Below are 72089 nucleotides of genomic sequence, written 5' to 3'. Positions count from 1 at the left end.
TCACATATTGTACAAAGTACACATGATATAGGACAAGTCATTTTTCTTAACAAATATGTAGTTTGGAGAAAAAAAATATAGGCAATGGACTGCCATTTAAAAAAATGTACACAAAATTGTTCGTTGATGAATATAGTAACTTCACATACAGAGAATACAAACAATTTACATGGGGAACTAAGAAACATGTAGGCAATGTAGTGCTACTTTAAATTTACACAAATAATCACTGAGATTACAGAATAGTGAAAATGTCAACTGGAAACACAACAGAAGGACAATGTCATTTAAAAACTACATTAAACATGAAATTAACATTGAGATTTCACAGACAATTAAGTTTTAATACTAATAGAATGTGTACTTGTACATTCAAAAGCGAGTTGAAAAATTTTGGGAAGTGAAACTGAAACATAGTTGTGTATAGTAGAAATTAGGTTATTATTTTGCCTACAGAATGTTTTACTCTAATCACAGTATTTTACAAAGGAACTTTATAATTTTTCATTTCCAGGAATTCTTGTACTGAATAGAAACAGTGCTTTGTCACAAATGCCTTTAGTTTATTTTTAAATATTGGATCTGGAGCAGTTTTTATTTGTTCTGGAATTTTATTGTGTAATACGACACCCAGATGCGTTATATATTTTTGGTATGATGATGTCCTTGAAAAAAATTGATGGATATTAGATTGCCCTCTGGTATAATGAGCGTGTATATCATTGTTTCGGATTAATTTGCCTGTTCTTGAGATGTATTCCCTGGTGAATAGGATTGTTTCTTGAATGAATAGGGATGGGATGCTTAGAACATTAAGTTTTATAAATTGACATTTACAGGATTCCAGCTTTTTGAGGCCACAGATTATCCTCAGTGCTCTTTTTTGTAGTTTAAATATATTTGTGCTGTGAGTTGAATTTCCCCAAAAGATGATTCCATAGCGGAGCAATGAGTGGAACTGCGCATGGTATGCTTGCATTAGTGTGGATTTACTTGTAGTAGATTTTAGTATTCTTAGTCCATAGCACAATGATGAGAGTTTCTTTGATAAGTTGTTTATATGTGTGTCCCATTTTAAATTTTGTTGGACCCATAGACCCAAAAATTTTGTTGCATTTACATTTTCAATTTTATCGTTATTTAACTTTACTTGGATAGTTTTTTGACTGGATGTGGGAATTAGATGGAAGTTGATACATACAGTTTTCCCACTATTAACAATTAGGCCATTTTTGTGAAACCACTCAGAAAGTTTTTCCATAGAGTTATCAGATATTGTCTGTAGGGATTCAGGGCTAGATCCAGTCAACACTATGCTTGTATCATCAGCAAACAGGATAGTTTTTTGTGGGCTCATACGTTCAACAAGATCATCTATGTAAATGAGGAAAAGTAATGGCCCTAGAACAGAACCCTGGGGAACACCATATCTTATTGTTCTTTCCTCCGAGAGGAAAACTGTGTTATTTATTTTATTCTGTACATTAATATCGTATTGAAGTGATACCTTCTGTCTGCGGTTTTGTAGGTAAGAGCATAGCCAGTTGTGAGCCACACCTCTTATTCCTCTTCTTTCCAATTTAGCAAGCAGTATTTTATGATCTAGTACATCAAAGGCTTTAGAGAGATCTAAGAAGATACCTGCAGCTATATTATGTTGGTCAATTGATTTCAGTATGTGGTCCAACAGTTCAAAAATTGCTGTCTGGGTGGATAAAGATTTACTAAAACCATGTTGTTGAATGCTGATTGGTGCGTGGTTTTTTATGAAATTTATAAGCCTGTCATAAAAAAGTTTTTCCAGGATTTTTGAAAAGATGCTTAATATGGATAATGGTCTATAATTGGATACTAAATCAGGGGAACCTTTCTTTAGTAATGGTGAGACTTTAGCTATTTTGAGAGCATCTGGAAAAATGCCAGTTTTTAATGATTGGTTGTAGATGGTTGATAATGGCTTTACTATATGGGGAGCACACACCTTTAATATGAGGTCAGGTACTTCATCATAGCCACTAGAGATTTTATTGCGTAACAATTTTATTATGTTCATAATTTCATCAGGGTTTGTTTCATAAACAAACATTGTAGCATTAGTGCTGTTTGACGTATTGGTGGAATTGAAGAACGATACCTTGCAGTTTGCCTGAATGAGATCTTCTGCTAGTGAGGTGAAATATTCATTGAACTTGTTTACAACTGTGTATGGATCTGTGACCTTAGAGTCATTAAGTGTTAGAGAAATGTTTTCCTTTTTAGGTGTTGAACTACAAGTTTCTTTTTTAATAACTTTCCACATAGCTTTCATTTTGTTTGAAGAGTTTCTTATGAAATTGTCATTCCATAAAAGTTTTGCCTGTCTAATCACTCTAAGATAAGTTTTTTTGTAGGTTTTACAATAGTCAGAAAATTCTTCAGTGACTATGTATTTTTTGGAGCAATATTGAAGAAATCTGTTTCTCTCACTAGAAATTTTGATTCCTTTTGTTACCCACGACTTTCTATTTTGATTGCTTGAAGTTTTTGTTTCAAAAGGAAATGCTGTATTAAAGTAATAAAGGAAGGTGTTATGGAAGCTTAAGAACATATTATCAACAGTTGTTTGCATGTAAACACTGTCCCAATTTTCCTTAGCTAATAGGAAGTTAAAAATCCTAATATTGCCATCTGAAAAGTTTCTTCTTTGAAATACTTTTTTGGGGCTGATTTGACTATTTTTCATGTCAACGCTCAGTAGCTGAGCATCATGGTCACTGTATCCCATGCTCAGTACTTCGCCAGTGAATTTGTAACCAGTATCAGTTATGAAGATCTGATCAATTATTGAATCAGTATGCTCTGTTGATCTTGTTGGAGAGTGTATTGTGGGGATCATATTAAAGGATTTGGTCATGTTTAACAAATCAAGTTTAGCATTACTGTTTTTTGATAAATCAATGTTAAAATCGCCACAAAGTATTATTCTCATATTTAATGAGCTGACACTATTCAGCAGAACTTCTAATTTGGTCATAAAATTTGGAATATTACTACTTGGTGCTCTGTATACATTTATAATTATATAGTTTAGTTCAGGCAGCTTAACCATAGAAACCTCAAATTCCTTATCTTCAGATAATGCAATCTGTTCATTTAGGCCTACCTCACTGAATTTTATCTGGTCCTTTACAAATATAGCAGTACCACCATGTGTGGAGAAATTCCTACAATAGAAGCTTGTTAATGAGTACCTTGGAATAGAGGTTGACTGAATTTCTTCTTTAGAAAACCAGTGTTCGGTAATACATATTACATCTGGATTTATTTGAGACTGAAGTAACACTTCCAGCATTTGAATCTTATTTCTGAATGACTGGACGTTATGGTGTAATACAAGAAATGATGAACTTTGTGACTTTTCGGTTAAGGGTTTAATTAATTTCTTTTCTAAAGGTATTTCTGACACAGCACTTACCCTAAAAAATTGGCCGAGATTTTATTTTTCTGTGTGGCTTCTTGCACGCAATTTTCAGTAGCAGAGATGGTTTTGAGTTGTTGACACAGTTCTGCTTTTGATGTTGCAAGGCCAGTTGAATCAATCATACAGACCGTTGCCCCTGCAACTACTGAAAAAGTTACTGTCTCTCTTTAGGACCCACACATGTGCCTGGCCTCTCAACATATACTACTATGTTGTGGTTGCACCTAAGGTAGGCTATCTGTATTGCTGAGGCACTGCAAGCCTCCCCACCAGTGGCAAGGTCCATGGTTCATGGGAGGGGGGGGGGGGTGTTAACTACAGTACAGCTTTTTAATTTATGAACAAACAGCAGACACTCACTATTTAGTTTGTTATGTACTAGAAAGAATTCACCGTATATAAAAGTTATGTAGTGGATTTCCTTGCATTTTTTATAGTTTATTTACAATATACAAGGGTCATTTTTAAAGTAAGAACCAATTTGTAGTTGAGTAAGAAAAAGTTTATTTATGAACGTAAATTGTATCACAGAGTACAATATACACATTTTTTCACTTTTCAGCATAGTCAACATGAACATTTTAGACACTTGTCAAGTTGTGTCGCCTGCTTTTGGATCCGAACATCGAAAAACTCTGCTGCCTGGCCATTACATCAGTTAGTTTCTTTTAACATGTCATGAGTTTCCAAGTGCTTTCCACCAAGAAATTAATTCAGTTTTGGAAACAGATGAAAGTCTGATGGTGCTAAGTCAGAGCTGTACAGTGGATGGTCCAGTAATTTTTTCCAATTGTCTTTGTTCGTGCTGTCAAAGTTGTTGGACCAGGATACCAGATCCCTCCCCCTCCAAAACGGGTGTGTAGGGCCTGAAGCACCCTGGATGATGATTGGAGAGGTGAACAGGTGGTGTCCCGTCAGTGGAGGCTGCCAGTGGGTAGAAGAATGTGGGGCTTCAGGCATTGTGCTGGGGAACTGCAGATGTGGGATGACCATGGAGCAGACAGAGGTTGTGGTGATGTCTCAACCTTTGTACTCATGCCCATAGGAGCTGCCAACAGCTCAAATGGTATTCATTTGGTGGAGGGACATGTGAGGTCAGGGACACCAACCCAGAGTGAACCATCGCTGGAGGTATAGGCTGGAGGCAGGGCCGGAGTTGGTACACGTGCTAATGCACTAAATCTCTCAGAGTATCAACTGTCGTAAGGTGCCATCTATATGTGGCCACTATTGAAGTCGGCACCCACGAGGTTTTTGCACTATAGGAGCATGGGAAAACAGCTGACTCTGTAAGTTATTGTCCAGCATGTCAGGTCTGGAGTTCCTTGGGTTGGGGTGCCAGGAAATGGAGGAGACACGGCTGTCGACCATGGAGTAGTTCTGCTGGGCTACAGTCATGGACAGGGGTGGACCTGTAGATGCTCAGAAACATCACGAGTGCTGCTGTTGTGGTAGATGCACTCATGGCCTTCAATATTTGTTGCCTAAATGTGCGCACTCTCTGCTCCGCTTCACCATTGGAGGAGGGGTGAAACGGAGGCTACACAGGTGTTTGATGCTATTGGCAGTGCAGAACTGTTCAAAGGCTGTAGCTGTGAATTGGGGCCAGTTGTCAGTTACGACGGTCTAGGGAAGCCCTTCAAGTGCGAGAATCTGCAGAAGGGCATTGAGTGTGACAGCTGTGATAATGGATGCCATGTTTACCACATCGGGGTAGTTCGTATAACATCCACAGCAATGAGCAACATAGGGCCAAGGAATGGGCCAGCAAAATTGAAACAAATGTGACCCAAGGATGACAGGGAGTAAGCCAGTGGGTGATGGACTGAGGTGGGGCAGCCTGAAGGTAAGCACAAGCAGAACAGTGGCGCACCATAGCCTCCATCTCCATGTTCAGTCCCAGCTAACGGACATGCCACTTGCAAGAGCTTTCATCCGTGACATACCCCAATGCCTATGATGGAGGAGTTCCAAGATGTGAGTGCACAATGTAGTCAAGATGACAACTCGGTTGGTACCCACCTTTGCATCCAGCAAGAGCACATCGGAGACGACGGACAGATGATGAGAGAGGTGAGCCAAGGGCCGGAGCTTGGGATCAGCAGACTTTGAAAAATAAGTGAGCCATCCGTGGGGTGCATAGTGTATGACACCGCAGGATAGAGTCGCAGCATGTGTCTGTCACAAGGTGAGCAATGGTAATGGGAAACCCATACAAGGTGTGTTGTCGTTCCACATTCATGTGAAAATTGGAGATCTCAAGTTGCTCAAATGCAGGTCTGGTCCTGAGAGGGCATTTGTGTTTGCATGTTGTGCAGTAGGCTTGTACTCTGTGATGTAATTATAAGTGCTAAGGAAAAGAGCCCAGTGCTGGAGCCTTTGGGCTGGCTGTTCTGGAAGCTGAGTGTGTAGCCCAGTTTATGGTTTATGGTCTGTAAAGAGGATAAACCAGATCCCAATTAGGTACACATGGAATTTCTTCATGGCCAACATGATCACCAAACCCTCTTTCTCAATCGTGGAATAATTGAGTTGGGCAGGTGTGAGCATTTTGGATGCATAGGCAATCGGTTGCTCCGTACTGTCATCAAAACGGTGTGCCAGCACTGCGCCAATCCCATAAGGAGAAGCATCTGCAGGTAAAACAAGATGGTGTGACAGGGAAGAATGGCAGGATGCAGAATGTAACATGCATATTTGAGCTGTGTGAAGGCCTGCTCATAGGCCGCTGACCACTGAAATGGAAGACCTTTCTTCCACAACTGGTTGAGGGGATGCACAATGTGTCTGCCTGCGGAAGGTACTTAGAATAATAATTCACTTTCCCTAAAAAAGCCTGCAACTCCTGGAGATTTTAGGAATGCGGGAGAAAGTTGATAGCAGAAACTTTATGGTCAGTGGGCTGAATCCAGTCTTCGGTGAGCAAGTGGCCAAGGTAGTCCACTTGGGTCTGAAAAAACTGGCATTTTTGGAGACTGCACTTGAGCCCTATGTCATGCAACATAGTAAAGAGGGTACATAGGTTATGCAGGTGGTCTTGTTGTGTAGTACCTCTAAAAATTAAGTCATCAAGGTAATTGATGCAAGCTGGAATGGGCATGGTTAACTGTTCCAGGTATCTCTGGAAGATCACTGGAGCAGAAGAGATCCCAAAAGACAAAGGCCAGTATTTGTATAAGCCAAATGGTGTATTGGTAACAACAATGCGCTGCAATTCCTCATAGTGGAATCTGTAAATAATCAGCAACAAGGTCTATTTTAGAAAAACATTCACCTCCAACAAGCTTTGAGAGGAGGTCCTCTTGATGTGGTATGGGGTAGGTTTCCACCAGCGCTTGGGCACTGATCGTCAACTTAAAATCTCTACAAAGCCAGAGGGAGTCATTTGGCTGCTGGACCACGACAAGGGGTGTGGCCCGAGCAGTAGTTCTGACCGGTTCTACAGTCCCAGTGTTGTGAAGGCGATGGAGTTTGAGCTTAACAGTTGTATGGAAGGAGACCGGAAGAGGATGTGCTCAACAGAAATGGGGCACCACATCAGGGCGTAGTAATGCAGCTTATATTTCAGTTGGGTTTGGGATCTAAAAAGTTGTTTTCAAGATTGATAATATATATAATAATGCTAGCAAGCTTGCAAGACTACAACCCATTGCCAATCCATCTTCCTGGATGTAAAACTTGTTGTTGAACAAGAAGTGGTTGTGTGATAATATAAGATCCAGGATCTCTATAAGTTCATAGATTTCGGCTCTACCCATTGTTCCATGTTTGTGTAAGTTATTTCTTATTATACTGATTGTTTCTTTGAAAGGTGTGTTTGTATATAGGTTGACTATTTCAAGAGATGCAAATCTATGTGTGACTGGGATGGGGATATCTTTTATGCTATTCATGAGCTCATTACTATTTTTGATGACGTAACTTTTTCGCCTCTCTTTCTGAAAGGAATGACCATGAATTTAAAATACACAGTTGTAACGTGCTGGGCTGAATCCTTGTATTAGTGCCACTTAAAGTTCATGTCACAACCGGATGTAGTGAAACATTTCCTCACCCAGCAGATAGTGCGCAGTGTTCCTGATCTACCTTGCTTTGCTTATTCAATATTGTCTTCTTGGTAGCTGCGTCCATCTCACCTAAATCACACTGCAATTAATAAGCCAGGATCCTAGATTATGTTTTCCAAAATCAAAAGTCAAGACCGTATTCATTGTTGAACTCTTATGACAACCACAGTGCGATTTATTTGTTATCACTCAAACACACAATATCCATGTGACCAGGCCTCTTACACGTAATAATCGTCACATTAGGTAGGTCAAAAACTTCCAGTCTTTAACAATGTTCACAATACTTGTTAAATATTCAAAGCCGAATACAATTACACTTTTTTGGTACCGACCGGAAAAAGTGAAGCTTCTGTTTCAAGTATTATCACACCGACTTGCCGCACTTTTGCTCCATGAGAATCTGACCGAGAAGTAACTGAGAACTGCACCAGCTCGGACTTTATATAGACGAGTGCTTGAATATTTGACTATTTCTGTTAATATATTATAGTTTATAATTTCCCAGGGTTAAAATGATCCTTTCTAATTGGTTTTGAAGTTAACTATTGGGTTTTATTACTTAAATAACATGAGTGAGCTGTATCAATTTAAATACGCAGAACTAACTAATGCATCCGCAGTGGGAATTCCCGACTTATAACTCTGGCAGCCCTCTTGAACAATAATTTTTACTTATTCAGATTTACTTAATTCTTAATGAATGCACTTACAAAGTTGCGACTGGAGTCGTTTTATGTAGAAAAATATAAGTAGCAAAAGTATCAAAACAGATCTCGGAATTATTCAGTAGTTTGGTCACAATTGGCACTGAAAGTCATACAGGCTACAGATTTTAAGTCTTAATATCTATTTAACTAATAGACTTTAGGTTAATCTAAACACTGCTGGAATCAGTAAAATTTAGGCTTTCTTTTGGATGCAGTCTTATAGCTGAATTCGATCTATTAGCTCACGCGAATTTTACTTAATATGTCTTGCACAATATACGTCATTGTTCATAACTTTTAATAGGATGCATTTCCAATAAAACTAATTAGCTCATTACTTTCAGAATAGACATTAGAATGTACTGAAATAATAGATTTTACTAGGGGAATTTTATTTAAACTATTTCTGAGTTCTGTGCTATGAGACTGAAGGCTATGAGACAGAATCTGTAGTCGGAATCTGAGTAGGGAGGGGGGGGGGGGGGGAGGAGAAGGTTCATTGCTTAACTAAGTTACTGAAGGAGTGTAAAACCAAAACAGGATAGCAGTGGGCAACCCTGCTTCGTTACAAAGACACTTCCATACCTTAACGGGGATCTGGTCTGGGCCAACTGCCTTCCCATTTTTCATCTTTTCAACTGCCTGTTCTACTTCATCTCTACTTATATCCATCATTAATCCTTTGTTTGCCCCTCCTTCCTCAATTTTCACTCCTACATTTTCTTCATTAAGCCATTTCTCAAAATAATTCAACCACCTTTGGATTATTTTTCCATGGTCGTGCAGAATTATTCCTGTTTCATCTTTCATTTGTTTTACTGCTGTTAGATCCTTAGAAGCTTTATCTCTTGATTTGCCTATCTGTATCAGTTGTCTCATATCCTGGGATTTTTCTGTAGTTGTTCGTATGCCTCCCTTCCTAATTCAGCTTTAGCTTTAGCCACGGCTCGTTTTGCTTCCTTCTTTTCACTTTTGTATGCTTGCCCATCCTCAGCACTTCCGGACATATCCCACTTCCTTTTAGCATCTTTCTTTTCCTTCACAACCTTCTGCATCTCTTCATTCCACCACCATGCTTCCTTATCTTTTAGCACCCCTCTCCCAGATGTTAACCCAAACACTTCCTCCCCGGTCTTCCTTATAACAGCACTATTTATTTTCCACCACTCCTGCACACTCTCTGCCAACTTTACCTTTCCCAGTACTTTTTCACTGAACTCCTCTCTCAAATTTCATCCTTTAATCTCCACCACTTAATTTTCCTTTCACATTGATTAATGTACCTCTGTCTTTTACATACTTTCATCTCGCAATCCGCTACAATCAACTTATGTTGTGTTGCTATTCCTTCACCGTATATGACCTTAGTATTTCACACCTCCCCACTATTTTTCCTTCTACATAATATGTAATCAATTTGGCTTTTATTTTTGCCACTCCTGTATGTTATTAGTTTTTCTCTTTTTCTTTGGAAGTAAGTATTCGTAATCACTAGATCAAAAGCCACTGCAAACTCCACTATCTTTTTTTCCTTCCTCATTTCTCTCGCCATACCCCCATCCTCCATGCCACCTCTCTTCCCCACCTTTCCCTCCGGGAACGTGACCTTTTAGATCCCCTTTGACTATCACTCTTTCATTCTCTGGTATTCCGACCATTACTCCATCCAAATCTCTCCAAAATTTTTCCTTCTCGTCCTCTGAACATTCCGCTTGGGGTGCATAGGCTGTCAGCACTGTTACCATTTCTCCGCCAAAAATCTTCTTAACATACATGATCCTATCATTTACTCTGCTGACTTTACATACCTCTTCTTGAAGCTCTCTGTGCAAAATAACTCCAACTCCATTTCTTGATTCCGGGCTTACACTACTATAAAGTAGCTTATAGCCTTCAGCTAAGATCTTTGCCTTATTGCCCTACCACCTTGTCTCTTGCACACACAAAGACTTCATCTTCCTCCTCTGCGTCATGTCTACTATCTCTCTTCCCTTTCTCGTCATCGTTCCCATGTTTAGAGTTCCCACTCTGATCTTGAACACCTTTGGATCCTTCGAAAAACGACTCCCCTGGAGATCCAAATGAGAGGCTATTACTCCGAAACATTTATCTTGAGAAGCCTCCATCATTCCTCTTGTTTTGGCAATGTTTTTACAGCCGGATGCCCTTCCTGCTGCCAACCCCCTTCCCCTGTTTGAGGGACCTCCAGTTGCAGTATTGACGTGCAAATTCCAATCTTCATCACTGGCCAGTACAGGTGCATGAACCAGGTACCTGCTGTGGAGGCCCATATGCGGAAATGTTTGCTGAGCAGTCCTTGAGGAGACACTGTTGGTAGACCCTTGGTTCGTACGGGTGTTCTGTTGTTCAACAGTGACACGTATGCTTGCCTGTACATATCTCTGCCGTCGTCATCCAGCCTTGTCGTCTATGGCCCCTGGTGCACTACACCTACATCTACATCATACTCAGCAAGCCACCTGATGGTGTGTGGCGGAGGGTACTATCAGTGCCACAATCTGATCCCTCCAACCCTGTTCCACTTACGAATATTGCGTGGGAAGAATTATTATCGGTAAGCCTCTATACTGACTCTAATTTCTCGAATTTTCTCCTCTTGCTCAATACGCGAGACGTGGGGGAGAAGTAATGTGTTGTCCGACTTCTCCTCAGAAGTGTTGTCCCGAAGTTTCAGTACTAAATCTCTCGGTGATGCACAACGCCTCTCTTTGTAATGTGTGCTAGTGGAGTTTGTTTAGCATCTCTGTAATGCTCTCTCGTCAGCTAAACGATCACGTGACGAAACGCGCCACTTTTCGTTGGATCTTCTGTAGCTCCTCTATCAGTCCTACCTGATAGAGATCCCAGTTAGATGAACAGTACTCAAGAATCGGGTGAACAAACAACTTTTAAGCCACTTCTTTCGTGGGTGAGCTACATTTCCTTAAGATTCTTCGAATGAATCTGAGTCTGGTATCTGATTTCCAACTGTCTGTTTTATGTGGTCATTCCACTTAAGGTCGCTCTGGATAGTTACGCCTAGATATTTTATGGCAGACGCTGTCATCGGCTGTTATGTCATCAGTAGTGTAGCTGTACAGTAGTGGATTTCTTTTCATATGTACGCGCAATATATTACATTTATTTACGTTCAGGGTCAACTGCCAGAGCCTGCACCATTCATCAAATCTCTGCAGGTGGTTCTGCAAATTCTTACTATCTTATGGCGTTGCTACTTTGGTATAGACAACTGCATCATCTGCAAACTACAGCTGCTTCAGTGCTGGTTTTAGATAGTAAAGATATTTGATTTCCTAGTACTGGAATCACAAGTTTGTCACAATTTTCACCGTCTTGAAACATGATGAACACAGAATTGTGAATGAAATCCGGTTGAATACGTAATATGTCATGTTGTGCAACTCTTAGTTCTTCAGAGAACCGCTCATGAATTTCATATGGTGACGACTTGAGAGCATTCCTATCAAAAATACACAGTACGGCATTTAGTCTGTTGCTCAGTGTCGTCTTACTGAAAGATTTCTTCAAAAGTTTTGAACACGTTAAAGCTGCGTTCTGCAGGAACTTGCGTTGCCACTGGTAACGGTGCTCCACTCACAGGCCGGAGCGCTTTGCAGGGTCGTGTTGATGCTGCAACCACTTGGACACACAATTTACAATTCAACTGGTACTAAACGATCTTTGTTTTTCACTGTTTTCCAGAACTATATGAAAACGGAAAGTAGTTGAGAACGAGTAACATTGGAGGCCCTCTTCACCTTGCATTACTCTTCAATTATGTGCAGGATGACATTATAGAGCTCGACCTGGAGATGAGGATTGGTGTGTTACTGGGGTAAATTGGTCAGTGTGAATTACTCCATTTACTGTCTTCACCTGATTTCATATGTGTCAACTTTATGTTCCAAATAATTTTCGGTAGCCATTCTTGGAAAGTTAATTGCTGTAGTGGACCTAGTGAAATGATGTAATCAGGTTTGCAATAACTTGTCAGTATTGTGACAGCAACATTTCGACTCTACATTTACTTTTACAATTGCGGGTGATGTAGCTCACAATAGATCGTAACATGTATGTGTTACGCTTTAGAGTTAAAGACTGAATGACAGTTCTCATCACGATTTTACAGTTGTTCCATCATTTACATTCTTGCCAACGCCCCTTTTCTCCTTGACTTCTAGGGCACCACCAAGTCACAATGCGAGTAATGGGCCTCCATAACTGGTGGAGATGTGTGTCTGCCGTCATACCTTGCCGATATGCCAAGTGGACTTCATTATGCTTCTATTGGCACAGACATCAAGTGAGGGAGAAGACGGCATCCCCCCCCCCCCACCCACTCCCCTCCACCCCCCCCTGCCGGTCTTCAACTGGAAGATTTTAAAGTCCTGCTTCCAACGGATGACAATGTGGGCTAGCATCACAATCACTAACTAGGTGAGAGATGTCAACGAACCAGTATGCCGTCTGCAGTGGTGGAAGTTTCTCACATGCAGCAGCTCTTGTAGTATGCGTGCCTTTGGGTATAGCCGTGGGTGTCCGCAGAAATTTTTTTCCAATAGTGGTCCAGAATCAAGGTTTGCCATTTTTTATGTAAATGATTTAGTGAGTTTTAAAACATGTTGTGCCCCAAGAAATAAGTTTGACAAGAAGTAAACAACCTTACGGTATGTTGAAAGATTTATAGTTACCTATTTAGTATTTTAAAGTAGATTACTTTGGTACCTAAGCGGTATGCATATTTCAGTAATATATGCAGATACTCTTTTTCAGAAGAACGACTAGAGATAGGACGTTCATATTCAGTGGACATGTACTTTAGTATGTTGTGCAGAAATGATTAGCGTTTTAGTCACCTCGGTTCAGCACGTGTCCTGTTGCGTAGTAGGTGCAGGGTGTGCCACGGACCCTGATAACTTGTTCCACGGGTGATGGCACCGACGTGTACAAGGCGTGAACGGCATCCGGTGGTATAGCCAGCCGTGCTGCATTCACTCGGTTCCAAAGATTATCTGTGGCGGTTGGCACCGGGTCACAGCACTGCACCTGTAGTTTCATCATACCCCACACATTTTTGATTTGCGATGAATCTGGTGATCTAGCGGGCCAGGGCAAAAGGCTGACATCTTGTGACACGAAGAAGGCACACGCTCGTGCAGCAGCGTATAGTCGTGCATTGTCTTGCTGAAAAATGGCATCTGGGGCATATGATATGTCTGCTTGTGTTTGTATATGTGTGGATGGATATGTGTGTGTGTGCGAGTGTATACCCGTCCTTTTTTCCCCCTAAGGTAAGTCTTTCCGCTCCCAGGATTGGAATGACTCCTTACCCTCTCCCTTAAAACCCACATCCTTTCGTCTTTCCCTCTCCTTCCCTCTTTCCTGATGAGGCAACAGTTTGTTGCGAAAGCTTGAATTTTGTGTGTATGTTTGAATTTTGTGTGTATGTTTGTGTTTGTTTGTGTGTCTGTCGACCTGCCAGCACTTTCATTTGGTAAGTCACATCATCTTTATATATATATATATATATATATATATATATATATATATATATATATATATATATATATATATATACACACACACACACACACACACACACACACACACACGATCAAAGGCAGAGCCACACGTGAAAGCACCCACGTGATTTACCAGCTGACCTGCCTACACTGTGAAGCTTTCTATGTGGGAATGACCAGCAACCAACTGTCCATTCGCATGAATGGACACAGGCAGACAGTGTTTGTTGGTAATGAGGATCACCCTGTGGCTAAACGTGCCTTGGTGCAAGGCCAGCACATCTTGGCACAGTGTTACACCGTCCGGGTTATCTGGATACTCCCCACTAACACCAACCTGTCAGAACTCCGGAGACGGGAACTTGCCCTTCAGTATATCCTCTCTTCTCGTTATCCGCCAGGTCTCAACCTCCGCTAATTTCAAGTTGCCGCCGCTCATACCTCACCTGTCTTTAAACAACATCTTTGCCTCTGTACTTCCACCTCGACTGGCATCTCTGCCCAAACTCTTTGCCTCTACAAATGTCTGCTTGTGTCTGTGTATGTGCGGATGGATGTGTGTGTGTGTGTGTGCGCGAAAGTGTATACCTGTCCTTTTTTCCCCCCTAAGGTAAGTCTTTCCACTCCTGGGATTGGAATGACTCCTTACCCTCTCCCTTAAAACCCACATCCTTTCGTCTTTCCCTCTCCTTCCCTCTTTCCTGATGAAGCAACCGTTGGTTGCGAAAGCTTGAATTTTGTGTGTGTTTGTGTGCCTATCGACCTGCCAGCACTTTCGTTTGGTAAGTCACATCATCTTTGTTTTTAGATATATTTTTCCCACGTGGAATGTTTCCCTCTATATATTGCGTCAAAACTTGGACATAAAAATCGTAACTCTGAACATTATCTAACAAAAACCATTTTGAAATCATTTTTATAGCTTCTCCCGTTAACGTGCTGAAGTTTGCTCAGTGTACAACCTGAAAAGTGCGCAGCGCGAATCCTGCCTTAAAGCTGTCACCACACGTCTGCTTCCTCCGGGCACCTAGCTACGACCACCGAGTTTCCTACTGCGCGCGCCCGGCTCTCTTAACCATCAAATATCCTCCTACTCAAAGATATTATTCTCATTCCACCTTGCGGTTGGCAACTACCGACTTTATTTTCTGGATCTACCCTGATCAGCTGAAAGTCTTTGCTTGCTGAACGTCTCAGTCAAAGCAAGCTCTTTGATGTCTTCGTCAGTTTTCGGAGAGCCAAATCACGCATCCACTTGACAGTGAGAAGCTGCATATGGTCACACTTAGACTGATGCTCTATCCACTTCAGTGCAGTTTCAAGGCCGGGGAACGCTTCACTAGCTGATGGTTCCGTGTCTGCTTCAACTTCGACATTGTCATCTTCTTGCTCGACACTTTATTCCCTCAACTTTCAATAAGTTCATCATCATTTAGAATTTGAAGCGCAAGGTCTGACGACTCACACACCATGTATTCTGCTCTACCTTTAGCACTGACTCCTGAACATCCAGGAACATTCAAAAGAATGTTTCTTAATTCATCAAGTGACATGTCATCCTAATTTTCTCGTCTCTTTCCATTTCCCTTTCTTGAGCTTCTTTTTCCTTTTTCTCCTTCTTCCTGTTCTAAAGTTGTTAACCATACACTGCATGAGTTTATTTTTAGTTATTATATCATAGTAAAAAAATTATTTCGGTAATTTTGAGTAGAACAAATGAATTATAACTTTTAAGATTCCTTAAATTTTCATTTATTATTGCATTATGGGTACAAAACGAAAAAAGTGCGGAAATCCTACATCATGCAGTGTGACATGAAATAGGTTATATTAGCACCATTTAACAAACTGTACATTCAATATTTCATAGCATCTAAGATGTAATTCTGCACAAGATAGAAAAATAGTCATATTTTCCCAAAACTGTCAGAAATGACCCTTATTCAGTGTGATAAATTTTGAAGCCACCAGTGTTCTTCGTCAGACACGGAGCTACTTTACACTTTTCACACTGGACTACCATAAATGCCGTGCAGTTGGCATGCTTAAAGCATTGATGCTTTTCCATCACTTTTGGCAAATGACCAACACCATCTCTCCATACATCAATTGTTGACTGATCTGCAACAGGAGACCTTTTCACTTGATTCTGAGGAATGGATGTTGGTCTACTTCGCTTTCCTTGTGTTACTCCTACTTTGCAGATACTTCTCCCAACGTCCATCTGAAATTCAGACAATTTCAGTGTTTTTAAACCTGTGTTTTGCTTTGCAACATGCTTGTAGAGAATCTGGGCATTGATGGTGGAAGGGGTTTATTTCAACAAATGATGATGAGGGATCCTAGGCGGGTCTGCCAAATGTCGGAGGGGGGGGAGTGGATTTAACAAGAATGCTTTCACTTGTTCACTTTCCCTACTGGATCGGGTCGTTGGCTCTGGTTGAAGGGTTATGAGACCCAACCTGTTAATTAAAACTGCCCCTTTACTAATTTTGATTAATATTTAATAACTAAATAGTGTTCAGAGAACTGATCACCACCAAACAAACAAGGATAGCATTGAACACATTTATTGAACAATAATCTTCCTAACATCAAACAGAACAATGACATACATTTATAAGTGATAAAATCAAGCTAGTAATGGCAATGGCCCTTAAATTACAAAACTAACTCTTAAGGTCGGATAACACATCTGTACTTATTTTCTACTCTGTCTCCTTGTCAGACGCCATTAAATACGCCAGACAAACCTACTTCAATTACCAAATTCTCAATAAGAGCGTGGCTGGAAAACTGAGCTCTGGTAATCACAGGCGTGCGTAATATCGGATTAAATGCCAAAGCTGAGAATCACATTACCAAATGCAGCGTCGTGGACACGTCAGCAAGCTGCTGATGGTGTCTGAGTCGTCGTAGAGCCTCAATTGTAACAAAAATGAATTTATTTTCACGAACAGGCTTCCTGTTCGTAAACTCCTATCCAAAAGCTAATTCTGCTTTCTTTCCAATCGTCTCGCTCTCGTTAAGACGGGACTCACCAGCCCAAAGGCGGAATCCAGTAACGTCTTTAATAAAGTGTGGCTCAAGGAAATCGCTCTGCTCCTGTCTGCTTTGTGTGAGGCAGTATTGCCAACCGTAATTGGCGGAATCAGCCTGTCTCTAACAGTAAAACACGACAGTTCTCCTAACTGAATACTAGTTTCAGTTGCAGCTGGCAGACTTATTCAAAGTCCTGCACAGCACACTGAAAAGAATTTACTCTCCTACAGCAGAGCCGAAACCATGACGTCCGCTCGCTACAGGAGCTAAGACGCTTCCCGCTGCAAAAATCAGCACCCCCACGCTATTTTTCGAGCTGGCCAATCCCGTGGCTCTAGACCAGCACAGTTCGCTCCCACTATTATTTCCTGGCTTCTTCCAGGCCTTACTGCGCCTAGAATGTTCTGGAACAAACTGAAACTCTGTTCACAATTGAACCCACCAATCGTGTCTCTCTGTTTGCCCTCGCGTGGGAAAAAGTCATTGCACTAGCTTACCCGCATTTCTTAGAAAGCCCCAGAAAACGTTAAGACTCGTGGGAAGGCTCCCTTACGCGCCAGCTCGTCTCGACATAGTGGCGTCGGCGTAACGCCCAGTGCCAACGAGGTGCCGTCCCTTGAAGGCCTGCCTGTGTTGTCCACGCAATGGGTGCCTACCTGCACCGGCGGCGCGTCTCCCCCAGTGGGACGCTTTCGCATGCCGACTCGTAATGGTCGGTTGTAAACTTCCGCACCCCTCTGCCCTGCCTTTGAGCAGTGCCTCTCGTCCGCTCCAGTCAGACTCTGTGAAAATATCACCTGAACCCCGACTTCATGCAACATGCGAATGTCTTAAAGTTAATACGCGTCTTAGGCCGTCTGATACTCCCTATATTAATTTCAATAGGCAGATTGCCTGATAAATAACATAATAACCGATATCTAACTCGTTTTTGCAACAATTATTATATTACAGTAAGGTGCAAAATACTGCTACCTTACAATGGTTGCAACATCTATTAGATGATAAAATAGCCTAAAGTACTATTTTTTGCTCCTCATTACAATTTTGTACCGTCCAAGCAGACTGCCATGAAAGTCCACAACTCCTCCCCCCCCCCTCCCCCCTCTCCATATGTTTGTTATATTCCTGTATCACATAAGGAACACTTACATTTCTCTCAGTTTTTTCTTGCGATTGTACCTTTTGGCTGCACACCTCAGTAATTCCCCTGCATATGTTGACAGCAATGTGACACATTTACTGTCTTTCCACACTACAGAGGATTCATCTGTTCCACTTATGTTTGTCACATACTCCACAGATGTTCCCCTTGAATCCTTTTACAAATCATCGTCCGTTGGAAGTTTAGTGTCTGCAATTCTGTTTCTCCTGACAGTTTTCAGAGTCAAAATCCCTCGAGAAGCCAAGTATGTCATTAGAGGTAAGGATGTGTAGTAGTTGTCAAAGTACAACTTATGACCCACATACTTTGGAATAGATCGTGCTAATCTGACAACCACATTGCTACTGGCACTCAAGTCCGGTTCATCTTGCAAGCGGTGTGCTGGAAGATTTTCCTGTCCAATATAAATTTCAAAATCATAAGCGAAGCCAAATATACCTCACAACATGAAAATTTTGTAGCCCCATTTATGTGGCTTATCAGGCATGTATTGCTTTAGATGGTGCCTTGATTTGGTTGCGCACATCTGATCATCTACTGCAAGATTCTCTTCAAGTTGTCTTCTGGAAAACTGCTTCTTAAGTGACTCTATGACTGGACGAATTTTATGCAGCTTATCACAATTTGGCTGATGATGAGGAATTTCCTTGTGTCGTCATTGAAATGCAAAACTGCCTCAGTCTCTCAAATTTATTCACTGACATTGTTTCACATATCACAGATAACCCCATGGCTGGGTTCCAATTGAGTCTAGTGTTTCTTGCAGACATGACTGATGATATGATACAGATTCCTATGAATTTTGAAAGATCTTCAGATTTCATATTATAGGTTTTCGTTGGGTCTTTTTGAACACTGCATAATATTGTTTGTTCTGCAGTGTGATTCAGCAACCCATCTGTAAACATATATTTGAAGCACTGAAATGGTCTTTCCAAAGCACAAACTTCATTTGGTAGATGGAGATTCCCCTTGAATATTTTTTTTATCAACTGGGAAATCAAAACTATGCAACTTCCATGTTACGTGATCTCTTCTCAGCTTTTTCCTTGATGACTCAGAATTATCATTCATAGTACTCATGTGAGGTAAGGAATCTGGTGCTGGAACTATGGAGACATGTGAAGTATCATTACTACAGTCGTCAGATTCACACTCTGTTAGACAATACTCCTCAATATTGTCAAATAATGTGCCTATGTTTACAGCTGGGTCAGCAATTGATTCATCAGATGAGAAATCATATTCACTTCCAGAAGACATCTCAAACATGGCAAGAATATCATCCTCCTCTAACTTCCTTTTCTGACCCTTGTCGTCAGTGAATTGTACGTCCATACCTCTAAAATAAAAATAATGTACGTCCATTACTACTCCCATTAGCAACGAAAACTTTTATTTAGATTCAAATAACTATTTTCTATGTGCGCAACAACTCCAAATAAATGAATTTGGCAATTACTGTACACAGTAGAAAATACCTTTGTTGCTTGTTGTATCAGAAAGGCTGCACTTAAATTTTGACGTATTTTCCCCACTAGAATCAAAAGAAAACACAGATTCAACATTGATATGTATAATTACATACCTTTTCTGCAGAAAAATAATTTTTGAAGACTTGCAAATTCAGTATTTGCTTCATAAATGCACGCACTAATTCAGTATCAGTAGACAGCCACCATTACAGATCACAGAACACGTTTGTCAGAGATACAACAAACAATACAAAAGAGATTTTAGAAACAACAATGATACACATAAGCTCAAAGAAGTCAAGGAGGCTCTCTGACACAAGCGCTGCTGCAAAAATGGTTCAAATAGCTCTGAGCACTATGGGACTCAACATCTGTGGTCATAAGTCCCCTAGAACTTAGAACTACTTAAACCTAACTAACCTAAGGACATCACACACATCCATGCCCGAGGCAGGATTCGAACCTGCGACCGTAGCGGTCGCGCGGTTCCGGACTGAGCGCCTAGAACCGCTAGACCACCGCAGCCGGCAAGTGCTGCTGCCATCTGTTGGAATTCTACAGATTTACAAGCAAATAGCTTACACGTAGCAAAAATGCTACATTATGCAGTGTAGGGTTAAGCCTTTCAACTTCTTCATTTTGAGTGACTGCCTTAACCAAGCTCCAAGCTTCCACCACCACGTAAGCGCAATCTTTCAAATTTATTTTCTTGTGGTTACCCAACTCACCTCCTTTGTCTTCGTTATCTGTCAAAAATTTCCGTAAAAGTTGACGTCTGTAATGGCGTTTCATGGTTTCGATAACAGACTGGTCCAGTGGTTGCAACAAGTTAGTGACGTATGGTGGTAAAAAGATGGTTGTAAACTAGCCATTTCATCTTTCCAACATTTCTCCAGTAGGATGAGTTGGTGCATTATCAGCAGTCAAAAGCATTTTACTGGCTTCTTTTCCATGAGATTTTTGTTGCTTTTTCACTTCATGGATGAAAATTTCTTCGCACCACTCAGTAAACAATGGTGCAGTCATCCAAGACTTGAGTTTGTTTTTGTAAAGGAGGGGAAGCTTTTTCGCATTTTGAAATGCTCTTGGGCTTTTGCACAAACTGCAACATAGTCGCGAATGCAAACAGTGATCCAGGCACTGTCAAATGTTTTTTTATTCCAGTCTACGATCACAAATATCGTCGAAGCCACTAGCAGAAATAGCCAAGGCTCTGCCTCGGCTAGTGGAACCCCATGGCAGTGAATGTAACAATATTAGCGGTTTAATTTCGAAATTGGTATTGATAATTGTTCTAGCTATTTCTTATACATCACTTTCTTATTGTGAAGATGCTGATACTTCATGAACAAAGGTTTCTTTGATTTCTTAGTATTGCATTTAATTTACCTTCCTGGAAAATTGCTTTCAAAACTGAAAAAATGGTTTAATATGAAATATGTTGGTAGTACAGCTACCATTAGGATTATTAGAAACTTCACGAGTCAACACTACAGCTTTCTTTATCTACGTTTCCCTTTTTGCATCTGTCATTAGACTTTTACCATTAATTTCCATTAAATGTTTGAGAGTGCATTTACTGTTGGTAAAGTTGCTGTTCAGCTCCATGAGGATATGCACATAAATCATAAAAATGATCTTGCTAAACAACTGATTTCTGATTCAATTAGCAGAAATATTACCTTTAAATTTGAAGCTCCATTTTCATGTTAAGTGCAGAAAGTGGACAAAGGACCTTATAACACTTCTCGCATTTGTTTCTGGTTACCCTTAAAACAGACTTCTCAAAGCAGTTCAACAAAGCATTGTAAACATATGTACAAATTAAATCTCAGAAGAACTATACAAATATCTACATCAATCCACCTCAATAGAATTTATGTCATTAGTAGAAGATTAATTATTTGTAACTAGTCATACCATTGCTGAAAAAAAGGCTGAAATTTGTTTTTCAGAGACAATTAAATTTTCTCTCTTAAGCCTTTCATAAAATTTCAGGTTTGAGATAAATAGAAGTCTTACAGCAGGGAAAAAACGTTTATTTTATCAATATTTCATATGGCAGTGGAATGATGTGCTATAAGTAAATGACATAAATGAAGTAATGGAATGACAATTTTATAATTCAATGACTGGCATAATTCTTTACTGTATGTTGCACAACAAATAAAGATATTGTTGGCCAAGATGTTAGTGGAAATTAAAGGGAACTTGGAAGAAAGGAATAAAGTAAATAATTTTAAATACCATCTATTTTCTGTACATTATGAAAATCACAAACTTACACAATTTCACTGTCACTCGAGTTCTGCATTTGTATCTGTAAATCTTTAAGTTTTGCTTCTGTTGTTACATTTACAAGGTCTCTTATTAACTGCATTCTGATTTCATTGCTCTTGATTTCCTTTGCAAGGTTACCAATGAATATCATGCAGCTATCCATAGTTAGCTCTGCCGAGGGTTGTTGGTGGTCTTGGCTGGCACATAGTTTATTAGCTATGACCTCAACAGCACTCATGTACCCATCACCAGGCCTCTTTCTTCTTCCATCCCTGCTTTGAGTGGCATGGGTAGGTAGGTGGTGGTGGTGGTGGTGCTGTTGTTGTTGTTGTTGCTGCTGCTGCTTCTCCACATTGTTCCCCAATGCATACATCGTTCATCACATCCACATCAAGACTATAACAGCCTTCGATGTTTTGATGTGGTGATGGTTGTATATCCACACTTTGAGAAGAGAGACTGCATGTCTGTAAATTGCAAAACGTTCTGAAATTTATTGCAATACTATAACTGAATGAAATGCATAACATACTAATGATCAGTTGAACATACTGAAGTTTTGTAAATAATGTAAGAGACAGTTACTACATAAGGGGTAACTTCTATTTAAATTACATTTTGTTATTATAAAAGTGGGGGGGGGGGTGTTCTTTGCCCCAATTTCAGGGAAACTGAGGCAACTTTTTCCCTCTGACAAATTTGATCAAAATAGCTCCACAATATTTTCATTGCTGTCTTTCACACCTGAAGCAACTTGGGATGAATCATAACACATTGAAAGGAATACTGCTTACGAGATTAGTGTTATTACAGTGGGTATGAATGCAAACAAAAGCCAAGAGCACACCAATATGCAAATTACAATGCACACAAAATCTGAAAGAATTCCAGTAATGCATAACAAATGGAACATTTGCTAAAAATGTCACAAAATGCTTCTGAATCAGTAAAAGGTACTAGTAAACAACCTGATAGAAGGAAGAAACCAGGCAGTGCTTGATTATTCTAGTGATGAAGACCTATCATAAGAACAAATTGCAGATGAGGAAGTTCAGATGAAGACTGGGAATCATACAGAAGAAATAAAACCATATCAAAACCACAGAGAAAACTGACACCTATCCACAAGCAAATTAGGCCTAATCCACACTAGGGCTACTTTGCTCAAATTTGTAAAAGGTTAAAAAATTTAAAAAATAATCCCTTCAGGGTTTACTATGGTTCTTAAATAGCTTCGAACAGAATAACCTCATTTTCAAAAGTAATTTTACAAAACTGCTACCCACTACATGATTTTGTATGAATAACTACGACAGTGGAGCACAGTATTGTAATTGCATTTATAATGTGTCTAAGACCCATGAAATTCAGTTTTTGTCTTAAGTAAATAGGTAGCTTACCTCTTCACTTTCATTGTCCTCAGTCATGGAATGTTGAGTCAGGCCTATGGCTGTACTTTTTCGTGGTAAGCAATGATCCGCCAAAAACATTAACTTCTCGTAATACCATAAAGATGGTTTGTATATCTGAAAAATTGTAAGTTCATATTAACATAGTAAAATGTACGTGGGAAAGCTACATCGTAATCCATTACCATTCAAGATTATGTGCTTTCAAAAATCGGGTGAATATTCATTGTGATATTTCTAGGAAATAGTCTTAAATGTGTCAGATTTTTGCAAGTAGTAGGTTTCTACATTCAACACAAAATTCATAGTTTCGTACTTACGTCGTTCATCCCAGCGCCACTGCTTTTCGTTGATTTTACTTTGGCGTGCTCCACTTTAAATTGAGTTCGTAGATTGTGCATCTTGCTGTAGCACTCCTTGCTCGTCGTGTATGGTCGAACAACACACACGGCACTTGCAACTCTTTCGAGTGCTTCTGCACGCAAGTGTTTATTGTAATAATTTGGGCTTTTCACTGCGTACAGACACTGTTCTTCCCTATAAGCACATATCAAAGTTTCAATTGCTTCCTTGGACCACTGCGGAGCCATTATTTAATAATTATAATAACTTCCTACCGCACCTCACAACAGCAGAAAAGGAACTATGAACAAAGGCTTCCAGCTCAAACTTTCCGCGTCTTGACGTCACAAACGAAACGTCTCATGATTGGCCAACGCAGGTAGCACGCAGGGAACCTTGCAAGAAAAATAGCACCGGACCTATCCTGGAAATCTTACAAGGTTCCCAGCAAGGTAGCCCGCTAGCAGACGACGGAGCCCGCGAGGCAGCCGTCACGCGAGCCAGCAAGGAAACTTGCAGCGAATCTTGCTCCGTGTGAGATGGGCTTTAACCAAGCTCCAAGCTTCCGCCATCACGTAAGCGCAATCTTTCAAATTTATTTTCTTGTGGTTACCCAACTCACCTCCTTCGTCTTCGTTATCTGTCAAAAATTTCCGTAAAAGTTGACGTCTGTAATGGCGTTTCATGGTTTCGATAACAGACTGGTCCAGTGGTTGCAACAAGTTAGTGATGTATGGTGGTAAAAAGATGGTTGTAAACTAGCCATTTCATCTTTCCAACATTTCTCCAGTAGGATGAGTTGGTGCATTATCAGCAGTCAAAAGCATTTTACTGGCTTCTTTTCCATGAGATTTTTGTTGCTTTTTCACTTCATGGATGAAAAATTCTTCGCACCACTCAGTAAACAAAGGTGCAGTCATCCAAGACTTGAGTTGGTTTTTGTAAAGGAGGGGAAGCTTTTTCGCATTTTGAAATGCTCTTGGGCTTTTGCACAAACTGCAACATAGTCGCGAATGCAAACAGTGATCCAGGCACTGTCAAATGTTTTTTATTCCAGTCTATGATCACAAATATCGTCGAAGGGCTTTATATTGTGATCAGAGAGCGGCATAAAAAACACTTGGGCTTTTGGGCTTCCCTATCATCAGAAGGGGTATTTTATGGTTTCCCGTAGAGTTCGCACAAAGCACCATCATACGGTCTCTACTAACTTTATGTCTTGGAGCATACACTTCCTTTTGGATGCTAAAGTGGTTTTAGGCAGAGACCCATTTCATCATCGTTGCACAAAAACTCTGAATCGGAGGAGTCTGCTACAACTTCATATTTTCCAATAGAATCTCCTGCAGCTTTGTAGTCTGCTGATAATTTCTCGCCACGTAAATCTAATTCACGGACACAGTGTCTAAAATTTCTTAGGATCAAGGAGAGTGACACTAGTTTTTGTTACATGTGTTGGAGGCTGACAGTCAGACGCAAATTATAGGCTTTCATAATATTTAAGGACTTTTCTCTGTGAGAACTATGGCTGAGAAAATCAATATTAAAATCTGCACACACTATGACTGTTTTCCCAGTTATCTTGAGTTTGCCTAAAGCAATGTCCAGTTGTTTGACAAAGGAAAAAAAAGAAAGGAGAAACTTATATTAATAATAGGACGTTTCCATGTACATGAAATAATATTTTTTGAGAACTAATAGCTGAGATTTCAAAATCTCTTTCACAACCTGATTTGCATACAGAGCCTATGCTCTTATAATCTACATTTTCTTTTAAATATGTACAAGTTCCTTCATGTTTTCATTGCTTTCTACAAATTCGGTTTGCAAGCTTAAAATCTAATATTTTTAGGTGATGAAAAAGCTGTAATGTCGGCTGCTATAATCGATAGTTACTCAATCAACTCGGACAGAACCACGAGTCCCACTGTCCTCTTTGTTCTAGCAGTTTTGGCGCGAAATCGCAGGTCGCCACATGTTCACTTACGCCGATGTATACCTCGTAATTCGTACTCACACAAATAATCGTAGCACTTCCAATTCACCAAGTATATGTTTGCACACTTGCGCTATTAAACAGTACTCTCTGTCGAAATAAATCGGCGCGGAGGGAAAAAAAAAAAAAACACCGGCTAACTCCGCCGCCCACACGCTCACCGACTGCCGAACGACTGACTTTTTTTTTTCCCCTCCATCTTTCATTGCTTCCTCTGATGGGAGAAGGCGGGCACATGGAGAACCTAGTGTTCTTTGGTGCCTTAGCTTATGTTATGTACTGCTGTTGGGGTACAATTTATTATTTAAGATGTAATTTTTCCTGTGTGATCTACTTTCTTGGCTTGTGAGAGGATGTTAAGACCCTGGCATTCGCCCAAGTGCTGGAGGGAAACCTCTTGATAACCTCAGCAAGGGTCATAGTGTTGATGTTAGTTGTTGCGCTTCTGCCTTTGTTGTTCAATTCTGGCTTTCGTCTTCTGTCAGATGCTTTAGTATTTCTGTTGTGATGTTTTGAATGGAGTCGTCTTCTATTACCATGCACTCTTTGATTACTTTCGGTGGGAATGGATATTTATGCTGTGGGTAATTAAACTCGGTGGGCGTGTAATTCAAGAGATCTGTTGTTAGGGTTTTGTTCGTTGTCCTGTTGTTGCCAATTCTCGCTGTCAGTGTGATCCATCTGCGTTTTGATATACAGTTTCATTTCTTATTCTTCGGATTTTCCTCTCTAGTGCCATTAATCTCTGGGTGGTGTTTTTGCTAGCTATCCAGACTGGGGCGGCATATTCTAGCACTGGTCTCGCAAAGGCTTTGTAGGTGTGAATTAGTGTCTTGTCACTTGCCCCGTTTGCCCTGCCTCGTATTAGTTTGATCAGATTACTTCTGTTGTTTGCCTTATTTATTGTTTTTTGTATGTGAGGCGTCCATGTCATCGTTTTGTCTATGATTCTTCCTAGATAAGTGGTCGTATTTTTTGTTTTATTGCTTCTCCCCGTAGTCGTATGTTCGTTTGCGGTTGAGCCCGATTTGTTGTTTGTAAGAAGTGTTTGTGGTTGCAGATGATCAGCTGGGTTTTCTGCGCATTTGGTTTAATTCTCCACTTTCGCAGCCACGGCTCCAGTTTGTTGATGTATGTCTTTGTCTTCCTGTTAATTTCGTTAACATCGTGCGTGACACCAAGAGGCCGTATAGGGCCTTAGTTCCAGCCTGTGGAGTGGGGGATGTCGAATGTGTATAGACTGTAGAGGAGGGGCGAGAGAATCGCTCCCTGTGGTACACCTGCCTCTGTGTGGAAAGGTTCTGAGTGGCTTCCGTTGACATAAACCCTGGATGGTCTGTTATCAAGTATGTTTGACAGAAGTGTGGTCAGTTGGGTCGGTATTCCTAGCTCGTGTAGTTTGTAGTACAGTCCTTTGTGCCACACTCTGTCAAACGCCCCTTCTATATCGAAGAAGAGGCCTGCAGCGTGGTTGGTCAAGTTTACTCCTTCTGTTAACCCGCTGCAGACCCTTAGTATGGGGTCGATCGTGGCATGGTGTTTACGGAAGCCAGCCTGTGTTTTAGGTATTAATTGCTTCGTTTCGACAAAGGTTAATAGTCTTTTATTTATAACCAATTCGAATGTCTTTCCGATTACGGAGTGTGATTGGCCGGTAAGATTTTGAGTTGTTAGGGGCTTTCCCCGGCTTTAGAATCATTATAATTTTTGCCTCTTTCCATTTTTTTGGCATGGTTTGTAATCTGAGGGCGGCATTGTAGAGGGTGCTGAGGCAGTCGATTAGCTGTTTTCTTGGGGCTAGTCACAGTTGTCGTCGTGTTATGCTGTCTAGGCCTGGTGCGTTGTTGGGGGGCCTTTTTATGATTGTTCTATCTCTTCTGGCGTGATGACATCCATAAGTTTGGCCTCTTCTTCTGTTGGGACATTTGGTGTGATGAGTGTTGCGGCTATGCTTTTTTTTACGTGTTCCTCATGGGCTGCGTCGAAGTATGCGTTTGTTGGGTGTTGATATGTTTCTTCTAGGAGTGACTTGAAAATCTCTGCCTTTTCCTTGTCGTTTGTGGTGATGGTGTCCTTGTGAAGTAGAGGGGAGTTAGCCGTGTGTGTAAGGCCGACAATCTGTTTGAAAGTTTGACAGAACTTAGTGCTTTGTGTGTGATTGAGGTGTCGGAAAGCTTTCCGATCTGTATTCTTGGAGCTGACGTTTGATTAGGGCATTCAGTTGATTCCATTCTTGTTTGTATTGGGTACAACCTGTTCTCTTGAATAATTTGTACATTTGCCTCTTGTCTTTGATGGTATTTAGTATCATTTGTGGGATTCTTTCGTTGTATGGCTTGATGATTTTCGTTGGGGCGTTATCTTTGACTGCTTTGCTTATGGCATGCGTTATGGTGTCTTTGTATGCGTTTAGTTGTTCGATGTTAGTGATGTCTTCTTGTGTGGGTAGCGATGTTTTCAGCTGATCCTCATAGTCTTTTATTTTTAGTTTGCTGGTATCGATTATCATCTGTCGCTGGTTTTGTGCTTGTGGGGCAGAGAAGAGCGCTGTTTGAAATATAAGGGGGAGGTGGTCGCTCTCCACGCTGTCTCCAACCCAGGTGCGACCGAACCACCGAATCCATCCGTCAGTAAATGGGGTATGTTCTCAACTGACTCCGTTGTTTTAACCCCCTCCACTGACGGAATGACCCACTTCCTAATTCCAGCTGTCACGCCTTTGCACTTACTGCTACGTATTTTAACAGTAAATAGCTCAGTCCTAATGTAAGAGCTAGTAGTGAATTCAAGTTGTTAATATTTGAATACAGCACAGCTGCCACACGCTCAGTTCACTTTTACTCTGCTCCTACCCTCGCCATTGCGCAACGTTAACTATATGCTACTTGGATCTTGCTGCTATTAAATTCACTTGCGTGTACATTTTGACTGTTACTCGCCAGTATTTACCTAATGATTAAAACACACTCCTAACCAGACTATTTCCCAAAGAGCTGTGATGATTGAACGGGTTCGATCCACGGCCTACAGTGCCCTACAGTTGACACGGTAACACTGCCTACCTGACCCACTTAACTTGGTAGTGAGCTTATGTATCCAATCATCACTGCTAGCAGCAGTGGATAATCTTATCAGCACGACGAGAGCAGCAGACATATCATCGAATCCTCCTGAAAATACTTATAACTACGGTCGCCAGCTCTGAAGGAGCAAAAGAATAAATCAGTTTTTGGCTCGTTTCAAAGTGAAACAGCTTGAGTTGAATTTAAACTTAATTTTGATTATTACTATTACTTATCATTCAAGGTGATTCAACAAAGCAAATACTCTTTCAATTTCTGTGTGTTGACGTGGTAATTACTGCCAAGGCTATTTATGCAACTTGGGTTAACAAAATTCTATCCTTCAACTTTATGTAATGATTTTGGATATTACTCTTTGAACAATTTATATAGAATTACTTAAGTGACGTTACTTAAAAAGTTACTCAGAAAAATTAAAGTTAACTATAAAATGGCGACTCATTCTAGTGTGACCATTGCTCTTTGCAACATTCTTATGCGCTAAATATTCTACAACAAAAAGAATTGTAAGTGAAAGAGGCGATGGTGGCCTCAGTCTGATTTCACTATACTATGTTTGAGGTTACTACACTTTACAATGAACAACATGCGTCGTAATTTTACTCATAACTGTATTCTGTCCTCTGTACATGCATAAAAAGATCAACTGGTATTCTCCTTTTACATTTCTGTAAAGTTCGAATTAACAATTACAAGCAGTCTTGCCTTGGGTAGACGTGCCGGTGCTGGTGGTGAGATGTACAGTATGTTGATAACGCAACTCTTCACGCCTCATGCCCTTAATGGCGGCTGGAACTACGAGCCGTAGCACTCGTATAAGCTACTGCACGTTCGCCATAAAATCTGGGCGCAGGAACTCTTACAATCAGCCCCAGTGGCATAGAGGCGACTTCGACAAACGGCGACGATATTCGCCGTTGCACAATCACTTTTGCGTGAGCACAGTTACACACGTCCGATCGCGTCAACACTACCCAGGCCATTCTATTGTTCAGACCCTGTGTCTCCAGCTACCACTAGCTACGCTCGTATCACCAAGAGTGGGGGCCTTCCCCACCACATTTTTTTCGAAATCATTTAGTGTTTAAGAAATTTCATATTTATTACCCTGGAGTTCATACCAGTCATAATGCTTTACTACTAGCGCTTAACAACATTAAATTATACAGTAATAACTTATAATTAATAAGAAAAAGAATACATTTGAGTCCAAGAGCTTAGTTCATTGTCTGACAGATAGCGTGGTGCTGCCTTTCCGCTAGTTCCCGCTGGTGTCAGCTCGCTCTAATTCCCGGTTTCGCCAATAGATGGCATCAGAGTGCGCTCCCTGGCAGTCTCACGCCAGCGCGCCCGTTTCCGACGCGCGGGCTCCAAATTACTGGCACCCTACCATCATTTCAGTTCCGTTACACAGGGGAGATTTATTTGACCAGTTAGTGAGTCGCTGCATAAGACATGGTCGGGTGATGAGGAGCCCCTGTGGTTGATGAAAGTTGGTGCTACGTTGGAGAGGCTTGTTAGCTTTGTGTCTTCGTCCTCTAGGTATGATAGGAGTTAGTGTCCGTTTCGGTTTGTGATCGTGTCGCCGAAGGATTCCGCTCTGGCATTGAGGTCGCCCATGATTAGGCACTGTCCTAGATTGCACATATAGTTAAAGGAGCATGTGGGGATCGGTTCTCTTGGAGGGGTGTAGGTTGTGGCTACTTAGAAGTGGAGCTTTGGAGTTTTGATTTTGAGAACTATGGCTTGCATGTTCCCGTAGGTGTCTGGAATGTCGATTTTGATAGCCGGGATGTTCTTATTATGGAAGACTGCTACCCCTCCTGTTGGTCTGGTTACATATGGGACATCTTTCCTGTAGCAGATGAAGTCTTTTATTTTTAGTGGGAGGGTGCTGGCTTTTGTTTCTAGGACGCCAAAAATGTCTATTTGCTCTATTTTTCTAGTAGTGGTTGTTTGGGCCAAATCCGATGGCATTCACAAAACCGATCGTGGCTGACTTGGCCGTTTTACCCGCCATCTTGAAGTCGCGATGTGTGTTAGGCATTTTGTTTTTAGGAGTCGGTCGGTTTTGTTTTGTTGTTGGGTTTATCCTTTTTGGCGTGGTTTTCGTCGTGCAGTGGTTCCTGCGGCTTAAGGAAAGCTGGGTAGAGGGTCGGTGGTTTGTCCTGGGCAGCGGATGGTGGCTGTTTGTTGATTGCTTGTAAGTGGAAGTGTACGTTGTTGTTGATGGGCACAGGGTTAATTTTGAGGGAGAAGAATTTCTTTGAAATTTCACTGATGGTGTCTGTAATTTTTGTTTTCCTTTCCGGTAAAATATTGATGAGTGCTGTTGTCATTACTCGCAAGAATTTTTCGTCTGCTGGTTTTGTCTGGGCTGGTGGTTGCTGTAGGGTCTACACACTTGATTGGTGCCGTTTCCTCCGGGGATTTTGGTTCGGATGGTCTTTTAGGGCATCTGATGTCCACTGCGTCGTGTTCTCCATCACAGTTTGCGCATTTGCGCGAGGTGTTCTCGTCTGTGCATGCGTGTGTTGCATGTGGTCTGGCGCATCTTTCACGTTTGGGGCCCTGGTTGCATTGTTCCCTCATGTGGTCGAAGATGTGGCATTTCGTGCATTGGATGGGCTGTGGTGGCGGCATGTGTGGTGGCTGTCCTTGGTATGACCGTTGGTAGAGCTTGAAATGTTCTGTAAGCAGTCTCTCTACTGTGGCTTGGTCTCTAAGTTATGACGCGTATCATGGGGGCCTCTCATTGTGTCCTTCCTGACCGTACCCTGACTGCCCTAAGGAATGTGCGATTTTGGTTGCGAAGCTCCTCCTTGACTTCTTCCGGGGTGATGTCAAAGTCTATGTCTTTGATAACTACACACATCGTGGGTCCTAGCCACTTTGTGGTTGTTTCCGTGTTGACGCGCATATCTTTAGTCGTCAATCCGTCCTTCGGGTCGATGTTGTGTGAGGAACTTCTGTATCCTTGATCAGATGTCCTCGTGTGTGCTCCTGAGCACCGCCGACCTGTCTCTCCGTAGTGTTGTGTCGATTAAGTATGGTTCGACGTTGACGATTTTTAGGGCGGAATGGAGAGATTTTTGTGTCTCTTTGGAATCTAGATTCCGGATGACTATTCTTTGTATGCTTCTCTTGGTCCCGTAACCCTCGTTTTTGACCAGTGAGCGAATTAGGATTGATGACTTTCCCGCCGGTGTGTTAGTCGCCACCTTGGATTCCAGGATGTAATTGTGCCCGCCGGGTGATCTCGATAGCTTGAGTGAGGCCATACGTGTTTCGATTGACTGGTCGTCGGTTGATGCCCTCTCGGCTCTGGTATTGGCCTCGTTCCTTCGCCCTGCGGAGCTCATGGTGGCGCGCGCTGTGCGTGTCGCGGCTTTGTGTCGGGTCTTGTGACGTCACCGGTCGGACTAAGCTGAGCGGGAACAAAGGCAGATGCGGCCGCGTGGTTTGGCCACTTGCGGCTGTGTGTGATATGTGATGTGCTGTTTTCCTGTTCGCGGATGGTCTAGGTAGCCCTAATTCTGGTTCTTTCGCTCCGTGAAGGCGGGCTTGACCGACATGAACGGGGCCGTGGCTCACAAATTCCCTGACTAACAGCCCTATATTCCATCTGCCTGGAATATCTCACCTAACTTTTGCTGTGCGCCCTACTCATACACAGGCATGACAATTTTGCTTTTCGGGTTAGCAAGCAGAGCTTGTTGATAGAGAATGCGATGAACTGCTATAAACAGACATTAGCAGACTGCGTGCGTGTGTGTGGTGTGTTTTTTTTTTTTTTTCACCCTGAGGGAGTGAGGCGGGCACATCAAGAGCCTATTGCTCTTTGGTGCCTTATATTAACTTAAGGTATGCTGTGGTGGCACTTCTTATTTTGAGAAGTGGGGTTTGGGTTTCCTAATCTTGTTCTGACTCTCGTCTCATAAGTTATCGCTTTCTGTCGCGTGGGAGGGTATTGAGATCCTGGCATTTGCCTGAGTGCTGAGGGAAACCTCCCTAAAACCTCAGCAAGGATCTGTTGAAGCTTCTCTTTCTTGTATTTTGTTGTTTCCTCTTCTTTGTTGTCTTATTAGTGTGTGGTCGTGATTTTCATTCTTGTTTTATATGTCGTCTTCCTCTTCCGATTCTTCGTCCTGTAGGTGTTTCATCATGCCCTGTTGAATGTCATCGTCAGTGAAGTTTGTTGCTGAGTTCGCATCTATTGCCTTTATGCTTGTTTTGATAACTATAGGCGGATAGGGGTATTTTGTTTGTGGGTATCTCAGTACGGCGTAATTTCTTAGTAGAATGTCTGTTGTGGTTGTTCTGTTGTGCAATCTGTTGGTGCCGATTTTAGCGGTTAATGCTAGCCATCTTCTCCTTAGGGGGTGCACTTGTGCGTTCCTGTATACTACTTCATTTCATATCCTGGGGTTCATCTGGCCTGTTATCCTTGGTATTTTCCTTTCTGTTGCCATTATCCTCCGAGTCACTGTTTTGTTCGCCATCCATACCGTAGCGGCATATTCCAGTATGGGGCGGACAAAACCTTTGTAGGTGTATATCATTGTATCCCTTTTGCCTCCGTTTGTCCTGCCTCTGAATAGGCGGAGTAGGTTTAGTCGTGTTTTGACTTTTATCGTGATGTCCCTTGAGTGTGCCTCCCATGACATATATTTGTCGAGTGTAATGCCCAGGTATCTTGCCGTGTCTTTCGTTTTTGTGGTTTGTCCCCATAATTGTAACCTGCAGTCTTCTTGGTTCTGTTTGCGCGTGCGGGCTCGTTTGTGTTTGAACAGAATAAGTTGTGTCTTGGTAGCGTTAGGCTTGATTTTCCAATGGCTGAGCCAGCTTTCTAGGAGGGATAGGTAGCCCCGAGTTTGTCTGTTGGTTTCTTGTGTAGTTGGTGTATGGCACCAGTACGCTGTGTCGTCAGCGTACAGTGTCAGGCCCTCGTTCCACTTGTTGGGTAGTGGGATGTCTGTATATAGCAGGGGAGATATGATGGCTCCCTGTGGGACTCCCGCTTTTGGCATAAAAGGGTCTGATTCTACATCGCTGACGACGACCTTAGATGGGCGATTTTCGAGGATGTTCGACAAGTGTGTGGTGATCTTCGCTGGTACTCCCATTTTTAGGAGCTTGTAATATAGGCCATTGTACCACACTTTGTCGAGCGCCCTTTCAATGTCTAGAAATATGGCAGCGGCGCAGTGCAGGAGGTTTAGGCCTCTTGTGACGCCGCTACATAGCTGTACTATTGGGTCTATGGTGGCGTGATTCCTTCTGAAACTTGACTGGCAGTCAGGTATTAGGTGGTTTGTATCCGCAAATGTGATTAGTCTGTTCTTGATTATTGTTTCGAAAACTTTTCCTATTACCGGTAGTAGGGTGATGGGCCGATAAGATCTTGGGTCATTGGGTGGTTTCCCTGGTTTGGGGAGCATTACAATTTTCGCTTGTTTCCAGTGTACTGGGATATTGCCTATTTTCAAGGTCGCATTGTATAAGGTCTTTAGACAGGTGATTATCTTTTCTCTAGGGGCCAATCGTATCTGGATTCTTTTGATGCCATCCTTTCCCGGTGCGCTGTTTTTTCCTTTTAGGATTGCTTCCTCCACTTCCGAGTCTGTAATTTCTGCCGTTAGCGCTGCTTCGGCTTCTGTCGGTGTAACGACGGTTTTTTGTAGTTTGTCTAATTCGAGTGTGATCTCCCTTTCGTGTCTTAGGTGGAATTTTGGGTCAGTTGGGAAGCTGTGTACTTCGTCTAGAACTTCTCTAAATATATTAGCTTTTTGTTTGTCATCTGTTATAATATTTCCTTCATGGTAGAGGGGTGGATCTGATTTGTGGTGGATTCCTGTTACTTTTCTAAAGGCATGCCAGTATCTGTTTGTTTGTCTGTGATCTAGGTTCTTGCTTATTTCTGCCCACTTGTCTGCTCTGAACTCTTTCAGCTGCTGCCTGACCAAATTGTTTAATCTATTCCATTCCCGTTTATATTCACAGTCAGGCGTTTGTTTGAAGAGCTTGTAGATGCGTCTTTTTTCTTTTATTGTACTTAGTACTCTTTGCGGAGTTCTGTCTGCGTTGGGTTTAATGACTTTGATCGGCGCGTTGTTTGTGTCGCTTTCGTGATTGCCTGTATAATGTTGGTGTTATATTGTTCCAGATCTTCAATGATTGCGATTTCTTTAGCTGGTGGTAGGCTCTCCGTGAGTTCATTTTCGTAGTTTTGAACGTTTAGATGTTTAATGTCGATTATGGCTTTTCTGTTTTTGTTGTTAAGTGGTGAGTGCATTATTAGGTGCGTTCTTGTTATTAGCGGCAGATGATCTGACCGTGTGCTGTCCCCCGCCCATGGAGGGCTGAAGTGTGTACATATGGATTTTGTGCAAATGATGTGGTCCGGGATGGAAGTTCCCTGGTTTGTTGTAGGGCAGTCTTACTCCGTTTTCGATGTCTTCCAAGTGCGTTGTTAATGCTATTCCGTTCCTGTTGTTCTTGGTGTCTCCAAATGTTTCCGACCTTGCGTTGAAATCCCCCATGATTATAAAGTCGCCTAAGTTTCTGATGTATGGAAGGAATTCAATTGGAATTTCGCCACCAGGTGAGATGTATACGGTTATTAGGTGTAGGAATTTCCGTACACGTGTTTGTAACTTTAGGTGGGTTGCCTGGACATGTGAGAACTGGGGCGGTAATTCGACCCTTATAGCTGGGGTTTTCTTATTGTGGAAAACCGCCGCGCCGTCTTCAGGAGTGCTTCTGGTACAGGAATGGCTTTTAGTTCATGTGTGACGAAGTCAAGTAAGCGTAGAGGGTAGTTCGCTGTCCTCGTTTCCAGGACCCCTAGAATGGCTAGTTTCTCCTCGGTAGCTAGCATTTCCAACATAGGGTGCTTCGTCCTGAAGCCATTGGCCATTGGCGTTGACGAAGCCAATGTTTATGTCGCCTTTGTACGCGTCCTCCATCCTGGGTGTGTCTTCTGTCTAGTGTGTTTTTGCATCTTTCATTCTCTCTCATGAGAGAGAGCGGCCTGGTGTTAGAGCTTTGCTCTTTCCAGCTGTGGGATATTTGCGCTGTTGGGGCTCAATTTATTTGTAATTTGAGAGAAGATGATGATCGATTCATTTGATTCATACTTCCTTATGTTATATATGCTTTATATATGCTCTTTCTTTCTGTCTCTCTGAGGGGGTGGTTTTATAATCCCGGCATTTGCCTTACAGGTAAGGGAAACCCCTCTAAAACCTCACCTGGGAGTATTGGTTTCAGTTTAGATTGTCTTCTTGATCTCTTCTTTAATTCTAATTTAGTCTTCTTCTAGTAAGTGTGCAATATTATCTTCTGGTCCTGTCTGTAAGTTAAGTTCGTCAAAATCTTCTTGTGTGTGTCTAATGCATTGTATTATGGTGTGTGTCGGATATTTATATTGATATTTGGGGAAGTCGAAAGTGATGATGTTTTCTTGTAGCAGCTCAGTTGTCAATGTGCTGGAGTGCAGTCTGTTCAGGCCAATCTTGCTTGCCAGTTTGATAAGTCGACTTTTTAGCGTTGTGATTTTTGCTGTGTCATAGACTTCACTGTTTCTTGTATAGGTGCCAGATCTTGTGGCTAGTCTTAGGACACGCCTCTCTGTACTTAGTATCCTATCGGTTTGGTATGCGTTTGCTATCCATACTGGTGTTGCGTATTCTAGTACTGGTCTGATGAGTGACTTATATGTATATACTAGTGTGTCGTTTGGGGCTCCGTTGAATCTGCCTTTGATCAACTTAAGCAGTCCTTCTCTCCTCCTGGCTTTTGTAATCACCTTATCAATGTGTGGTTTCCATGAGAGGGTGGAGTCCATAATGAGGCGTAAATACTTTGCGTTTTTTGTTGCTTTTATTTCTTGTCCCCATAACTGTAGTCTGACATCTTCTGGTTTTTGTTGCCGGTTTTGAGTGTAATTTCGGTGTCTGAAAACCACCAGCTGGCTTTTAAGGGCATTTGGTTTAATTAGCCATTGGCTGAGCCATTCTTCTAGCCTTTTTAGGCATGTGGTGTTTGTGAGTTGCAGTTCTTCCGTTATTCTCTCGTGACACCAATATACTGTGTCATCAGCATATAGTGCAAGGCCTTCATTCCAATGGTTATGGCGAGGTATGTCTGCTGTGTATATGCTGCATAGCAGCGGTGATAGTATGGCCCCCTGTGGTACACCGGCTTCTGGTGAGAAAGTATTTGAAAATTTGCCTTCTACTGAAACTGCTGATGGTCTATTGTTTAGGATGGTCTTGATAAGCTGGACTAGTTGTCCGGGTACGCCAAAGTCTATTAGCTTGTGGAATAGGCCATTATGCCACACTCTATCGAATGCCCTTTCGATGTCAAGATAGAGGGCTGATGCACAGTCTAATCTATTGATGGCTTTTGTTACATGGTTGACTAGCCTCAGGATTGGATCTATCGTAGAGTGTTGTTTCCTAAAGCCAGCTTGAATGTTCGGTGTTATATTTTGTTTCTCCGTATGGTGTTGTAGGCGGTTTTGTAGGATGCTTTCGAAGCATTTTCCTATTACGGGTAATAAGGTGATTGGCCTGTAAGGTGTCGGTTTGTTGACTGGTTTCCCCGGTTTAGGGATCATAATTATTTTTGCTGTTTTCCATTGTGTCGGAATTTGTCTAAGATTTAGTGCAGCATTGAAAAGACAGTGGAGTGATGTGGCTAGGGCTTTCTTTGGTGCCAGTCTTAAGTGTTGTCTGGTTATCCCGTCCAGGCCGGGGGCGGAGTTTTTGCCTTTATTTAACGCTAGTTCTATTTCTTCGTCTGTTATTTCTTGAAGGAGTGAGGTCTGTTCTTTATCGACTACCTCTGGGGCCGCTATTATGTTTTCTATTTGTTTGTCAACTTCATTTTTGTGAGAGAAGTTGAAGAGTGGGTCTTCTGGTATTTGATGTGTGTCCATAAGGACTTTTCTGAAAATTTCCGCTTTTTCCTGACTGTCTGTGATTATATTTCCTTCGTTTTCAAGTGGTGGGTCGTTTGTTTTAGCGCCAGTAATTCCTTTGAAGGTGTTCCAGAATCTTGTTGATTGTTTATGGTCTAAGAATTGGCACGTTCTTACCCATTTTTGGGCTTTGATTTCCGCCAACTGCCTCTTGACTAGATTGTTAAGCCTGTTCCATTCTATTCTATGTTCGTCTCCTTGAGTTCGTTTCATTTGTCTGTATGTTCTTTTCTTTAATTTGATGGTGGCTAGTATATGTTCTGGGATTCTGCTGAGGCCTGGTTTAATCCTTTTTGTAGGTGCAGTGTCTCTTTCCGCTTGTGTTATTGCGGCTATTACGATTTTGTTATATTCGTTTAGTTCATCTGCTGTGATAATGGGTTCAGTTCCTGGTAAGTTTGTTTCTAGGCTTTGCTGGTATTTTTGGACATCCATGTTTTTGATGTCGTAAATTATTTTTGTGTCTGTGTGAATCTTTGTGGCATTGAATAAGGTTGTTCTTATTAGAATAGGAAGATGGTCGCTTGTTATACTGTTTCCAACCCAATGGGTGGTTATTTGTTTTTCAATTGAGGTAGTGAAAAGAATATGGTCAGGGATGGAAGATCCTCTGTGATTGATAAAGGTTGGTTGCCTATTGTCCACTCTTTTGATGTTACTTGTTTCAAAGAGTTTTTCCAATGTTCTGCCATTTATGTTGGTATCTGTATCCCCGAACATGGTTGAACGTGCGTTAAAATCGCCCATGATAATGTTTGTGCCTAGGCTTGCGAGGTATCTGATGAAATCTTCTCTGATGTTTGCTTTTGGTGGGGTGTACATTCTTGTTATATAGACCGTTTTCCTGGTTTTTGTTTGGGTTCTGAGTATAACAGCCTGTATGTTTTCAAATGTTCCTGGGATATCTATCCGAGTGGCTGGGAAATCTTTGTTGTGTAGAACAGCTGCTCCTCCATTCCTGTGTCTTCCAGTTTGCGGGCTGTCAAACCTGTGGCAGGTGAAGTTTTTGATGTCTATTGGGATGTCAGTTGCCTTCGTTTCTGCTATTCCTAGCAGACTGATGTTTTCACTTTCAATCAGGTGTTCAATGAGGTTCTTTTTCGTTCTTATCCCATTTGAGTTAACGAAGGCAATGACGGAGCCTTCGGTAGTGTCTTCTCTATCCTTGGTAGCCATTTTGTCCCTGGTGAAACTGGGGGTGTTTTTTTTGGGGGGGGGAACTGTGTTGCTTTTCTACTGTTTTCCGCCTGTTTGGGCGACTGCCGGTGCTGCACTTTCGTCTGATTGCGCAGGGGGTATCTTCAGAGACGTTTCACGAGGTTGCGACTGGGCGTGTCTTTGGGGCGTTAACTTCGGTGGCGCGATTGAGGAATCATATTCTGTTGGCATGTCACTTATATGTATGTGCAAAGAGCTCCAGCTTTGTGTGACTGCAATTTTTCTGTTGAAGAATTTCTTGGCTGTGTCGTTTATGGCTGTTTCAACTTTGCCCTTTCGCTCACGTAGTATGTTGATGAGAGCAGTGGTGACAGCTCTATGGAGGTCGTTGATCTGTACGTATTTCTCGTCGTCGGAATTTGCCTCTTTTTCAGCTGGGGTGTTGATGCAGCGGACTGGGGCGGTGGTTTCAAATGATGCAGGTTCCTTTGGTCTCGGCGGACATCTAACGTCGTTTGCAAGGTGTTCTCCTCCGCAGCCTTGACATTTGGGTGTGGAGTCTTTTGCGGTGCAGCTGCTGCTAAAATGCTGACCGGCGCATTTACTGCAGACAGGTGGTTTTTTGCAGTTGCTGGTTAGGTGTTCATAACTGTGGCACTTGGCGCATTGCGCTGGTTGGGGAGGGGGGAGATTTGATGTCTCTACCTCGTGGACGTTGCAGTGCGTTTTGAGGTTGTTTGCTAGAAGCGAATCCACCGTTGCCTGGTCGCGAGTGATCACTCGCATTTTTGCGATTGGGTTTCCTGTCGCCCTGGAACGGATTCTGACCACTCTTTCGAATTTTAGATTTATTTCTCTGAGCGCCTCTTCTACGTCGCCTTCTGTCACATCGAAGTCAACTTTAGTGATTACGACAGTTAGGCTTGGTGAGAAAGACTTCGGTCTTGTTGATTCTTGGTTTATTTCGGAGAGCTTGATTGACTGTATTCTCATTTCGGGCCTACAGTGTGTTTTGAGCTTTTTGATTGTGAGTCCTTCGAGATTTGGATTTCGGCTTACTAGGACAGCGCTCCCGTTTCTGTTAAGTTTGATGTCCAAGATTTCCGCGGCGAGATTGACTTGCTTTAGTTTTGTGTACAGAGACTTTGTAGTTTCCTCTTTCTCAAGGCTTGTCAGTCTCACTGAGTATTTCTGGGCATGGGTGATTGGCGGTTCTTTCTCATCCGACGAGGTGTCGCTCGTATGACTTTTCCTTCTCGATTTTACTTTTGTGAAGTAACCGTCGTGTTCATTGCCTTTTATAATTACGCTGATGAGGGGTTGACTGGGGTCCAGCGTTTCCTCAGTAAGAGGGGGCTGGTGCGGCTCTTCCGCAATTTGGTTTGTGTGCTGGTATGGTTCCCCTGTGGTATCATTTGTGTGCGGGTGTTGGTGTTGGTCTTCGGTGTTTTCGTTCGTGTGATTTTCCGGCTGTTGAGTCATGAGGTTTGGTGGTTCCGTGTCCGTTTGTTTGTTTTGCTTCCGTTTCTGTCTTGGCCTTTCAGTTTGCTTCGACATGTTGGGTTTTTGTGTGGCCTTTCTGTCTTGTGTTTATAATCCTACTCGCGGGTTCTATCTCTTACCCTGATTCTATGCCTTTGCCTCAGTAAGCGCGGGCTGGCCGACGTGAACGGGGCCCTAACTATTTTCCCTAACTATCAGTCCCTATTCCGGCTGTCCGGAAGACTCGCGTAGCACTACTCGGAAAATAACATCGACAATTTGCTTAGCTTGCTTAGCCAAGGTGGCCGCTCGCTTATATAGGCTCGGATGTCTACCTCCCTGGCTATGCAAGTACCAATCTCACCAGTTCAGGTTACAAATTTTGACGCATACAGCCCTCAACAGAAATAAGTACACCATCGGAACCGCGGTGAAAAGTACATCATATTTACCATGTTACATAAGTTTCTAGGATTATTCTATCGCCCATAAATGAAGTTTTAATTTTTTGCAAAATTTCGCCAATAAGCGCAAATTCGTTTGTTTACATCTGTGCTGCAAAGTTTTAACACAGAACTGCATATAGCACTGTTTTTAGACGTAATCTATAGCAATCTACACATTGCGCTGCTCAAAATCTTCATATCTATAATAATTAATTAATTATGGGCGATAAATATTAATAATAATTTGCAAAGAATGAAAACTATTGCAAGTCAAGTGTATAATATAACTTAACTAGTTTAAAATACGTGTGATGCCACCCAAAATATTATATAGTGCCGTTCTTTACGTCATGAACTTTCCATTGAATTTTATAAACAATTTCTCATCAAACTTTGGTTATTGCTCTTTACGGGCTTATTATTTATGAATCTTAACATATGACTACAGCACTCGATCCGCTATGACGAGACGTTTTTAATGAGCGCTCGCTCATCTCTGTAAGTTGTTATTTACTATTTTTATTAATGTTTCAGTATTCGTGATATTAAACAATTTTCAAGTTACTGTAACTTTTGCGTCTCGTGACTTAAAATGAAGATCGATCTCTCAGAAGGTGCATATTGCTGACCACAATCCACTGCCGCAACGCTCTTCACCGTAAGTTACATGGATTTCGCGTAATGCGCGAAAAGCTAAACAATGCCCCAAGCTGCGAGGCACGTGCCCCCTTCCGCCCCCCCCCCCCCTTCAGCCCCGGGCGGAGGCATCCCATCGACTCGTTGCAAATCCGGCGCGGGCGCGCCACGCGCTTCTGCGAATGGCGCGCCGTGTCGCGCGCTCCCTCTCCACCATGCAATCCTTGCATACTAGACCTATTCATCTAGTAACGGGGGTTTGTACCGTCACAAAATACCCTGACGACTTCAGTTCGCAACACCTGCTTCTGCCTTAACAAAGGCCTGGACTCTTAAGTGTGTACATCTGTCACATTTCCTGCCATCAGACGTCCGTGACTCGGCAGAAATTAGGACTTTTCGTTCTTTTTACACATTTTAGACTAGTCAACTGATTTTTTAAAATCATATTTCGTCAGTTGCTATGGGAACGCTTGAAAAATTTACAGTGCACTACTATTGCTGTTTACAATTGTTTTCAGTACTGACATGTTTCTGAGTGAAAGTCTTTATTTTATTTATTTATTTATTTATTTATTGTTCCGTGGGACCACATTTAGGAGAAGTCTCCATGGTCATGGAACGAGTCAATACATGAAATTATAACACGATTGTAGAAACAGATGAAATGAAATATAAGAAACATATTCAGGCGACAAGTCGTTAGTATAAATAAAGAAAATCAAGAATGTAACACTGGAATTTGCTTAATTTTTTAGCCCTTCCAGGAGCTCCTCGACAGAATAGAAGGAGTGAGCCATGAGGAAACTCTTCAGTTTAGACTTAAAAGTGTTTGGGCTACTGGTAAGATTTTTGAGTTCTTGTGGTAGCTTATTGAAAATGGATGCAGCAGAATACTGCACTCCTTTCTGCACAAGAGTCAAGGAAGTGCATTCCACATGCAGATTTGATTTCTGCCTAGTATTAACTGAGTGAAAGCTGCTAACTCTTGGGAATAAGCTAATATTGCTAATAACAAACGACATTAAAGAAAATACATACTGTGAGGGCAATGTCAAAATTCCCAGACTATTGAATAGGGGTCGACAAGAGGTTTTCGAACTTACACCATACATAGCTCGAACAGCCCGTTTTTGAGCCAAAAATACCCTTTTTGAATCAGAAGAATTACCCCAAAAAATAATACCATATGACATAAGCGTATGAAAATATGCGAAGTATACTACTTTTCGTGTTGAAATGTCACTTATTTCAGATACTGTTCTAATGGTAAATAAAGCGGCATTTAGTTTCTGAACAAGATCCTGAACACGGGCTTTCCACAACAGCTTACTATCTATCCGTACGCCTAGGAACTTGAACTGTTCCGTCTCGCTTATAATACGCCCATTCTGTCTGATCAAAATATCGGTTCTGGTTGAATTGTGAGTTAGAAACTGTAAAAATTGAGCCGCACTGTGATTTAGCATCAAATTATTTTCCACAAGCCACAAACTTATATCATGAACTACATTATTTGATAATGTTTCAATATTACACACAAGATCCTTCACTACCAAGGTGGTGTCATCAGCAAACAGAAATATTTTTGAATCACCTGTAATACTAGAAGGCATATCATTTATATAAATAAGAAACAGCAGTGGCCCCAGCACCGACCCTTGGGGAACGCCCCATTTAACAGTGCCCCATTGGGACTGAACATCATTACCACTCTCAATATTGCGGAGGATTACCTTCTGCTTTCTGTTCTTAAAGTAGGAGGCGAACCAATTGTAAGCTACTCCCCTTACTCCATAATGTTCCAACTTCTGCAGTAATATTTTGTGGTCAACACAGTCAAAAGCCTTCGTTAAATCAAAGAAAACACCTAACGTTCGCAACCTTTTATTTAATCCGTCCAAAACCTCACAGAGAAAAGAGACTATAGCATTTTCAGTTGTTAAGCCATTTCTAAAACCAAACTACATTTGACAGCAAATTATGTGAATTTAAGTGCTGCAGTAACCTTGTATATACAACCCTCTCGATAACTTTAAACACCGATGGCATAGAAATAGGTCTATAATTGTCAACATTATCCCTGTCTCCCTTTTTTTGTAGGATCACTTTTGGCATTATAGCTGTTTGATGAACTTATTTCGATATTTACGAGTTTGTGCTGGTTTCAATGGTAGTTCTTGTTGCGGGTGAACGTAGGATATAACACAACACATTTAGAAATAGTGATCTTCTTGCTTTAATATCAGAAAGATCACTCAAAGCAACAACAAAAACTTCATAGAGTAAAAGCATGGAAAGTAAAAGAAACTCTTAGGACCAAAGAAATTCACAACACGGAACCAGGCACCACCGTAGGAGAGGAGAGGAAACACAGCTCTGATTTTTTACTTTAACAGTTCTTGCTTTGTTTACGTCACTGGTAGCCAATGTTTCTTTGATGTTAAGTCGTTGCTCTGTTGGTTGAGTTTTGCAACCATGATTTTGCAGCTCGTTTCCCAATACGACTACAATCCTTTTAAGTTGTTGATTTCACTGTTTATTGTAGTTAAAACAAGACGAAAGTTCTGTAGTGTTTGTTTATGGATGTTACTGTAGTTGCACTTGCCACTGTTTTTTCACTTGATTTTGAGCATCCGATGACTTCATTTGCGTTTTTTGATTTAAATTTGCAGCAATAACTTTGCCTGATCTAACCTGATAATTATTTTTGCATTGATTATATAGAGATACTCGATTTTCGCGTATCTTTCTCCACTGCCAATTGCTTTTGTGAAACCCTTTGGTGCGACTCAGAATTTTTCTTAATATCTTTCCTTTTTTGCCATCAAGTTTTTCCATTAGACCTTTCTTGTTCTTTGTAAGCGTCTCCGCCGTATGTCTAATTTTTGCATTTAAGAATACTTATATCTCAAGGATACCTATTACTTACTGTAGATGCCTTTAGTTAATTGGTAGGCTATTTCCATTTTGTTGTTGCGTGATATGAATGTTTCTTTCTCCGATAGGTGAGGCTCTGTTCATTCGTCTGCATATTTAAACTTTTTTCTCTTCCTAATTTTCCCTGTCGCTGATTTTACGTTTGTCAGAAAGTACGTCAATCAAGGGAGACTGGAAGCCCAGTCTTCACTGCTTGTCTTCAGTTGGTTGAGTCGTTTTACTACTGTATCTATGGAGTCTAAAAGGTCGCTGTATCATCTGCAAAGGCTAGACAGTCAGTTGTAAGATTCATATACTTGCAGCCCAGCCTTACCCCATTTTCTACCCCTGAATTGTTCTGCCATTGTGAGATGGACTTAAGTAAAGCATAACTGAAGAGCAGAAGTGATAGTTAATACTTATTGATGATACATAAATATTTCTAATTAATGTGAAAGCATTTTTACTGCATAACATTAAATTTTTTTATCTATAAAATTAAGTTATTTTATAGAAGGTGCCATCTAGGAGATCGTTTGAGTTTCTTTTTTAGGGACATGTGTGGGTTTCTTATGGTCATATTTTGTATGAGGAGGAAGCTTGTTATAAACTTTTGTTCAACGCTGGGTAACTCATATATAATGGGTTATCTTCAATTCTGCAATCTTTCATATGTATTTAAAGAGAAAAAAAAGTAGTATTCTAAATATGCAGGTGGTATCATGTGTAACCTAAATTTTCGCATTTATTTACATACTGAAATGTTACTGTGATCATTTATTTTGTGCTGTAATCTACAAAGCTGAGTACGTTTTTGCCGATTCTGCATTTAAAGCAGAAAAATGTGTCTATTAGAAACTTGAGATTAAGTTGCAGATTTGCTTGTTTACAGATCTTTTTTAAACATTTGTGTTCATCAATCATAAAAATTTTCATTATCCAGATCTAGTATGGTAGTAATATTGAAATCATTCTTGTTGAAAAACTATCATAACTCTGTACCTATAATTCATCGTGATGTTGTACCATATGTCTGCTATAATTTGATAGTATAAGATGAACAAATGCTTAGCTGTTGTTTTGTGTAGAAATGCAGGAATTAGTGGCTTTTGTCTTGATAGTGAGTGTCTGCTACTTGTATTTTAAACATACTCTACTTTTCATTATATTTTATGGAATGTTTGATAGTTTGCATAATTTTGTATTAAGCTGGACTGATTGTTCATTTAAGAAATTTACATAAAATCCATACAGTGATGTTTGTCTCCTTTTAAAAAACTCTGTTTCAGTTCGGGAATTACCTGACTGCTTAGAAATTCAGATATTGATTAAAACATATGAATGAAATATGGCAAAGCATTATTTACCTTGGTAGTTTAACTTTACATTATTCCATTTTTTGCATATTTGATCGTATGAGGCAGTCATGGTCTGTTTTGAAAATTAAGTGTTAAATAAAGGCCTTAATTTCATATTTCTAGTGTAGTATAATTTCTGGAGGTAATAAAGTTGTATACAGACTGCACTTGTCATACTGGAAATGGAAATGCCGTGTGGCTAGGGCCTCCCGTTGGGTAGACTGTTCGCCTGGTGCAAGTATTTCGAGTTGTCGCCACTTCAGCGACTTGCGTGTCGATACTTGTCATACTGAAAATAATATATTTTTGTAAGAAAAGAAGAAAGAAAGACAGGAAGAGAAAGAAATATATATTGTAAATTTTCACTTGAATGGATATTAGCTCTGTTTTCTGAATATTGTTGGAAATTTCTGCTTTTTACATTAAATGTTATAATATCACAATTTTGTATCTGCTCATACATTTTTTCCAAATGTGCTTTATTTTGTAAATGAGAGCTACCTGCCAAAAAATTAAGTTTATATACTCTAAATATATTTATATAGAATTCTGTTTGATTTTTCAAATACTGTTCCTGTTTGTTATGAATTTTACTTCTACAGTAATTGATTAGTGGCTATTTAGTTATTAGTAGAAGACGTGACAGCAGTAATTTGAGATTTTTGTTTAACTAATATGTTGCAATCCTGCTAGGTAGCAGAGTTTTCACACACAGAGGATTAAATGTCACTTGGTCATGGTTGTTGTTGTTGTTGTTGTTGTTGTTGTTCAGTGAATTGTTTGATGCAGCTCTGCATGTTACTTTCAACATGCTTGCTGTTTTTGAGCATTGATATAGCTATTCAATTTTTACCTCCCTCCATTATCAATTTGATGATTCTTTGATGCATCAGAATTTGTCCTATCAATCAATCCTTCCTTTTAACTCAACTACTGGCATAAATTTCTATTCTCCGCAATTCTGTTTAATATCTATCCATTAGTTATGTGATGTATCCATCAAATATTAAGCATTATGATGTTGTACAACATTCCAAAATATTTTATTCTCATCACATCTGAACTGTTTGTCCTGCACATTTTACTTCCACATGAGGTTACACTCCAAAGAAGTATTTTCAGAAAAAATTTAAATTTGTGTTTGGCCATAACAAACTTCTCTTTTTCAGAGACAGTTTTCATTCTATTATGTGTCTACATTTCTTATCCTCTCTTCTTATCAGTTGGCTTACTACCCAAACAGCAAAAATCATTTCCTAGTATAGTTTTCTAGCATCACATGATTTAATTCATCTACATTTTATTACTCTTTTTTTAATTTGCTTGTTGTTCACCATATAACCTTTTTCCAATACATTATCCATTCCATTTGACCAACTGTTCACCATCTCTAACAGGACTACAGAGTCCTGAGCAAAGCTCAAAATTTTCTCTCTTCTCACTGAACTTTAATTCCTTTCCCAAATATTCACTTTGTTACAGTGATTGCGTGCTCGAAGTACCAATTGAGTAACTCTGGGGAAACGCTACAAACCTGTCGCACTCCCTTCTCAACTACTGCTTCTCTTTCATGTGCTTTGACTGGAGTCTGGTTTCTGTATGCGTTGTTGATAATGTTTTACTCCAAGCATTTTACCACTGCTACCTCACAATTTCAAAGAGTGTATTCCAATCAATGTGCACAAAAGGTTTCCCTAAATGTACATGTGCAATAAACAAAGGTTTGCCTTTCTTCAACCTATCAGCTATGATTATTTGTAAGGGCAGCATTGCCTTGTGAGTTTCTCCAGAATCCATACTGATCCTTCCAGAAGGCTTCTACAAGATTTTCAGAGTTTTTGCACATGATTTATGTCAATAATTTGTAACCATGATTTATTAAATTGCTAGTTCAGTAATCTGTGAACTTGTTATCACCTACTTTCGTTGGAATGCGAATTAGTCCATTCTGCTTGAAGTGTGAGGGTATTTCACGTGCCTGATGTATTTTGCATATCAAGTGAAATACTTTTCTCATTACTGGCTCACCCAATCTTTTCAATGATACTGATGGAATGTCTTCTAGTCCAGGGTGCCATGCTTCGACGTAGGTATTTAACCCTCCCGTCAAATTCCAAATTCCTCTCACAGTATCATGTCTCTTGTACCATCTTAATCTACTTCCTCTTCTCTTTCTGTAATACTCTTTTCAGTTGGTTTCCTTTGTAGCTCTTTTCTGTTTCCGTTCCAACTTTCAGAAAGAGGAATATGCATGTAGAAGTGGGGAGACAAATGGCATGTACAGGAAAAATTAAAGAGACGTTTAGAGAAAGGAGTAGGAGCTGTAAGTATATCATGAGATCAGATAGCAAACCAGCGTTCAAACTGCCATATAGTAGAGTAAATATATGGTGCTAGTGGTCTTCATAATAGTATCAAGAATTCAGAGTATGACTAATAATGCATGTTGCAAAATGTACACCTGCCATTATGCTAGAACTCTTTAGTTCTGCTAAGCAGAAGGGAAAGTTTGCGAGTGGGGATGAGGGTGTGTGATTTATACAGGGTGAGTCACTAACTTTAGCCACCAACAATAACTCCGGAAGTACGATCGGAGCTGAGAAGTTTGTGGGATAAAATTTGCATAGGACACCGGAGGCCATAATATGACGTTGGTTTTTGTTGCTAGGTGAGATATGTTGTGTCAGAGAGATGGTCAACTTTTTTTTTATGGGATACTATAGTTTCGTACTTATTTTCTGATAACGGCTGTCGAGACGAATCCAATGATGTGTAACAGTAAGGTCAACGAAGGTCAAGAAGGTGGCATGAACGTCCATTTACGGAAGGTGTTCGAAGCGATGACCATTGGTATCAATGCAGTGCTGCAATCTTCTTATCATGGATTGAGTGGTATTTCTTATCACTTCGCCACTTATCGAAGCACATGCTCTGACAATTCTCTCTCGTATATCGTGCAAACTGGCCTGTGTGGCCGAGCGGTTCTAGGCGCTACAGTCTGGAACCGCGCGACCTTAGGTTAGTTAGGTTTAAGCAGTTTTAAGTTCTAGGGGACTGATGACCTCAGAAGTTAAGTCCCATAGTGCTCAGAACCATTTGACCCAATATCGTGCAAATAGTAAATATTCGCCGAATACGGCGTATCCATCTAACGTGCCATTGACATGTAAACACCATTCAACGCTTTCGCAATACAACACTAATAGGAACGGTAAGACTAGTATCATCGAATTAAGCGTATGTGAATAATGTATTCCTTCGAAGAACAAGTCGATATGCTTCTCATTTAGGGGGAATGTCAACGAAATTCAGCGAGAGCTAGAGATTTATACGCTGAAAGATATCCTCAACATACTCACCCTACACGTCGTACATTTTAATATTTGTATGATAAATTGAGAACAATGGATCTTTAACGCATTGGAAATGTATCCCACAAAGGAAAGTTACTAACGAGGAAACGGAAATTGGTACACACGTTCATGCCACCTTTGTGACCTTCGTTGACCTTCAAAGATCTTACTGTTACACATCATTGGATTCGTCTCGATACCCGCTATCAGAAAGTAAGTACCAAACTAAAGCATCCCATTAAAAAAAAAAAAAAAAACAAAGTTGACCTTTATATCACTGACGCGACCCCACCTAACAACAAAAAACCAACGTCATATTATGGCCCCCGTTGTCCCATGCAACATATGTCCCACAGCCTTTGAGCTACTATCATACTTTCAGAGTTATTCTTGGTGGCAATAGTTAGTGACTCACGCTGTATATAGTGGTTGGTGCATAACTTAGTAGCCTTTTTCCCCTAAATTTAATAAACACAACACATATATGCATGACACAGACATTAATCATCAATAATATATTATCCTTCAATTTTTACAAAAGGCTGCCAATGCTGGGTAACTTTACGATTCCACGATTGTAGAAATCATGTTGTTTTGGGATGAAGAACTCGTCGATACATGTTCGGAGCCTCCTTTCATCTGGAAAAGAAGTTCCTTGAAGGTAGTTCGGCAGAGAGCGGTAAAGGTGAAAATCTGAAGGCCCTGTACCAGGTGAGTAAGGTGGTTGTAGAATGAGTTCCCAATCCAAGTCTAGAAGAATGCTGGTGGGCTTTATCGTGTAGTAGCCCAGATCACATGATCTGGGGTAGTAGCATCGCTTCACACAAGTTTCCTGGTCGTTGTTCTTGGATTGCGTCTGCAGGATGTGTCAGTTGTGGCCAACGAATGTCAGCAGTGGTGGTTGCACCTCAGGGAGCAATTGGTAATACACCACATCGTCGCTATTCCACGAGATGCATTACATTATCTTTTGTGGATGCGCGCAGCTCTTTGTATGGGGAGTTGCTGCTTTGTTCGGGCTCAACCATTCCTTTGTTTTCCTTATGTTAGCATAAAGACACCATTTCTCGTCACCAACAACGATACAGGATAGGACTGGCCTGCGCTGTTCAGGAGCCAGTTGACGACGAGGAAGCAAAACTGCGCATATGCCCACCCACCGATTTTTATGATTTTTGCTCAGAGCATGCGGTACCCATACACCCGCTTTTTGAACCTTCCCTATTGCATGTGAATATCGCACGATGGTGGACTGATCACGGTTCATCACATTTGCCAGTTCTCGAGTACAATGACGTGGATAGTTGTGGATTAATGCGTTTAAATGATCTTCACTAAAGTTCCTGAACATGGAGAAACACACATGTCAAAACAATCTTCTTAAAACGAGAAAACCATTTCTTGCTGTGCTCTATCGAATGGCATTATCCCATAACCGGCGCAAATGTTTCTGGCTGCCTCTGCTGCTGTCACCCCTTTATTGAACTCAAACAGAAGAAGAAATCAGAAATGTTCCGATCTCTCCACTTGGCATTCCATTTCCTAGCGTCCACAGCTCTACTCACTATCTTTAGAGGACAATATGAAAACTCAAGTAGTAACAGTGAACTGCAAATAAGAAATTATATATTGGCCACGACATCTTGGTAGATGATTGTTGCAGTGTCTGTGTGTTTATGGGTTGCATTTTTTCATATGACTTGTCAAGCCAATGGCAGCACGGCATCTCTTGCCGCAATTGTCACAAGTGTATCTGGCTGCTGAGGCTGGAGCAGTGGTAGCATTGCGAAGCTTTTTCTGCCTTAATCTGTCTAACAAACTTTCATCATGCTTCGACATTCCAGATGATATATCATCACGCCACTCTGGTCTCATGCTAGCCCGTCCCTCCCATTTGATTGTGTCGATTCCAAAGCTCTCCTTATCTCGTTTACAGGAATCCTTGAACATCAATACAGGGCGTCCTACAGGTCTTTTGGCTATAGAGATCTCTCCAAGCATCACCTCACGTGGTAATCTGTCAGGATCCATACGGTGCTGAAATACTGTTGCAGTTAGTTACAGATAGCACTGCTTCGTTGCTCACTCGGTCTTTCCACGTTTACTCCGAGGATGGATCTCAGGCACCGCATGTGGAAAGCATTAAGGCGACGTTCTTGTTTGGCATAGGTAGTCCATGTTTCCGATGCATACAAAAGGATGCTGAGGACGCAAGTTTGATATACAAGAATTTTGGTGGTCAAAGAGAGTTTGTTGTTTTTCCAAACACGTGTAGAGAGTTTGCCAAAAGTTGTCGCAGCTCTTCCGATGCGAGCATCAATTTCTTTGTCAACAGACATGTTTGATTCTATAGTAGGTCCAAGATAGCAGAAGTTATCTACGACTTGCAGAGTAGTGCCATCTAGTGTGATATTCGGCACCCTGAACCATAATTACGGTCTTACTGCTGTTTACACTCATCGAGAATAGGTGGCATGCGTGACTAAATCCTGATACTAGCTCTTGGAACTCTTCTGCGGAGTTCACAACAGTTGCAGCATCATCAGCATACAGGAGTTCACGAGCGACTATCTCGTAGCGTTTTGTCTTACTCTTCAGAAGACTGACATTGAAAAGCCTTCCATCTTTCCTAGTATGCAGATGTACTCCAACATTGCAGTTCTCGAAAGCCACTTGGAGCAGACCCGAGAGGAAAATTACAAAAAGTGTAGGTGCCAACACACAGCCTTGTCTTACGCCACAGTTCATACTGAGTGGTTTATATGAACTGCCATCGCAGACTACAGAGTCACGCATATTGTCATGAAAAGATCTTATTAAAGACAGCAAAGTTGGGGGACATCCAATTTTTTCCAGTATGCTGTAGAGTCCCTCCCTACTGACGGAGTCAAAGGCATTGTTGAGGTCAACAAAAGCCACATATAATGGCACTCTGTGTTCGCGGCACTTCTCTTGTAGTTGGCGCAAGATGAATATCGTGTCACTTGTGGGTCTGCCAGTTCGAAATCCACACTGTGACTCGGGGTAGATCCGAGCAGCCAAGGTTTCCAGTCTCTTCAGGATTATCCTTGCATACGCCTTTCCAGCAATGCTCAAGAGAGATACTACTCTATAGTTGTTACAATTACCTCTGTCGCCTTTTCCCTTATAGATTGTTACTATATTTGCATCTCGCATGTCTTGAGGTACTGTGCCTTCTTCCCAGCACTGCAGTAGGATTTGATACAAAATCGGCAAAACTCAGTCAAGATTGATGATTTCTGCTGGTAAGTTATCACGGCCTGTACTCTTGCCTAGCTTTAGACTTTTAAGTACGAGTTTTAATTCGTCAACAGTGGGAGGATCATCAAGCTCAGACATAACTGAGTAAGTTGGTAAAGTACCCAGACCTTATGAAGAAATGTTGACCTCTTCTGAGTATAGTTTAACATAGTGCTGCACCCAACTATCTAGCGGCTGGTTTTTATTGTTCATTGGGTCTCCATTTAAATCTTTCATTGCAGCGAACTTCCTGCTTGTTGGTCCAATGGCATTTTTGATGCCTTGATACAAGCCACTATAATCTCCTTTGTCTCGGCAGATCTGAATAGTTTTCCTAAGGTTGGTCCAATATCTATTTGCGCAATGGCTAGAAACTCGTTGTAGATCTGCTTTGCCGGCCTTGTATTCAGCTATTGCTCGTTGGTCTTTAGGATTATTCATAACCTGTATATGAGATAGATGCCACATATTTTCAGCATTCTATGCAGTTATATATTGCTCAGGATTCAGTTTCATCTCAATTTCTTCACTGAACTTTTTGTATAGCGCATCATCTTGAATGGCTTTGGTGTTGATCTTCACTCTTCGACAAACGCTGTCAGCTGAGTGAATCTTCTTTGGTGTGAACCGTGATTTGGTCATTACTAAAGAGTGTTCAGTATCACAGTCAGCACTGTGATATGTGCGGGAATTAAGGACATGACGTAGGTCGCTTCTTCTGGTTATGATGAAGTCGAGCTGATGGCAATGGCCTGAACGTGGGTGTTTGCATGTTACTTTGTGCACGTCTCTGTTCTCGAAGTAAGAAATGATAAACGATGAATAAACCCACAGCAACTAGAATACCCCAACGTGCAAAACAAAAACGCTACGAACTATGCACCAACCTAATTTTAATTGATCCCTTCTCTCTCTTCTCACACCATTTCAATTCTTCCAGATCTCCTTTCTGTTTCTTCTGTAGTTTTCCTCTGTCTGTCTATTCTGTTCCTGTTTAACACGGTCATACGTAAAATGTGACGTGTGACAGGCTCCTCACTCGAATTTATTTGAGTATGGATTGACTGTGTCTCACCACAACTGCTTTTGTATTTAATTGTTTGTAATTTACGCATAATTAATTCTTTAAAAGCATGCAAGTTTGCTGGCAAACAAAACGTTATTTCTTTATAATGTTTTCAGAACCTGTCGTCATATAGTTGTTGATATTGGTTTTTGCTCAGCGCTTAAATAAGTTCTGTGAATCGCTGGTTTTCGCGCTATCACTTATTTGATGTTGGGAAAGTTCCTCGTGAGTATACTTAATGTCAAGTTTCAGGTAATAAGAGTAAAGTATCTTTTATCCACATTCAATTAGTAGCTCACTCCATCGTTACAAGCACCAATTTGTATTTAACAAATGCATCTCAGCGGTATAATTTAAAACTAGAGATATCATTTCTCGCTTTTTTACTTCTCGTGTTTTAAATACTTCTTTCAGTATATGTAGTCATATGATTAAAACTTTAACATAAAGCGATTTTGAAATTAAATTTTTCTTAGACACAAAAAGGAACACGGATAACTCAGTAACAATTAACTGTCTCCGGAATAATTTCAGCTGGATTTGTCAACCACCAAAAATTACATTATTGTGCCACATATTAAGAAACTGTAACTCATGTAATAACTTGACCGCGGGAGTAGAAGGACTACATGCAACATTGAGTACATTTCATAAGTTTCAGGTAGTTTCATTGTTCAGTCGTAATGCCGCAGGAGACGCACTGCTTGGGCGGGCTCCGTGTTGTTTTTGCCAGCCGTCCGTCAGCTGAGTACTGAATCTGGCGATGTGGCAATACTGTGCTGCACGAAGAACAGTCTTCACCATTCGCCAGGTCCCTGCAACGTACATGCAAAATAAATAAATAAAAAAATAAAATAAAAAAAATACAACTATAAAATCATTAATTATTTTGATAACCTAACATACGAGGGGCGTTCAGAAAGTAAGCTCCGATCGGTCGCGAAATGGAAACGACTATGAAAATCCGATAAAGCTTTGCACAGATGTGTTGGGTAGTGTCTCTAGTATAACCCCAGTTAGCATCACGTCGCTCGTCTCATTTCTGAGCTCTCAGTGAGTGCGTAAGGATGTCTAGAAAATAGTGTCTGCCGCCAAGTACGAGGGCCTGGTGAGAAATTTCGCCTGAAGCTATGCAGCTAACATTACATAACTGTCGTGCTGTTTCTTCTTCAAGACAATTCTCAGCCGCATTCTGCAGGGGCAATGAAGATGCTCCTGCATCGTTTTCAAATGGAAATGTTAGATTACCCACAATACAGTCCGCAATTGTCTCCCCCTGAGTTTCATCTCTGGTCACATGAACCGCTGTCTTTGAAGACAACATTTTGACACAGACAACGAGGTGTAGGCCAGCGTGGAGAATTGGCGGAAAGCACTGGCGGCTGCCTTCTATGATGAGGCTATTGAAAAGTTGGTACAACGCTATGACAAAAGTCTAAGTCAGAATGGCGACTACGTAGAGAAGTAGCTGAAAGGTGTAGCTAATTGTTACAAGTAAAACGTTTCTGATGTTCACTGTGGTTTCAATTTGGCAATCAATCGGAGCTTACTTTCTGAACAGGCCTCGTACATCATACTGCACATTGTATACGCTTCAAAGTTCTTGGTGATACATCACGAATGCTGTATTACTGCGTAACCTACCCACTGGCCTCACAACATATGATCTCAGGAATTTACTGTGAACAGTTGCATAAGTGAATTTATGATCTTTTTCCAAACATGGGACATCTTCGCGATGTTACTATATACCACAGCATCTTTGTCACTCATATGTTTGTAAGCACTTTGTATTGTTTCAAAACATGTGGCGTGTGCTAGAAATCTTCTCTGTGACAAATCTAAAGTGTTCAGCAGGAAAAATTTACATGTGCAACGATAAGAATGCAGTGGAAATGTATTCACATCTTTTGGACGAATGTAATGAAAACAAACACTCGAAACCGACGTTTCACGTAAGTCACATCCAATGAAAATCTCTAACGCAGCCATCTGTGTGCCGTGCTTATAATTATGTATTATTTATATTTTAGGACAGTTAATCTGTAAGAAAACGTTTTAATGAAAGCATGAAAACCGTCTGAAGATGAATCATAACGATTCGAAACCGGTAACGGTACCCTTTGAATAAAGGAACTGAAAGTAAATTTGTGGCTGGTTGCTGTCTGAACACCATCAACATTTGTGTTTATATAATGGCCACGGTCTCCGACCATGTCATCATATGACAAAATTAGAATAAATTGTGCTGTTTCAAATCCTAGTAATTTTTTTTAGATTAAGAAGCAGTCGGGTTCGGGTTCTATAACCACTGTCAATAGCATTTGCTAGTCTTTTCTCATTTACAAGTTCCGTGATAAGTAATGCGTTATGCACGCTCTTACATTCCAGTTCTGGGGTCAGATCGTACAGTTTATAATTAAGTTTTCAGATACTGGTTTAGTGTATACTGATTGATGCAGGGCGAGGTAAAAGTGAGTTAACGGAAACTGCAATACAGTGTTGTGAAGTTTTAATGGATTATACGAAGCAATTTGTGCTACTTAACTTGTTCAAAGTGTCCTCCATTCTAACTAGATATTTAACACACAGTTTAAGCACTGATTTACGTGGGTGTTCAATAAGTAATGCAATTTTTTTTACTCGTTCAATTTCGGTTGAAAAAATGCGGAATTTGGTGCAGGCCTTCACGGTATATTTCCGCTGCAGACTCTGTAGTTCCATGAAGTTCCGATAGATGGCGGCTCTATACGTAGCCTTCGAAATGTGCGTTCCGAGCAGAGTGCTCGCATTGAGTTTCTTTTGGCGGAAAACCAGAACATCGCAGATATTCGTAGGCGCTTCCAGAATGTCTACGAACACCTGGCAGTGAACAAAAGCACGGTGAGTCGTTGGAAGGGGCGTCGGTCGTCTACATCTACATCGACATGGATACTCTGCAAATTACATTCAAGTGTCTGGCAGAGGGTTCATCACAATTCTCTATTATTCCAATCTCGTGTAGCGGCAACACCGACTCAAAGGAAGGCCTCGGCGCTTGTTCGTGACGCCACGTCAGCTAGGCACGGCGAACGCCAGGTCTGTTGCAGGCAGAAACGCCTGGGCGTGCTTATCGCTATAAATCTCTTATTTTTGAACAAAATGTTTGTTATTGTTTTGGACTCTGCAGTTTTATTTAGATGAAAGATTTTCTTACTATCGTAAAGCTACAAATGAAGATCATAGTTCTGTATTACTGAATCCTGTCGAAACATAGATCAGTATGAGAAGATGCTTTGCCTCATTGCAAGCTTCGGAAATTTTACATTCGAGTAACTATATTTACTTGATCCATTTTGTTATCGAAACTTACTCCAACCCCCTTACAATGAACTCGTTTCTTTTATTTATTTATTTATTTATTTATTTTCGTTTGACATCGTCACTGGAAATGTGAACTGATTTACATGTGTAAATGTCTAACTCTTGCCAGTCATTAGATTACAGTCGTTTTTAACGAAAGGAATTCTAAACAGGAAACAAAATAGCTTCATACATCGAAAATACTGCTGAGCTTAACCTTTTTTAAACATGCACATTAGAAAAGATAAATATTCCCCTCTTGCAACTGAAAGGAGAAACTTGATAAGATCAAAAAATTTTATTTGATAAAACAAGTATCTCTCTTTTACCTCTTCTTCTGTCCCCCACCCCCTCCCCCAACGTGTACAATCGCAAGATATTTTATTAGCATTCAGTGCTCCTCACCCCATAGTCAACCAAGATACCTAAAGAAGAGCACCAATATGTTCACAGTTTCTCGTAAAAGCAACCCAGTACAAACGTTACTTCCTCAGGTTTACAAATAAGGTGAAGAAGCACGAATTCTGTTGCTGCTGGACCATGAAGTTGTTTTTGTATGTCAATCCTTAAAACAGGTGGAAAATTAAGTTCAGGAGTACACTATTTGTTAAGAAGTGTAATTAATTGCACAATTCATTGAGTGCAGAAATCTCTCAGAACAATGTGTGTTGGTCAACTACCGCCAATAGTTCCACATTTTCCTGTGTCAGGGAGGGAGACACCACCATTTTGAGTATGCCTGCAACAGACCTGGCGTTCGCCGTGCCTAGCTGACGTGACGCCACCAACAAGCGCCGAGGCCTTCCTTTGCGTCGGTGTTGGTAGCGGGCGGAAAGAACAAACGCCTATATATTTCGTACGAGCTCTGGTTTCTCTTTTTTAACATGCTGATCCTTTCTCCCTATGTAGGTCGGCGTCAACATAATATTTTCGTATTCGGAAGAGAAAGTTGGTGACTGGAATTTCGTGAGAAGATTCCTCTGCAACGAACAACGCCTTTAATGATGTCCATCCAAAATCCTGTATCATTTCAGTGACATTATCTCCCCTATTTCACGATAATACAAAACGTGCTGCCCTCCTTCGAACTTTTACCGATGTACTTCGTCACTCCTATCTGGTAAAGATCCCACATGGCGCATACATCACAACAAGGTCGCACAAACCTGTCCGATTTCTCGCTTGCTGGCCGACTGTACACAGCCGTCATTCCTGAAATATTGGGACGTGCGGACACTCTCATTCCGAGAGATCGATGGATCACAATCAAACAACTGGCTGGTCAACTGGATGTCTCTGTTGAAGCTGACACACTTGTTCACTAATTGGGGTTCCTCGCCGCCTAACAAAAGACTGCAAAAAACTTACGATAATTTTTTTTTTTCGAACAATGTCACATGCGTTGAAACCGGAAAAGCGAGAGCAAACCACACTGCCTCTCCTCCGAATTTTAAAGTCGCTCCCTCGGCTGATAATGTAATGGCGACGGGCTTCGGGGGCCTCTGAAGAGGTTGTTGTGTTTGACGTCCCCTTTCATGATGCGATGATCAGCCCTGACGTGTATTGTGCTACCCTCAGGAAAGTGAAGAAAAAGCTTCAGCGTGTTCGTCGCCACAAAAATGCAAGCCAACTTCTCCTTCTCCGTGACAATGCAGGACATCACACAGTATGCGCACCCATTGTACTGTTCTTCCTCATCCACCCTACAGATCGGATCTCGCACCTTCCGACTTCCATCGGTTTGGCCCAGCGAAGGATGCACCCCGCTGGAAGCAATATCTCGATGATGCAGCAAGGCGTTGCCTCCGATGCCGACCAATAGAGTGGTACCATGGGACACACCTAGTAAGATGGCGCAAGGACGTCGCATAGAACGCAGGTTTTGTAACCGAAAGAGTGGGAAATAAATTGGTGTATTGGAACCCCGAGTAAAAACAACCTGCTTTCAGAAAAAAAATGTGTTGCATTACTGTCTAGCGCAATAATAACTTTTTTAGTGTTTGAAGGCACCTTTCTGCAGTCACGATCCCATCGGAAAAAATTAGGGCCTCTCACTCTTTTGCTGCATATTCCGACCCAAACGTTAACTCTAGAAACGTTTTACTCTTCCACAATCACAAATCGCAGATTTTTAGAATACGAATATGCGCAGTTTTATTTGTTAACTCATCCATTTAACTTAAAACTAGCTTTGTCAGACCATACACTGAGGTGCCAAAAGTCATGGGATTCCTCCTAATATAGTGTCAGACCTCGTTTTGCCCGGCGTAGGCCAGCAGCTCGATGCGGGATGGACTCGGTAAGTCCCCAGCAGAAATAGTGAGCCACGCTCCCTCCGTAGCCATCCATAATTGCTTTAGTGCTGCCATGCTGGATGTTGTGCACGAACTGACCTCTAGATTATGTCCCATAAATGTATCGAATGGGATTCATGTCGGGCGATCTGGGTGGCCAAACCATTCACTCGAATTGCCCAGAATGTTCTTCAAACTAATCGTGAAGAACTGTGTCCTTACGCATGACATAGTCGTTTGATTGATTGATTGTTTGATTTTAACAGGAGAGCTAAAACAGCTTAGGTCTGATCCGCCACTGCCTGCACCGAAACTAGGTTTATTGTGCGGTATCGCTCCTTGTATATCTAGTAAAGCCAACCAGTGCTCTTAAATAGTTCGAGGAGTCCCTCTACCAGTTTTTTGTTAGTCACAATTTCTTCAAGTCTAGTAGTCCCGAAGATTCTGTATCTTTTACTCTCCAATGCCATGCATTCGAAGATCAGGTGTGATGCAGTTTCTTCGCCACCACAGATCCTACATTTAGGGTCCTTTTCCATTATAACCATTGTCTGTAGGTGTTTTTTGAAGTTCCCATGGCCGGTCATCAGTCCAGTCACGAGTTTGATCTCTTTCCTGTTCGATCCCAGGATTACAGAGCTTCTTTTAAAACATGACTTGGGCGTCATTACCTTACCAAGTTTTGGTTTATGGACCTTAGTCCAATATCCTACGTGCTGTTTCCTAAGCCAGTTCCGTAGTTCTAATTTGATCATAGCCTTAGTGATTGTCAAGACAGGTTCCGGTCCAATAAATGGAGTTGTTGCCCCCATCCTAGCCAATCTATCGGCTTGTTCATTGCCACAGATCCCTGAGTGGCCAGGGACCCACACTAGGTCTACCCTACTGCTTCCCCCTAGCTCCACCAGAGCCCTGTGGCAATCTGCAACAATCTTAGATCTTGTTTCAGGAGCTGCCAATGATTTCAGGGCTGCCTGGCTGTCTGAATAGATGTAGATGCTACGGTCATTGTAGCACCTACTCATATTCTCCTCCACACGTGCCCTGACTGCAGTGATTTCGGCTTGGAATACAGAGGCCAGTTTCCCTAGAGAGATGATGCTCTCCAGTCTTGGCAGAACCCCGTACAACCCTGCCCCAACGCCTTGGTCTCTTTTCGACCCATCGGTGAACCAAACGATGTCCCCCGTACGGTGTCGAAGTGTTTTCTCCCACTGCTCCCTACTTCCAATTATTATGTTGTAAGGCTTGTACATAGTTGTTTGGAAACGTGAAGTCTACGAATAGCTGCAAACGGTCTCCAAATGGCCGAACATAACAATTTCCATTCAGTGGTCGATTCAGTTGGACCAGAGCGCCCAGTCCATTCCATGTTGACAGAGCCCACAGCATTATGGAGCCACCACCAGCTTGCAGAGTGTCTCGTTGACAACTTGGGTCCACGGCTTTGTGGGGTCTGCGCCACACTCTAACCCTACCATCAGCTCTCACCAACTGAAATCGGCACTCATCTGACAGGCCACGGTTTTCCAGGCGTCAAGGTTCCAACCGATATGGTGACGAGCCCAGGAGAGGCGCTGCAGGCGATGTCGTGCTGTTTGGCAAAGGCACTCGCGTCGATCGTCTGCTGCCATAACTCATAAACGCCTAATTTCGCCTCACTGTCACAAAGGATACGTTCGTCATACGTCCCAGAATGATTTCTGCAGCTATTTCACGCAGTGTTGCTTGTCTATTAGCACTGACAACACAACGCAAACGCCACGGTCGTTAGTCCGTCGGCCACTGCGTTATCCGTGATGAGACGTATTGGCCGAAATTTGGTATTCTCGGCACATTCTTCACACTGTGGATCTCGGAATATTGAATTCCAAAAAATGGTTCAAATGGCTCTAAGCACTATGGCACTTAACTTCTGAGGTCATCAGTCCCCTAGACGTAGAACTAGAGATGGGTCGAACTCGTTGATTCCCGTGAACTACTTCATTCATTTCACTCTTTGCCGTGAAGCGTTCAAATGAAGTAGTTTATTCGTGAAGTACGGAAGCCTGGCGAAGTTACCCAGTTCGCCGCTCAGCCGCGGCTACGCTCGCTTTGCCTCGCTCGTACAATAAAGGTTCGTAATACTTCATAATTTTACCAACAGATGGCCAACTATGCAGTAACGTGCACGCAACGTTTTACGCTCTTACAGCGTCTCAGCTAACTTAAATAGATCATGGTCGAACGGGACAAAGGAAAGATAAACAGAGAAGCCTGTCACATATAAAGAAGGTATTACATTTAATCTTGCTCGACATTTTCTCATGAAACGCCCAAAAAAGTCTTTATCAGCCAAGTGAAACATTATTTGTTGTATTCATGGACTGAAAAACTAGGGCTACCAACAAAATGCAGTCCAATTTCATGTTCCTTTTAAAATTTAATCCAAAATAGAGTGAGTATGTTTACCACTGTCACAAAGTCTATATATCTACGTTAAGTAATTATTCAGAAGTTTTCCTGTAGATTTTTTTTTGTTGAGAATAATATAACCCTCCAAATTCAAAACGTAAACTGTCACCTGTAGTAATTGGTACGATTTCAGGTAAAATCCCTCTTTCAGTGTTATTAACACAACTTTTATTTTCATGTTGGCTGTGCGTGCTCACACAGCCAGCCTCTTCGTTTGTATCTGTAATATTAATTTGTCCGAAAGCGCTGCCAACGGTAGGCTACCGGTAGACGCGAAGTATAACTGAACTGCACTAATAGTCACGGGTAATAATGTCAGCACTGCAGGGAGCAGCTGACGCTGCCTTCCCATCGCCCCTCACCTCCCCAACCCCTCGCGAACCTATAGTTTCCCACAAACGCCGCGCGATTCGTCGACAGGCAGTAGAGGGGGGACTGAAGTGAAAGGAGAATGAGAGACGTAGCGCCGATGTAATGGGATGAGGGAGAGGGGAAGAGAGTGAGTGAACTTGAAGAAAGTGTGGAGTGTGTTATCTGTGAAGAGTTTGAAGTACCAGTTCATTGAAATTGAGTGGTTAGTTCACAGTTCACTGGAGTGAAGCGTTCATTTGAACGACTCATTCACGAGCTCCCCATCACTACGTAGAACTACTTAAACCTGACTAACCTAAGGACATGACACACATCCATGCCCGAGGCAGGATTCAACCTGCGACCGTAGCAGCAGCTCGGTTCCGGACTGAAGCACCTAGAACCGGACGGCCACAGAGGCCGGCTTATTGAATTCCCTAGCCATTTCCGAAATGGACTGTTCCATGCGTCTAGCTCCAACTACCATTCCCCGTTGAAACTCTGTCAATTCCGTTCCTGCGGCCATAATCACGTCGGGAACCTTAGCGCAAGAAGTCGACACCACCAATTCACTGACCTACACCTAGTGTACGGAGTACTACAGCCATCGGCATATGTGCATGTCCCTGTCTCGTGACTTTTGTCACCTCAGTGTTGGATTGTTTTGTAAAAGTAGACAATCAGTTTGACTGTGGATCACATACCACACACAGAATCCACAGCTTAGATTAGGATCATTCACGTCTAGGGTTTGTAGGTAGGCAGGCTTATAAGGCTTCAGATGTGATGTTTTTAACAAAATTGTAGTTCCTTAGAATCTCTTCTTGCGTGTTGCTTGGGTGACTGAACGAATGCCCGTGCAGCGAGCTGCAGATTTTCTTCAGAGGCGACAAATTTTGGGTGGCCACACGTGGTAAGTCAGCTGCAAAAACTGACACCTCGAATCTTCGATTTAATTTGTAGATGTCCTGACTGCATCGTGGCTGTGGATGCAAGAACTTTTCAGCAAAAGATGGTATTACATCTTCATAATTTCGATGACATTCCCACCCCATCTGCTAAGCAAACACGCACTATTCCGTAGACAATTTTCTGTTCCTAATGTACACTTTTCACGCTTACATTGAATGCACAAATGACGCCACAGCTCAGATTATCACTTGTTAATAACAAAATAGTTCTGATCTCACTCTTTAAACAAATGTCACTGCACATAGTTTTCACGATTTCTCAATTAATTAATTAATTTATTTATTTAACCTGGCATTCTACTTATTTTACATTCATATGTTTTAGTAGGCATGTTAAACTACATCTAGTACAAAAACTGAAATAAACAATTACAAAGGCACACTTGGAAAAATACATACATATAGAGTTTATATTCGTAGATGATAAGTACTGCTAGCAGCAGGGAGTATGAGGGAGACTGATGGTGAAGGGAGGAGAAGAATAGACACATGATGGAACCTAATTAAGGAAATATAAAGGAAAAGAAGATTGCGTGGCTAATAGAGATAGATGAAGAGGAAGAAGAGAAAGGAGCAAGATAGGAGACTCTAGCTTTGCTATTTGACAGAGGAGAGGATTGGCCTTGTACATTAATTTTGTGGAAAACGCTATGAGGATGATAGTAGGAAATGCTTCAACTTCTTCTTAAAAGCAGCAGGGGACTGAATTTTGCGCAAGGTAAGGGGCAGTTTGTTCCAGAGGCGGACAGCGGCAACTGAGAAGGAGTTTGCAAAAGTTTTTGTTTTGTGAGTGGTCACAGTTAGGATATCAAATAAGAGTGACCTCGTGTTTCGATTATGATGGCATGAAAGGTTTTTAATCTCTGAAGCAAGGTACTAGGGTGCTTGCGTGACGAGGAGTCGGTGAAGTAGACATAGAGTGTGGTAGTCACGCAATTTGTCCGGCCGCAGCCACCCTAGCTCGGAGTATGAAGCACTAACATGATCATATCGGCGAATGTTGCAGGTGTAACGCACACAGGCATTCATGGTTAGCTCTAGCCGTCTTTTGTTTTCACTACTCATGTCTTGTTGAATCACGTCACAATAGTGGAGGTTCGGTAGAACGAGTGCTTGCACGAGCTGGCGTTTCAAGTCCTGTGGAATTACGTTCCGAAACGTTTTGAGAGCATAAGGGGACTTCTTCCGGCACACTGCGACTGTATTCTCCGCCCAGTTCAGATGCTCATCCAAAGTTACACCCAAGTTCTTAACTAATTAATTTGGGGAGATATTTAGTTCAAAACATGGCTCTAAGCACCATGGGACTTAACATCTGAGGTCATTAGTCCCCTAGAACTACTTAAACCTAACTAACCTAAGGACATCACACACATCCATGCCCGAGGCAGGATTCGAACTTGCGACCGTAGCAGCCGCGTGTTTCCGGACTGAAGTGTCTAGAACCGCTCGGTCAGAGCGGCCGGCAGATATTTAGTTGCTCATCTAAAATTTGAGTACGGATAGAAATGCGCAGCCGTTAATTGACTCTTGCCGCACTCAGTATAACAATTATATGTAGCCTGACATTACAGGAAACGGCAGAAAGAAATACACTCTTCATCAGCACCACTGCGAAGTGCATAGCAGAGGGTGTGTCCCGCTCTAGCAGTAATTAGTGTTTTTTCCCGTTCGATTCATGTACGGAGCGCGGGAAGAATAATCATTTAAATGCCTCAGTGCGCTCTGCAATTAATTTAATCATGACCCAATGATTCCTATGTGAGCGATATATAGGGCGGTTGTAGTACACTGACGGAAAAAAAAAATCGCAGCACCAGGAAGCAGTTGTGCGACGTAAACGAAAGTCGGTAGGTGTGTTTCTACATCTGGAAGATGTCTATTCAAATTTCGCGCTAGTCGCATAAGAATGGTGCTAGCAGCGTCATTATGAGGATACAAATCAGATTTGCTTTAAACACACGCTGTACCGGTTGTTAGTTACCCCTCGGACGTCGAGAGTCGATGTCAGTCAAGAACGCCTTTAAGGCGACAAAGACACCATTATCAATAGGAGTGAAAAGTCCGTGAAAAAATAAAAACTACTTACGTGCTTCGGGTAAACCTTTTTTACTTTTCGACATAGACTACTTTTAGACTTATACACTTCGTCCAACGCTGTTCTAATTTGTTGATTCCTTCCGAATAATAGGAATTGACCAAATCTGCAAAATAGCTACTAGTTGTAGCAATCACTTCCTCGTTGGAATAAAATCTTTGTCCCGCCAGCCATTTCTTCAAAATGGGGAACAAATAGTAGACCGAGGGAGCCAAATCTGGAGAATAGGGGGGATGAGAAACGAGTGGGAATCCTATTTCCATTAATTTTGCGACCACAACTGCTGAGGTGTGTGCTGGTGCATTGTCGTGATGGAAAATGACCTTTTTGCGGTCCAATCGCCGGCGTTCTTCTTGCAGCTCGGTTTTCAAATGGTCCAATAACAACGAATAATATGCACCTGTAATAGTTTTACCCTTTTTCAGATAGTCGATGAGGATTATCCCTTGGGAATCCCAAAAGACAGTCGCCATAACCTTTCCAGCCGAAGGAATGGTCTTCGCCTTTTTTGGTTCAGTTTCTCCCTTGGTAACTCATTGTTTAGATTGTTGTTTGGTCTCAGGAGTGTAGTAATGTATCCGTGTTTCATCCACAGTGACGAAACGACGCTTAAAATCCTGTGGATTCTTCCTCAACAGCTGCAAACCATCCTTGTAACACTTCACACGATTCCGTTTTCGGTCGAGCGTGAGCAATCGCGGAACCCATCTTGCTGATAGCTTTCTCATGTCCAAATGTTTATGCAAAATATTATGTACCCGTTCATTCGAGATGCCCACAGCACTAGCAATCTCACGCACCTTAACTCTTCTGTCATACATCACCATATCACGGATTTTATCAATGATTTCTGGAGTCGTAACCTCCACAGGGCGTCCAGAACGTTCAGCATCACTTGCGCCCGTATGGCCACTCCGAAAATTTTGAAACCACTTATAAACTGTTCCAATCGAAGGTGCCGAGTCACCGCAATGTTTATCAAACTTCTCTAGTCTCCTGAGGCGTTTTGCCTTTCATAAAGTAATGTTTAATCACGACACCAAATTCTTTTTCTTCCATTTTTTTATATCTCTTGACTTCCTTGATTCACACAAAGAAATAGACCAATATGGCTGAAACTTTGTGTGCGTTCTTTTCAAAGATGCTACTAACTAAACATGACCTCGATACGCACCGGTGGTGCCATCTCTCGGACTTTGCATGGACTTTGCAAACGCCCCTCGCAGTTTGACCGAGGTCGTGTAATAGGGCTACGATGTTCCTTCCGCGATACTGCAGAAAGACTTGGCAGGAATGTAGCCACTGTACATGTTTGCTGGCAGCGGTGGTCACGGGAAGGCTCCAGTCGACCACGTTGCATTACCGACAGGGAAGACCATCGTATTCGGTGTGTGGCTGTGGCGCATCGTATTGCAGCTGCAGCAGCAGCTTGAGCGGCAGATGGCATCACAGTGATGCAATGATCTGCTGCAAATCGGTTACTCAGAACAGCTCCGAGCAGGCGCCCTGTAGCGTGCATTCCACTGACCACAAACTCAAGCCATTTGCGACTTCGGTGATGCCAAGCGAGAGCTCGTTGGAGGGGAGGGCTGAGGTCTTTTGTGTTTTGTGATGAAACCGGGTTGTACCTCGGTTGTCAGTGATGGCCGTGTGTTGGTTAGGAGCAGCCCATTTGAGAGCCTGCAGCCAAGCTGCCTGCATACTAGGCACCTTGCACTTAAATCTGGAGTTACGGTCTGCTGGGATGCGATTTCCTGTGACAGCAGAGCCTCTCGCATCCTGACTGCAAATTTGTACGTCAGTCTGCTGTGCTACCGTGCACGAACAGGGGTGTTTTCTAACAGGATAACGCCTCCTTAATTATAGATGAGCGCATCGTGTGCGAAAGACCTGAGGCAGCTATTATTATTATTATCATCAGCAAGGTAATTAATGGAAAAACTAATGTTGTTGTGTTCTTCAGTCCTGAGACTGGTTTGATGCAGCTCTCCATGCTACTCTATCCTGTGCAAGCTTCTTCATCTCCCAGTACCTACTGCAACCTACATCCTTCTGAATCTGCTTGGTGTATTCATCTCTTGGTCTCCCTCTACGATTTTTACCCTCCACGCTGCCCTCCAATGCTAAATTGGTGATCCCTTGATGCCTCAGAACATGTCCTACCAACCGATCCCTTCTTCTAGTCAAGTTGTGCCACAAACTCCTCTTCTCCCAATCCTGTTCAATACCTCCTCATTAGTTATGTGATCTACCCATCTAATCTTCAGCATTCTTCTGTAGCACCACATTTCGAAAGTTTCTATTCTCTTCTTGTCCAAACTACTTATCGTCCATGTTTCTCTTCCATACATGGCTACACTCCATACAAATACTTTCAGAAACAACTTCCTGACACTTAAACCTATACTCGATGTTACCAAATTTCTCTTCTTCAGAAACGCTTTCCTTGTCATTGCCAGTCTACATTTTATATCCTCTCTACTTCGACCATCATCAGTTATTTTGCTCCCCAAATAGCAAAACTCCTTTACTACTTTAAGTGTCTCATTTCCTAATCTAATTCCCTCAGCATCCCCTGACTTAATTCGACTACATTCCCTTATTCTCGTTTTGCTTTTGTTGATGTTCATCTTATATCCTCCTTTCAAGACACTGTCCATTCCATTCAACTGCTCTTCCAAGTCCTTTGCTGTCTCTGACAGAATTACAATGTTGTTGTTGTTGTTGTGGTCTTCAGTCCTGAGACTGGTTTGATGCAGCTCTCCATGCTACTCTATCCTGTGCAAGTTTCTTCATCTCCCAGTACCTACTGCAACCTACTGCAACAACATCCTTCTGAAGGAAAAACTAATATCTGAAGAAAAATCACGTTTTAGTAAAGAATGATCACCTAGTGACAATGTTTTTACACTGCAAGGAGTTGTAGAAAAGAGATGAGATTTCAGTATGGAAACACATCTTGCCCTTGTGCATTCTGAGAAATCATTCGATAATGTGAATAGAGAAAGGCTATGAAATATCATGGCTGAACGAGGTTATCCATCTTACCTCGTAAATGCTAATAAGAATCTAACGCAAACAGATGTGGGAATTAAAATAACCAAGTCAATAATCACAACAAAGATGCTGTTGTCTCCAGCACTATTCAGTTACCAGCAAACGGTGAATTTTGAACAAAAGTGGAATTCATTTAGATCGCGACACTAGACTAAATGTAACTTTATCTGCAGATGACCCAACTCTAATTACAGAGAGTGAAGATGACCTTCAGATAGGTGTTTATAAGTTGCAGCAGATGGCCTCAGATTACAACGTAACATTGTAGGTAGATGAAACGAAAGCGATGGCATTTCAGGGCAGACAACCAGCAAGATTTAAAATAATCTTGAATAATAAGGTCTTGGAGCAAGTAAAATATTTGAAATATCTGAGATGCGACATCACTTACGAATATAACCATGATGTGGACCAGGGATTAAATAAATTAACTCACATATGTGGAATCATAAGGAGATGGGATCTAGACAAGTTAAAAGAACCAGAGGTTGTTGAGAGTTTCAAAGGGAGCATTAGGCAACACATGACTAGAACAAGGGAAAGGAGTACAGTAGAAGACGAATGGGTAGCTTCATGAGATGAAATAGTGAAGGCAGCGAACCAGGGAAAATACAAACGTTTAAAAAATGAGATTGACAGGAAGTGGAAAATTGTTAAGCAGGATTGGCTAGAGGACGAATGTAAGGATTTAGAAGCATATTACACGAACAATAATATTATCTTGGAACTCTTCCATTTGGTCCGTGTTTCATAGAAAAACAGTAATATCACAAATTGAGTCCGCCTTAATGCAAAACAACTTGTTACTAATTTATTTCTTTATTATCCCAAACTAGTTTCGGCGACAAATATCACCATCATCAGTGGTTTTTTAATCTTATTTATTGTATTCTACAGCATGTTTTAAGCAATTTTTGGCGCTGTTTGTGAGATATTTTCTGTGCTTTTTTTTTCTGTTGCCGTCTTTTTACTTAGCGAACATCATGTCATGTTCGTTGGATGATGTGTGGCTGCTTTTTACACAGAAAAACAAAACTTTTGCACTTTGTTTCTGTTCCAGAATATTACGCCATGGCGTGTAAAAAGCAGCCACACACCATCCAACGAACATGACACGATGTTCGCTAAGTAAAAAGACGGCAACAGAAAAAAAGAGCACAGAAAATATGTCACAGACAGCGCCAAAAATTGCTTAAAACATGCTGTAGCATATAATAAATAAGATAAAAAAACCCACTGATGACGGTGATATTTTTCGCCGAAACTAGTTTGGGATAACAAAGAAATAAACGAATAACAAGGTGTTTTGCATCAAGGCAGACTCAATTTTTGATATTACACAAGGGGACAGATAGATACCGACTACTGTAAAATTAAGGATGCCTTTGCAGAAAAGAGATGCAGCTATATGAACATCAAGAGCTCATGTGGAAAACCCGTGTTAAACAAAGAAGGGAAAGCTGAAAGGTGGAAGGAGTATGTAGAGGGACTACACAAAGGAGATGAACATGAAGGCAATATTATAGAAAGGAAGTGGATGTAGATGAAGGTGAGATGGAAGATATGATACTGTGAGAAGAATATGAGAGAGCTCTGAAAGATCTAAGTCGAAACAAGGCCCCAGGGGTACATGATATTTTGTCGGATTTGCTGATAGCCTTGGGAGAGCCAGCCATGACAAAACTCTTCCATCCGATGTGCGTGATGTATGAGACAGGCGAAATACCCTCAGACTTCAAGAAGTATTTCCAGTTCCAAAGCAGTTGCTGACACACAGGAGGCGCTACACTCATGGACTGTGCGGCTGGTCCCGGCGGAGGTTCGAGTCCTCCCTCGGGCATGGTTGTGTGTGTTTGTCCTTAGGATAATTTAGGTTAAGTAGTGTTTAAGCTTAGGGACTGATGACCTTAGCAGTTAAGTCCCATAAGATTTCACACACATCTGAACATTTTTTTGAACACAGGTGTGAAAATTACCGATCTATCAGTTTAATAAGTCACGGTTGCAAAATACCAACACGAATTCTTTGCAGAAGAATGGAAAAACTGCTAGAAGCAGTCCTCGAGGAAGATCAGTTTGGATTCCGGATAAGTGTAGGAACACGTGAGGTAATACCAACCTACGACTTCTCATTGAATATAGGCTAAGAAAAGGCAACCAACGTTTATAGCATTTGTAGACTTAGAGAAAGCTTTTGATCATGTTGGATGGAATACTCTCTTTGGATTTCTGAAGGTAGCAGAGGTAAAATACAGGGAACAAAGAAGGCAGTTATAAGAGTCGAGAGGCAAGGGTTGAGAAGGAATCGGACAGAGTCGTAGCCTGTACCTGATGTTATGCAATCTGTATATTGAAAGAGCAGTAACAGAAACCAGAGAAAAAATTGGAAGGGGAATTAAAGTTCAGGGACAAGAAAAAAATGAATGGAATGGACAATGTCTTGAAAGGAGGCTATAAGAACAACATCAACAAAAGCAAAATAAGGATAATTGACAGTAGTCGAATTAAATCAGGTGATTGTAATGGAATTAGATTAGAAAAATGGTTCAAATGGTTCTGAGCACTATGAGACTTAACTGCTGAGGTCATCAGTCCCCTAGAACTTAGAACTACCGGAACATAACTAACCTAAGGACATCACACACATCCATGCCCGATGCAGGATTCGAACCTGCGACCGTAGCGGTTGCGCGGTTTCAGACTGTAGTGCCTAGAACCGCTCGGTCACTCCGGCCGGCCTAGATTAGAAAACGAGACACTTAAAGTAGTAGATGAGTTTTGCTATTTGGGCAGCAAAATAACTGATTGAAGTAGAGAGGATATAAAATTTAGACTGCCAATGACAAGAAAAGCATTTCTGAAGAAGAGACATTTGTTTTCACTGAATATAGAGTTATTTGTAAGGAAGTCTTTTCTGAAGATATTTGTCTGGATGTAGCCATGTATGTAAGTGAAACATGGACGATAAACAGTTTAGAGAAGAAGAGAATAGAAGGTTTTGAAATGTCGTGCTACAGTGGAATGTTCAAGATTAGATGGGTCGATCACGTAACTAATGAGGAGGTACTGGACAGAACTCAGGAGATGACCAAAAGAAGGGATTGGTTGATAGGACACTTTTTGAGACAACAAAGGATCACCAGTTTAGTACTACATTGACGTGTGTTTGTGGGGTGAGGGGAGGGGGAGGGGAGGGTACACCAAGAGATGAATACAATAAGCAGATTCAGAACGATGTAGGTTGCAGCAGATATTCGGAGAAAAAAGTTTGCAGGACAAAGCCAGGAAGGAAATTCAGCTGAAGTTTTACGAAACAGCAGCAATAACAACCCTTACTTATGGAGGTGAAACATGGACAACAAGACGTCAAAAAAGTAGAATACAGGCTCAAGAAATGAGTTTTCTAAAAATATTGAAAGGATGTACAAGGGAAGATCGAAAAAGAAATGAAGATATAAGGAATGTTTTAAGAATATGTAACCTATACGTACAAATAAATGAAAATAGGAAGAAATGGAAGGAATATGTAGATCGTATGCATGGAGAAAGATTTCCGGTAATAAAGACTATCAGTTACAAATTCACTGGAGGACGAAATGTCGGAAGACCATACAAGAGATAGAGTACTGTAAGAGGCAATTTGCCTAATACGAGAAGTGAGAAGGAGGAAGAGGTCATTCTTATACAATATGAACAGGATTATGAAGCACAAACCAGGGATATAAAAATAACAGATGATCTGGAAGAAATAATTCCCAAATTGAAACAAATAGCTGAACAAGTTGCCCCTATAAATCCAAGGAAAAAACACCAGTGGTGGAACGATGAATGTGATGAAGCAGTGTTGGATCGACACCAAGCCTGGTTAAGGCATCAAAATGAAAAAACAGAAAAATCATATTTGGAACTCACAAAACAAAGGAAGACAACACAAAAAATAATAAGGAGAGTTAAACGTCAGTACCAAAAAGATATACTTCTAATGATAGAAACAAATAGTGAAAAAACAAACTCAAGAGACTATTACAAAATATTTGGCAGACAATTACAAAGATATGATCCTCTAACATTAATGTTAAAAGATAAAGATAATAACCTAGCCCATAGCAATAGTAAAAATACAGAAATTCTAGCAGAAACATTTAACAAGTTACTAAATTGTGAAGATCCCCCAGAACTTCTTCAGATAAACACAGAAACCCCAATTAAAACACCAGCAGAAAATACAAATCCACCTACAATTAATGAGGTCTACAGAGCTTTGAAAGAACTCAAAAACTAC

The sequence above is a fragment of the Schistocerca nitens genome, chromosome 12 (genome assembly GCF_023898315.1).
Source record: "Schistocerca nitens isolate TAMUIC-IGC-003100 chromosome 12, iqSchNite1.1, whole genome shotgun sequence".
Taxonomy (NCBI): domain Eukaryota; kingdom Metazoa; phylum Arthropoda; class Insecta; order Orthoptera; family Acrididae; genus Schistocerca; species Schistocerca nitens.
The sequence above is the reverse complement of the archived record's forward strand: the minus strand, read 5'-3'. Positions refer to the sequence as shown.